This window comes from Anomaloglossus baeobatrachus, chromosome 2 (assembly GCF_048569485.1).
Source record: "Anomaloglossus baeobatrachus isolate aAnoBae1 chromosome 2, aAnoBae1.hap1, whole genome shotgun sequence".
Taxonomy (NCBI): Eukaryota; Metazoa; Chordata; class Amphibia; order Anura; family Aromobatidae; genus Anomaloglossus; species Anomaloglossus baeobatrachus.
The window spans coordinates 396,197,379-396,269,467 of NC_134354.1; the positions used below are offsets into that span (position 1 = coordinate 396,197,379).

At 45.9% G+C, this 72,089-nt stretch overlaps 1 protein-coding gene across 1 annotated transcript; it reads right to left on the reverse strand.

Annotated features, from left to right (window-relative positions):
- Positions 1–23,820: 23,820 nt before the first annotated feature.
- On the reverse strand, positions 23,821–59,786 carry RRAGC (Ras related GTP binding C). Its single transcript, XM_075336068.1, has 7 exons — positions 59,356–59,786; positions 45,470–45,673; positions 39,042–39,241; positions 33,536–33,650; positions 31,627–31,769; positions 30,829–30,977; positions 23,821–26,664 (listed from the first exon to the last, which is right to left on the reverse strand). Exons 1-7 carry the CDS (start codon positions 59,539–59,541, stop codon positions 26,513–26,515), a joined length of 1,149 nt encoding a protein of 382 aa, XP_075192183.1. The 5' UTR covers positions 59,542–59,786; the 3' UTR covers positions 23,821–26,512.
- Between the last annotated feature and the right edge of the window lie 12,303 nt (positions 59,787–72,089).

The window sequence follows — 72,089 nt, forward strand, 5'->3', positions numbered from 1 at the left end:
CCTTTTTCCCTTCCCTTACTGAGTTGGAGACGCAGATGTCTTGATGCCTCCATAGGATTCAGAGGTGCTATGGTTGGCTCCAGTACCTTGTCTTCAATCGTTCCTCCTGACTAATGGATCCCGGTAGGAATCATTGTACTAGACTACATATTTGTGTTGGAATATGTGTACAGTTGTTATGTAGGCACTGTGAAGTGGCAGTGGATCTACTCAGATTGCATAGGCTGTGATACATGCAGAGCAGGTGTAGGGCAGCTTCAGCAGTGTAAATGTTGTGTTCAGTCATATGCATTGCTCTCTATGTTATGCAGATTCTGTAAATACCAGTACTACTATGTATGTCATTCTGTTATTTGTGATATGCCTGTACTGATATGGATTTGTATCTTTTGTTATAGTTTTTACCAATCAATCATCCATTTCTTATGATCATCCACCTATCCATCATCATTTAATAAATAAAGACTTAAAGGCAACACAGTCTGTTTATGGAAACAGTGGATGAAGGTTAGCTGTATGCCGGAGTCCACACAGCTCACACGTGGACGAAGGCAGCAACAGTAAAAACGGGCTGCTGGTCGCAGGCAGCGATTGTATGAACTGTACGGGACAGCTAACACCCACGCTACACAGCACACGGGTATTACAGCAGCCACCATACAGCTACATAGAACAAGAGCGCAGTCCAGCTCAGTAAAAACGGGCTGCTGGTCGCAGGCAGCGATTGTACGAACTGTACGGGACAGCTAACACCCACGCTACACGGCACACGGGTATTACAGCAGCCGCCATACAGCTACATAGAACAAGAGCGCAGTCCAGCTCCAGTAAAGATAGCCGGTCGCAGGCTGTAGTACGGGACCGCTAACATCCACGCTGTACCGCATATGGATGTCGCAGCAGCCACCATACAGCCGCAGTGACTAGACCGCAGTACGCCAGAAACCACCATTCCCCTCTCCACCACGCGGAAGGCCGTCCGCAAATAGACTCTGTTTCCCGCTAAAATAGTCTGCAGCCAAGTGCACAATGTCTGTCAGCCGAGCGTCTTCCCTGAAGACAAGGTCACGGGCAAGCTCTACTAAATCCTCAATTAGGGAGCTTGCTGCCGTCGCCCGCGCTGAGGCCGAAGCAGCTAAAGTGAGGTCCTCCTTCGCTGAACAGGAAATGCAACTCAAACTAAAACACACAGAGAGTGCACGTCTGCAATCAGAACAAGAAGCAGAGAGTGTACGTCTGCAACTGACTTTAGAAAGACTTGCCGTAGAAAAGGAGACAGCGGCCGCAATAGCCAAGGCAGAGTTCCTGGAAGCGGCAGAGCAACCCGAAGGAAGACGCAGCGATGTTCTTGGGCCGGACCTAAACCAGCAGGATCCAGCACAGCGCGTCGCAGAATACATCTACCAATACTCCAGGATAGATGACAGCTCAGATGTGCTTCACCAAGCAGACTACGCAGACGGCCAGCCATCCAACCTTGAATTACACCGCTTCAAGCAAGAGAGTGTACAGCACGAGGAGGTTCACCAAAACTACTATTCCACAGGGCGGAAGGTACAACCACCATTTTACCACAAAGAGACACCTTTCTCTCCGGGGAGGTACTATGCTGACTTTCCGAAGGCAGAAACACCCTACAGGTATGGTGATACACCACACAATAGACATGACCATACACCGGCTCGCACCAGCACTGACCAAGCCACCATGGACTTTGCAAAGTTCTTTGCTCGTCGAGATCTGGTCACAAAAGGACTTGTAAAGTTCAATGATCGTGCCGAGAATTATAGGTCGTGGCGAGCCTCGTTCCAGAACACCATAAGAGGTTTGGACCTTTCTTGTAGTGAGGAGTTAGACCTCCTGGTAAAATGGCTTGGTAGTGAATCGGTAGAACACGCCAAAAGACTAAGAGACATTAACATTAAAAACCCACCCAAAGGTCTACACTTGGTGTGGAAGAGACTTGATGAATGCTATGGGTCCATAGAAGTTATTGAAAATGCTTTGTTTAAAAGAATTGATGACTTCTCTAAGATAGGACCCAAAGGCTTTCAAAGGCTAAGAGAGCTAAGTGATCTGTTAGTGGAGTTACAGGTTGCCCAAGAGGAAGGAGATTTGCCCGGATTGGCATTCTTGGATACCGCTAGGGGTGTCAATCCGATAGTGCAAAAACTTCCTTACAATCTACAAGAAAAGTGGGTCTCACACGGTTCACGGTATAAGCAAACACATAACGTGCCATTCCCTCCTTTTGTTGTATTTGTAGATTTTGTAGCTCAGCAAGCTAAAATCAGAAATGACCCTAGTTTTGATTTTACTCTGTCATGTACCACCGCCCCCGATGTCAAACCCAGTAGGACACCCGTGGCGGTCCACAAAACTAACATTGTCTCCTCAGGTCCTGCTCACAAAGAAAGTAAGCATCCTCCAGAAGAGAACAAACCCCAGGATATCAGTAAACAGTGTCCTCTACACCGGAAACCACATCCTCTACTAAAATGCAGAGCCTTCAGGGAGAAGTCTCTAGAGGATCGCAAAGGCTTCCTCAAGGAACACAACATCTGCTTCAAATGCTGTGCTGCAACATCGCACATGGCCAGGAACTGCGAAGCTAGCGTGAAATGTGCAGAATGTGACAGCACGGATCACAATACAGCCTTACACCCTGGACCACCTACACGAGCGTTGCCGCAAGCAGAAGAACACGATGGAAAACAGAAGAACACTGATGAAGACACCACGGTGGTTACCTCTCAATGTACGGAGATCTGTAAAGGACTCACAGGAGGAAGGTCCTGTTCAAAAATCTGCCTTGTCAGAGTCTACCCAGCAGGCCGCAGGGACAAAGCAATTAAGATCTATGCGATCTTGGACGATCAGAGCAACAGGTCTCTTGCCAAGTCCATCTTCTTCAGCAGTTTCAACATTGCAGGCCCCGGTTCTCCCTACTCCTTGAAGACATGTTCAGGTACCGTTGAGACGGCGGGGAGGAAGGCAAGCGGGTACAAGGTGGAATCCATAGATGGCCAGACCTGCCTATCATTACCTACCATACTGGAGTGCAACCAGATTCCTGACAACAGGTCCGAGATACCTTCACCAGAGGTAGCAGCTCATCACCCCCATCTGAAGCGTATAGCTCACCTGATTCCAGAACTGGACTCAGAAGCTCCAATAGCCTTACTCCTTGGAAGAGACATGCTACGTGTGCATAAGGCTAGAGAGTCCATTAACGGCTCCCAGAACGCTCCATATGCGCAGAGACTTGACCTAGGATGGGTCGTAATAGGAGATGTCTGTCTAGGAGGAGCACACAAGCCAGCCTCAGTCAACAGTATGCTCACCAACACACTAGAAAATGGACGTCCGTCTTTCTTCCGACCATGTCACAACAGTCTGTTGGTAAAGGAATTACCAAGCAGTACTCCTCTGCCATGTCCTTTCGCAGTTCCTTCCAACGAAGACCACGCTTGTGAGGGCGAACAAGACCACATAGGCTGTACCATCTTCCACAGGACCAAAGAGGACAACAAAACAGCAATGTCCATAGAAGACAGGATGTTCTTGGACATCATGGACCAAGAAATAACCAAAGACAAGTCGAACAGCTGGGTGGCACCCTTACCATTCCGACCATGGAGACAACGCCTACCCAACAACAGGGAACAGGTCTACAGTCGATTTGTCTCCCTCAGACACAAGCTCAAGAAGTCTCTCGAGGCCTTGACCGATCTTCATGTGAACCGACCATACGCTCCTGTGCCATCCACAGAAGTCAAATCTCAAAGACTTTGTATCTTCTGCGATGCATCAGTCAAAGCAATCGCAGCAGTAGTATACCTTAAAACCACCGATGTGAATGAACAGATCCATACTGGGTTCGTCATGAGTCGGACAAAACTGGCGCCACTCCGTGAACACACGATACCTAGACTGGAACTCTGTGCTGCCGTCCTTGCAGTAGAGCTGGCTGAACTTATCTCAGATGGAATGAATCAGGAGATCAAAGATGCAGAGTTCTACACTGACAGCAAGGTGGTACTAGGATACATCTGCAACGAAACACGACGCTTCTATGTCTACGTCAGCAACCGGGTATTGAGAATAAGAAGATCAACTCGCCCTGATCAGTGGCATTACGTCTCTACTCATCACAATCCCGCCGACCATGCGACTAGATCCGTTGCACCAAGTCACCTTAAGGACACTACATGGTTCACAGGCCCTGCCTTCCTGTACCGAACAACATCCTACATCAGCAGGCCCGATACATTCGAACTGGTGGATCCAGATGTCGATGAAGACCTTCGTCCTCAAGTGTCAGCTCTTCATACAGTGGTTTCAGGACGTCACCTCGGATCTCATCGGTTCAGTAGATTCTCAACCTGGAACTCACTTGTTAGAGCCATCGCTTTTTTACTACACGTGACTCAGTTTTACAAGTCCGAACTACCAACAAATCAGAGATGCAGTAAAGGTTGGCATCACTGCAAGCATGCATTTACTGCTCCCAACCTAGAGAAAGCCAAGATTACAATACTCCATGTTGTACAAAATGAAGCCTACAACAAGGAGATAGACAATCTCGACAAAGGACTACCCATTCCTAGAGACAGTGCGTTGAGGAAACTCGACCCGTTCATTGACAAAGATGGGCTGCTGAGAATAGGTGGCCGCATTCAAGAAGCTAAGGTAGAAGTCTCAGAGAAACACCCGGTAATAATTCCCGGATGTCATCACGTCACAACCTTGCTCATTCAACATCATCACATCTTGGTGAGACATCAAGGTCGTTTGTTTACCGAAGAGAAGCGTGAGCAAACTCATCTTCAACTGCGTTACGTGTCGCAAACTTCGTGGCATGTTTCAAAACCAGAAGATGGCCAATCTTCCACCTGACAGGCTCAGTACTGAACCCCCTTTCACCAACGTTGGACTGGATGTGTTCGGCCCCTGGTCCGTAGCTACAAGACGCACTAGGAAGGTCCATGCCGAAGCAAAGTGTTGGGCAGTTCTATTCACCTGTTTGTCTGTCAGAGCTGTTCATATCGAAGTAATAGAATCTATGGACACTTCAAGTTTCATAAATGCACTTCGACGCTTCATCGCTATCAGAGGCCCTGTGAAGCACATTCGTTCTGATAGAGGCACGAACTTTATTGGAGCAGCAAGAGAACTCCAAATCCCTTCCAATCTAGACATTACAAATGTAGAGAGGTACCTAGGTGAGCAAGGATGCACCTGGACCTTCAACCCGCCACACTCTTCGCACATGGGAGGCACCTGGGAAAGAATGATAGGAATTGCACGCAAGATTCTAGATTCTATCCTCTTGCAAGCAAACACCAGACTTACCCACGAAAGCTTGACTACGTTCTTGGCCGAAGTTACAGCTATCATGAATGCTAGGCCATTGACAGCTCTTTCTGGAGATTCTGGAGACTCAACAGTTCTTACTCCTGCCATGTTACTTACACAGAAAACCTGTGTCCCAGGAGCTCCACCTGGAGAATTCACCGAGAAAGACCTCTACAGAAGACAATGGAGGCAAGTACAAAACGTGTCCAATGCCTTTTGGGACAGATGGAGGAAACAATATCTCTCCACTCTGCAAACCAGAACAAAATGGCAGAAAGACCATCCAAACATCAGACTTGGCGATGTGGTACTTGTAAAGGACAGTCAATCACACCGAAATGAGTGGCCACTCGGCCTAGTCACCAAACCCTTTCCCAGCAAGGATGGGAGAGTACGCAAGGTAGAGGTCAGAGTGAGCAAGCTCGGAGAGAACAAACTGTTCACCAGACCAGTCACTGAACTTGTGTTGTTGTTATCCCCTCAGGAGTCCAATAGTGGCATTGGTTAACGCCAAGCGGGGAGTGTTCTGTCTCCTATTCATTAAATAGGATAAGGGTAATATCGTTTGTTGCCCACAAGAGGTCACTGTTGGCTTTCTTATGTTTTCCTCATACATCCCTACAGTATTTCTGTGGTTGGAGCCTGTTGCTTTAAGGAAAAGATACTTCCTTGGACTGCCCCTTTTTCCCTTCCCTTACTGAGTTGGAGACGCAGATGTCTTGATGCCTCCATAGGATTCAGAGGTGCTATGGTTGGCTCCAGTACCTTGTCTTCAATCGTTCCTCCTGACTAATGGATCCCGGTAGGAATCATTGTACTAGACTACATATTTGTGTTGGAATATGTGTACAGTTGTTATGTAGGCACTGTGAAGTGGCAGTGGATCTACTCAGATTGCATAGGCTGTGATACATGCAGAGCAGGTGTAGGGCAGCTTCAGCAGTGTAAATGTTGTGTTCAGTCATATGCATTGCTCTCTATGTTATGCAGATTCTGTAAATACCAGTACTACTATGTATGTCATTCTGTTATTTGTGATATGCCTGTACTGATATGGATTTGTATCTTTTGTTATAGTTTTTACCAATCAATCATCCATTTCTTATGATCATCCACCTATCCATCATCATTTAATAAATAAAGACTTAAAGGCAACACAGTCTGTTTATTGAAACAGTGGATGAAGGTTAGCTGTATGCCGGAGTCCACACAGCTCACACGTGGACGAAGGCAGAACACTGCGGGTAGAGAGGCTGATGCTGGCGCAGCATGGCGGATGGAGCACGTTTGGGAGTGCGCAGCATGGGAGATGGAGCACGATGGGGGGTGCGCAGCATAGGGGATGGAGCACGATGGGGAGTGCGCTGCATGGCGGATGGAGCACGTTTCGGAGTGCGCAGGATGGGAGATGGAGCACGATGGGGGGTGCGCAGCATAGGGGATGGAGCACGATGGGGAGTGCGCTGCATGGGGGATGGAGCACGATGGGAAGTGCACACCTCCCCCCAACACACACACACGCGCGCGCACTGCACAACACACCACACACACACACTGGGAACCACAAACAACTGCCCTACACAGACACCCACACACAGACAACGCTGCACACACAAATATACGCACATACCGCATAACACACAGATTGCACAAAACATACCTCCCCCCAAAACACACCACACACACACAAACCGTGCAACACACACACAACGCTACAGACACACAGCGCTCCACAAACAACGCAACACACAAACAACACCGCTCTCACCCCCCATCACACCCAGACAACACCCAGAACATGTACAGCGCCCTACACAAACACTTGGTAACTACACACAACAACATCTATCTATATATATATATATATATATATATATATATATATATATATATATATATATATATATATAACAAAAATCATACATGAACTACACAATACGTAAATTCTAGAATACCCGATGCGTAGAATCGGGCCACCTTCTAGTCCTTAATGATTGCTCCCAAGATGTTATCTTGATAAGTTACAGGTAGCTAAAATTATATATTTGAAATTATTAAGTTGCAGGCTAAATGTCTCCTCCACAATTAGCGTTTCACTTATGTGGTGAGCTTACTCTTTACATTTTGTCTGGACTAGTATTTGTATAAGCTCTGTAAGCTTTTGTGACTTTATTCACTCTCGAAAATTTATATTTATATTTGCGGATGGAAACACCATATTATTAGAGACTGTCTATATTTGTACACTATTGATTTAGCTTTTTTGTCAGACATACAGAGACTGATAAGTTAATAGATATTCCATGCACAAATATGCAATGTGAACAGATGCCTAAAATTCACCAACACCTGCATTGGTCTTTAATGACCTGGATTATCCAACATCTGATTCCTTGGATATAAGGGGATTAATGAGCCAACTCGAGAAATTGTCTAATCAAGAACTCAAAACATGGTGAGACCATAATACACTAAAGAGTTTTGTGGATAGACAGATGATCCCAAGGGGACTCCACATAAAAAAGATCCCTACTTTCATTTTTTCTGAAGATTTTTTGAAAGACTGTAATGATATTCTAACATGCTGTTCACTTGAATTAATGAACCTCTTCATCACCAATGAGGAAACAAAACTACAGAAACTTCAACAGGACATCGATCAAACTAACGCTGCTTTAGCACCATACAAGGACACAGCAGAATTTAAAGATCTAGACAGGAAAATGCTGGATAATTTGGAAGATTTGGGAAAGTTCATCATCAAAACTAAAAAAAAAATCCAAATTTCAGAGTGATCTGAGAGGCTATAAAAATGAAGAAGTATATACTTGAAAGAAAACAAATTATGGTTTCTCTAAAATGAAATCTATCCTAAGAACCATGGTTGCTCCAGTCCACGAACTGTGGAGGCAGCCAAAACAGTATCTTTTACATCTTCTGAATCTAATCGATTCAGTTTGGATATGTTTAATTCTAGTCATTGTGATAATAGTTCCCGGCTTCTCATTCCCCTTATTCACCCCAGAAATAAAAATAAGCCTATACTCATCTCCCATGCGGCTTCGGTTCCAGTAATGACTGAAGTCTCCTTTTCGGGGCCCATGTGACATTGTTATGACACACGAGGCTCATGATCAATCAGTACCCGATGTCTGTTTTCCCATCTCTGGACATTTGAGGAGGAAGTCAGTGCAGTCCTCACATCTTGCTCAAATGTCATTATGTGGGGAGACAGACTCTGGGTGCTGATTGGTCGCTGGAATTACGTGTCATAACAATGTCATGTGAACACGGCTTCAGACATTGCTGTAACAGCAGCTGCACCGGTGGTGAGTATGGCCTAATTTAATTTAACGAGGGTAAACGCTGAAAATGAGTAAGGGTTGTCCAAGTAGTGGACATCTCCTTTAAGGTAAAAAAAATTACAGAAGAGAATGAAGAGGGGTGGGAAAAGATAGAGGTACAACAATTAAAAATAAATATCTTGTGAGGGGGATAAAATGATTAACCAATCATTAGAGTCACATTTTGAAAGTAGTTATTTTGATATATTATGTACACAAATTTGCCCGTTTATTAATTGTAAAAAGGCATTTTTATTCTGCATTAAATTCTGACATTCCTGCATCACCTACTGACATGTATTCTGGCAATGAATTTGTTTGAATTTCAGTGAACAATGTGCACTCTTATCTCCTCAACATTTACAAAGTGAAAGTCACAGTACTTTTCACTTGTCTGTTAATGATATTGCATTTAAATCCAAATAATCCTTCTTACTATCCTCTCAAGAGTCAAGAGTTCCTGCTCTTCATTTAGGCCATGTGCCCAAGGGAGATCGTACCTGCGGACTTTTCTGGAAGTATTTCCGCAGGTTTACGCAGCAACTATCCATTGCTGCGGTATTTCTGCTGAATTGTTGCGATAAACCTGCGGAAACAATGCAGATTTCGTGCGGAATACCTGCGGAATACCCGCCCTGTATCTCCATAGTAGAAAGGCAGGAATTCGGCAGATAATTCCGCATGGATAATTGACATGCAGTTACGTGCAGCTGCATTTTCCGCATCCGCAAATACCGCAAGATTGATACAGCACTCCCCAAATCCCATAGGATAACATGGGCAGTGTCTGTACTTGCGTAAACCCATGGATTTATCTGGAATATCTAGAAACTCTGAGGGCTTTCCGCAGCAAAATCCACAGTTACTTTCTCCCATGGGCACATGGCCTTATTCCAGAGCCTGGTGGAGCGTGGTTTGAAAGAATTACAAGGAGATCTGGGTGCATATTTCTAATCCCTGCCTAACCGTCCCTGTATCTAGTAGCATACATAAAGAGATCTTTAGAAAAAGTATTTCTAAAGATCCCATATGATATGCTAATGAGGCCATACTAGTCGCAAGGGCATTAGTTTCCTTGGCTAGTCGGCCCCCTTACTGTAGTATGTTAGTACGCCCATGTGATCGTGCTAACATGCAATTGAATGCCCAGCATCAGAGGATGGTCGCACTCACCTCTATGCTGCCATTGCGTTTGATGCTGGACTTTGGCTCAGTGGGCATGGTCCAGCACTTCCGGTCATGCGCTCTACATGAGTTTGAAGCCAGGAGGTGTGCACCTGGCTTCATAGTGCACATGGTTGAAAGTCTGGGATCATGCACACTGAGCTGATATCCAGAAGTCAGACATGATGGCAGCAGAGAGGTGACCGTGACCATGTCTCTGACGCTGTGCATTCATTAGCATGTCGGCACGCCCACAGGGGCGTACTAACATGCTAAGGGGCTGATTAGCCAAGGGAACTAACGTCCTTGCGACTAGTCGCTGGCCTCATTAGCATATCATATGGGATCTTTAGAAATACTTGTCCTAAAGATCTCTTTATCTATGCTACTAGATGCTGGGACAGTTAGGCAGGAATTAGTAACATGCACCCAAAACTGCTCCCCCGGCTGAGGTTTCGGCTCCTGATTTGGTGGCGGCTTTTGAGTGTTGGAGTGGGGGGCCCTAGACGTGGGGGTACTGTTATGATTCGGGGTTCTCCCGACCCTCAAACCGCTCCTGCTCCGTCTTCATCCCCTGCTTTGGTGCCTGCTGGCTCTCCTGCGCCACCTGTCTGCCATTTCAGGCGCCTGGCTGCTAATTGTCAGGTGTCCAGGATCTTTGAACCTTCTGAGGCTAAGTCCCTGTTTTGCCCTACCGTGCATCCGCGGGTTCCCGCTGCCTCTCCTGGCTCTATGTACGGGATTCACGCTACTGTGCATGCGCATGACGTCACCGGTGACGCGGCGGCCTCTAATTGGCCGTCGAGAACGTCATCGGTGATGCGGCGTCCCGCATTGGCCGCTGATGATGTCACTGGTGATGTTGCTGTCTCTGACTGGCCGCTGCCAGCGCCATTGCCATCTGGTGCTGGGCTTGGGGCTGGGCTTAGTCTTTAAAAGGTCCTGTATGACGCACATGGCTGCGCGTGCGTTATTCTGGCTCTGTGTATGCATCAGAGCAGTGTGGCTTCTTTGCGGCCACAGGGCCATTACAGTCTGGAAGCAGTAGGCAGGGTCAGGCAGCGGTACCCGTCACGCCACGATTATGTGGTGAAGTACTATTAGGGCTTGTCACTCCGGTTCTTCTCCACCGATCCAGCCCTTCAGTGGCAGCTCCGTGAAGTCAACTGAGCTGCACCTTCTGTCCTGGTGTGCTCCATTTGTGCACGGACAGTCACCTTCGGGTCTCTTTGTGAGTTAACAAGAGAGGTCCTGTTTTTGGGCAAGTGTTTAGTTAACACCACCTAGTGAGTTTTGTTTCTCCGAAGCTGTGTCTTCCGTACGCTCGTCCTTCTGTAGCTCTACCACCTGCTCATGGGACCTTGGGAGACGTTAGAGCTTATATTATTTTTGACTCTAACCATCCTCCCGCGTAACAGTACACACGCGCAAAAGGTCCTGCGGACATGGCGGACATACAACAGCTTCAAAGGTACATCCAGCAATTGGAGGCTCGGCTTACAGCAGTCAAGAAGTCCTCTCCAATTGTGGATGTTGCCTCCCTGGTTAAGCAGTCTGCTACTCAGGCATTCGGTCACACAGTTGCACTGGTGTCTCCTGCGGCGCAGCCCAATCCACACCTTTATCTCCCCAACATGTTTTCCGGGGACAGTAAGGCGTGTCGAGGCTTTATAATCAGTGCTCGATTCACTTGGAGCTCTTGGCCTCTCAGAACCCCACTGAGAGAGCCAGGGTCGGTTTTATCATCTTGCTCGGAGTGGGCTACGACACTCTGGGAACGTGGAGAGCCAGTGACAAACCGGGCTTCGGAATTTCTGATGGCTCTGAGGGGTTCTTGGGCCCTCAGGTGGTTCATGACATCGCCTTACATCTGTTGGATCATCAGTCAACGCCTACGCCATAGAGTTCCGTACAGTCGCTTGCGAACTCGAGTGGTCGAACAAGATCTTATTGCTGGTGTTCTGTGGAGAGGTCTTGTGGAGCACATCAATAAAGACTTGGCCACCAAGGGAGATACCACCTACCCTGGAGGCCTTGATTTCCATAGCCACAAGGATTGATCTACACCACTAAGAGCATAAGTTGGAGCGTGCATAGAGTCAACCTCATGTGCGCCTGGCTCCCACTTTCTCCAACCTCCCGGTTTCGACCTCGAACCCTGAACCCCGTCCTGTACCCATGGAGATTGGGCAGACAGGAGGTAGGCCACATTCATCTTCAGCTAGCCCGGTATGTTTCTTTTGTAAACAGGGAGGTCACTTTGCCAATCGGTGCCCTAATAGGTCGGGAAACAGTCACGTCTAGTTTCTGTAAGAGGGTGGACTCTAGACACGACCGCATCTCCCTCTAAACTGACCTATCCCGGCACCTTGGCCTATGGTGATGTCTCCATTCCTGTGAAGGCATGTGTTGACTCAGGTGCAGATGGCAGTTATATCTCCTACAATTTCGCTCATCTGCACGCGGTTTGTTTCCCCTGGTAATGCTGTCAAAGCCGATTCCCATCTGCGTGGTAAACGGTTCCATTCTACCTGAGGTGATCTCTTATCGAACCATCCCGGTGACCTTTACTATGCCAACTGGTCATCAGGAGACCATCTCCTTCTTCGTCATGACGGATGGGTTAGACGAGGTCCTTTTGGGACTCCCTTGGCTAAGGCAGCATTCGCTTCATATTGATTGGGGTACTGGGAGAATCCTCAGCTGGGGTGGCACCTGCCTGGGAGCCTGTTTACCTAAGACTGTATGAGGGGTCTCTTCTGCTGAACCCTTGGATTTGACAAATTTCCGCCACATTACCATCAGTTTGCGAACGTTTTCTCCAAGAGGTCAGCAAAGACTTTACCCCCACATCGCCCCTATGACTGCCCGATAGACCTTATACCTGGGTCCAAACCTCCCCGGCGTAGGGTCTATCCTCTGTAACCGAGACAGGCCATGTCGGAGTACATCAGGGGTAATTTGCAGCGGGGGTTCATTTGGAAGTCCACATCTCCGGCCGGAGCGGGTTTCTTCTTTGTGCAGAAGAAGGAGGGCAACCTCTGGCCGTGTATAGATTACAGGGGATTGAATGTGATTACCGTCAAAAATAAATATCCTCTCCCCTTAATCTCTGAGCTGTTCCATCGATTGCGGGGGGCTAAAATCTTCACGAAGTTGGATTTACGAGGGGCTTACAATCTCATCCGTATCCGAAAGGGTGACGAGTGGAAGACCACCTTTAACACCAGGGATGGTCACATCGAGTACCTCGTCATGCCTTTCGGACAGTGTAATGCCACTGTGGTTTTCCAAGACTTTGTGAATGTCTTTCGTGATCTGCTCCAGTCCTCGGTAGTCGTTTATCTTTTCTCTGGATAAAGCGACCCACTGAGAGAATGTGGCACGGGTAATAGGGCAGCTGCGTGATAATGCACTATACGCTAAGATAGAGAAGTGCATCTTTGAACAGGAGTCCATACCTTTCCTGGGGTATGTGATCTCCAGCTCGGGACTGGCAATGCATCCTGTAAAGGTGGTCTCGGTCATGAACTGTCTCGAACCTCGATCGCTGAAGGTGGTATAGTGTTTCCTGATGTTTGTGAACTACTATCGCCAGTTCATACCACACTTCTCCACCTTAGTCGGGCCCCTAGTAGCCCTGACCAAAAAGGGTGCGAACTCCAAGGCCTAGACGAAGGAGACATCTAACTCCTTCTCCTCCCTGAAAGCCCACTTCTCTGTTGCCCCTATCCTCCACCATCCGGATGTGGATAAGCCCTTCATCTTAGAGGTGAATGCTTCAAAAGTAGGGGCAGGGGCGGTCCTTTACCAAAAGGATCCTCAGGGGTGAAAACATTCTTGTTTCTTCTTTTCAAAGACATTTTCCCTCACGGAGAAAAACTACTCCATCGGGGATAGGGAGCTGCTGGCTATGAAGCTGGCATTCTCCAAGTGAAGGCACCTTCTTGATGTAGCTAAGCACCATTTCTTGGTATACACGGACCACAAGAACCTGTTATATCTGCAGTCCACCCAACGTCTGAACCCCAGACAAACCAGGTGGTCCCTCTTCTCCCGATTCGATTTTGTCTTACATTTCCTATCAGGAGAAAAGAACGCTAGGGCGGATGAGCTTTCTAGATCCGTGTACACAGAGAACGATTGCCTCATTGTTCCCCCTGACAGCCTAAGGATGGTCTCTCCTTTGTCTCTTGACCAGATATCCCCCGGGAAGACCTACGTGTCTCCCGAGAGTCAAGTGGAGGTGTTAGCTTAGGCCCATACTTCCAAGCTGGGAGGTCACTTTGGGGTCAAAAGGACACAAGAGCTGTTAGAGAGATCCTTTTGGTGGCCATCTGTCGCACAAGATGTGCGAGATTATGTCCAGGCATGCGTGTCCTGTGCCACCAACCGTTCTTCCAGGCAGAGGCCAACGGGGTTGTTGCATCCTCACCCGATGCCTGACCGGCCTTGGGAGATGGTGGGGATGGATTTTGTTGGGGACCTACCCAAGTCCAAGGGCAACAAAATCATTTGGGTGGTGACTGACCATTTCTCCAAGATGTTGCATTTTATCCCTCTGCTACGCATACCATCCTCCAGGGCACTGGCATCCCTGTACATTAAGCACATCTTCCATCTGCATGGGATGCCAGACAAGATCGTTAGTGACCGGCGGTACCAGTTTGCCTCTCGCTTTTGGAGAGATCTGTTTCCCACTGGAGATACAGCTGAATCTCTCCACCTCATACCATCCTGAAACTAACGGTCTTGACGAATGAATGAACGAATCATTGCTGATGTATCTATGTCATTTTGTCTCTGGACATCACGACAATTGGTCTTCCTTATTGCCTTGGGTGGAATTTGCCATCAACAACTCGGTGGCAGAGGCTACAGAACAAACATCTTTTGTCCTGAATAATGGTTAGCACCCCCGTGTCCCTGTCCCCATACCGGTCTCCTCTGCCTCTCCTCTTGTCAAGGATTGGGCAGTTCAGGCCCGGGAGCTGTGGGACCATACGTATACGCAATACAGGCTTACAAAGAGCGGATAAGGGCGACTGCTGACATGTCTCGCTGCTCGGCTCCTTCCCTTGCTCCAATGGATTGGGTCTGGTTGTCGGCGCGACACATCAAGCTCTGGGTTGAGTCGGCCAAGTTTGCACCTTGTTATCTAGGCCCCTACAAGATCCTGGCGCAGCTGAACCCGGTAGTGTACCGTCTTGCCATTCCCGCTCACCTCCACACATCCGACACGTTACATATGTCCCTTCTCAATCCAGTTCAGCTCACCAGCTTCTTTGGGGACTTTCAGTCCAGTCCTGACTCCCCTGTTGGAGATCGGTCCGTACGTGCAGTTGTTGGATCCAAAAAGTCCAGGGGAGGACGTTTTACCTGGTGGACTGGGCTGGCTTGGGTCCGGAGTACCGGACCTGGGTGCCGGCTAAAGCTTTAATTCCTGATTTGGTAGCGGCTTTTGAGCGTTGGAGTGGGGGGGCCCTAGACGGGGGGTACTGTTACAGTTTGGGGTTCTCCCGGCCCTCAAACCGTGCCTGCTCCATCTTCATCCCCTGCTGTGGTGCCTGCTGGCTCTCCTGCACCACCTGTCCGCTATTCCATGCGACTGGCTAAGCATCAGGTGCCCAGCATCTTTGTACGTTCTGAGGATAAATCCCTGTTTTGCCTTACCACATATGCGTGGGTTCAAGATGCCTCTCCTGGCTCTATGTGCGGGATTCGCACTACTGCGCATGCGCATGACGTCACCAGTGACGCGGCGGCCTATGATTGGCCATCGCTGACATGATCGGTGACGTGGTGGTACCGCATTGAGAAGCTAAAAGGAAGAGCTTGAGACTGAAAATGAGATAACTTCCACTGGTAAATCATGGCTGCCCTTAGAAACCTTCTGGTGATCTTGATAGATCAGTACATACGTAGGTATCCTGGGTATCTAGTATCGTCATGAAACAGTCTCCATTCTGAAATTTCTGCATTTTAGAAACCTGTTTGGGCCTACTAAGTTTGTAATGGTTTTTATCTTCCCATTGTTTTTTTTTGTTTTGTTTTTTTTTACCAGAAATAGATGGAAACAAAACTCTACACCCTCTTTTTGAGTGGGGCAAGGTACTAGAATGCTTTTTTTTTTACCAAACAGAAAATTTCTAATTTCAAGGTAATTTTGCTTCTACCTCGCACTATAGTCTGCAGGAATTTGTCATGGGGGAAGGAGAGAAACTCTAGTTTTAGACCATTCATGTCCAAGACCCAGTGATTTGATGTAATGAAACTGTTCTAAACTTGCCCCCTACACCCAACCTGACATCATCATCGTGCCTTAGTTGATTCTGGGGGCATGTTTCCAAACAGGAATGCCCTTTTTTTGACCCTGGAAAGTCTCCACTTTGGTTTGGCTCTTTTCCCCTGAGGCTTCTATCTTTGTCAAATCTTCTCCCTCTACCAAAGAACATTCTGAGTCTTCTAGAAAGGAAGCGGAAAAACGTTTTTAACATAAGTGGTCTGTGCCAAAATGTCGTCCAGAAATGAGCCAAAACACAAAGCTAACCTAACTGCGTTTTCCAAGGCATCGGCCAGAAAATCTGATGGCTTTTGAATAAGGGGTAGAAAGGCTAAGATCTGTTCTCTAAGGGTTTTATCCCTGAGCTGGGCACCCAGCAGTTGCAACCATAAGATCTAGCTGGGCAGGTACCAACTAAGCTAGGTTTGAAGGATGAAGTACCTAACTCCAAAGCTCTCTTAAAAAACTCTCAGCTTTCTTATCGTTGGTGATCTAGTGTTACTTGAGGACCCCGAGTGGAAGTCATGTCTTCCTCAAAATCTTAGAGATGATAGTGTTGATTATTGGGGCCTTCTCCCAGATAGTCGAGACTTTTTCCTCAAACTGATATTTGTGCTAGACACTCTCGAATAAAGCCTTTTTTATCTGGCCTTTGTCATTCTTTCCTACTCATGGCAGAGACATTTTTATAGATAAATAGATCCTAGTTTCTAGCTACCTGTACATAATGTCCCTGTATGGATCTTGACTCTTTGGCCTTGTCAATACCCATAGTGGTTCTGCTAGCTTTTAATAATAATTAGTCCATATCCTCAGCTCGAAAAAATGGATTTGCTGACTCCTAGCTTTTGGAAGAGTAAGATGGGGAGGATGAGACTTCAGTGTCTCTCTCTAATACCGAAGTCTTCACGATCTTTCCTAGAATCTGAATCTTTCAAATCTAGATCCCTAGCATGGGTTGTACTAATTGCGCCCGACGTCTTGGCGTGTTTCATTCTCTCACTCTTAAGGGCTGTTCAAATTTCCCTTTTAATCATCCGTCTCAGAGACTCAAACACAGGCAGCGTCTCAGCAGCTACTGTCTCCTCTCTACACTGTTGATAGAAGCTTAGTGTAGGAGGCACCTAGTTAAGATTTACAAATAGCGCATTCCTTAAACTTTGTTTTAGCTGAGGCTTTCCTAGGCCTTTCCTCCTGTAGCCTTAATATAAACACATTAGCGAGGGGAAAAAATATTTTTTTTGCCCCATCACCCAAAACACACAGTCACACCATACACCATAGTAGATACGGTAGTTATATGACAATTCATTTCACCTAGATTATCCATCTTGTTAGCCGAAGTGTCTGTGAGAAGCATTCCTTCTGCCTCTGAATCTGTCCTTAAGAGTATCGGTAATCACCCAGAGGAGCTCCTGTAATCCGTCGATTCACTTGATGTCAATGGAGCCTTCCGGAATCTGGCAACTTTGCAACAAGATTGTGTTTAGTTGCTCAGGACCTAAATACTGTTTATTTTCATTTCCTGAAGTGCACGCGGCAGTGAGGTCAATCGATTGTGACTTCCTTCCTGTACTCATATAGGCAGCCGAGCCAAAGCTGAATCAAAGCCCTCACCGAATGTTCTCTGCCTCGGCAAGGTTCTGGATACCACCAGATCCTAACTATAGTGCGGGAACTCTGGAGTACAGCACGTACATTTATTCCAGAACTGAGACTGCAAATGGCAGGCCACGGACCTGTACAACTGAACCAGAGGCAAGTAAAATTCAGGGATACAGATCTTAACCTTGCTAGGTCTCGGATCATGAGTTGGCCTCTTCTGGGATTGGGATGCAGATCTCATGGGGAAACTACCCCTTCTGCCCTGTGCAAACGCAGCCTCCTGCTGGGCAAGGAAAATTATCCTCACCTAAGACCAGGCAGTCCAAGGGGGCAGAGATGAGTGATCCCGCAGATGTTTGGGTTCAACAGGTCCGATGTTTTATATATATATATTAAAATTAAAAAAAGAAGGTCCAGCTTGGGACTGGGCCCAGAGGCTGATCCCCATAAAAGTCTAAGAGACCCAAATTTAAGTGTTATAAATATAAATGGTGTTCGTAAGGTTTAGGGGGCTGTAAAAGAAATCAAAATGGGGATTAAAGAAGCAGGACAATTACCATACTTAACAAGTTTCCATGCAACTGTCATACTGTTTCCAAGTCCGCTCAGTAAATGTCATGAATATTCACTGCTTCCCATGCCCACCCTCTGCGACAGCGTCTGTGATTGGTTGCAGACACAATGCCAGCATCTGTGATTGGTACTACAGTGCCTTGCGAAAGTATTCGGCCCCTTGAATTTTTCTACCTTTTCCCACATTTCAGGCTTCAGACATAAAAATAAAAAAATTAAAATGTTATGGTGACGAATCAACAAGTGGGACACAATTGTAAAGTTGAACAAAATGCATTGCTTATTTTAAACTTTTATAAAAAATAATAAACTGAAAATTGGGGCGTGCAATATTATTCGGTCCCTTGTAGTTAATACTTTGTAGCGCCACCTTTTTCTGCGATTACAGCTGCAAGTCGCTTAGGGTATGTCTCTATCAGTTTTGCACATCGAGAGACTAAAATTCTTGCCCATTGTTCCTTTGCAAACAGCTCGAGCTGAGTGAGGTTTGATGGAGAGCGTTTGTGAACAGCAGTTTTCAGCTCTTCCCACAGAATCTCGATTGGATTCAGGTCTGGACTTTGACTTGGCCATTCTAACACCTGGATACGTTCATTTGTGAACCATTCCATTGTAGATTTTGCTTAATGTTTTGGATCATTGTCTTGTTGAAAGACAAATCTCCGTCCCAGTCGCAGGTCTTTTGCAGACTCCAACAGGTTTTCTTCAAGAATGGTCCTGTATTTGGCTCCATCCATCTCCCCATCAATTTTAACAATCTTCCCTGTCCCTGCTGAAGAAAAGCAGGCCCAAAACATGATGCTGCCACTACCATGTTTGATAGTGGGAATGGTGTGTTCAGGGTGATGAGCTGTGTTGCTTTTACGCCAAACATATCATTTGGCATTGTGCCCAAAAAGTTCAATTTTGGTTTCATTTGGTTTTCATCCAGAGCACCTTCTTCCACACGTTTGGTGTGTCTCCCAGGTAGCTTGTGGCAAACTTTAAACGACACTTTAACCAGGACTTGGTAGATTTGCAGTGGTATGACACTTCTTCCATTTCAATATGATCGCTTGCACAGTGCTCCTTGGGATGTTTAAAGTTGTGGAGATTTTTTTGCAACCAAATCCAGCTTTAAAGTTCTCCACAACAGTATCACGGACCTGCCTGTTGTGTTCCTTAAGGCCACATCTAACTAAGCGACATCGGTGCTGAGTCACGATTTTTGTGACGCAACAGCGATCTTGCTAGCGATGTCACGGTGTGTGACATCCAGCAACGACCTGGCCCCTGCTCGGAGGTTGCCAGTCGTTGCTGAATGTCCTGGACCAATTTTTGGTCATTACTCTTCCGCTGTGAAGCACACATCGCTGTGTTTGACAGCGAGAGAGCAACGATCTGAATGTGCAGGGAGCCGGCTTCTGCGGACGCTGGTAACCAAGGTACACATCGGGTAACCAAGTAAAGCGCTTTGCTTAGTTACCCGATATTTACCTTGGTTACCAGCGTCCACAGTCTCCCTGCTCCCATTGCTTATAGTTACCCGATGTGTACCTTGGCTAAGTGCTTTGCTTAGTAACCCAATGTGTAGTATGGTTACCAAGCACAGCGTCGTTACACGAGTCGCTGGTGGCTGATCTCTGATTGCTGTGGAGAACTGCCTGATTGACAGCTCACCAGCGACGCTCCAGCGATCCCTGCCAGGTCAGATCGCTGGTGGGATCGCTGGAGCGTCGCTAAGTGTGACGGTACCTTTAGTCTTCATGATGTAATCTGCGCTTTAAACAGAACAGAGACTATCACAGAGCAGGTGCATTTATACAGAGACTTGATTACACACAGGTGGCTTATATTTATCATCATCAGTCATTTAGGAGAACATTGAGATCTTCAATGAACTTCTGGAGTGAGTTTGCTGCACTGAAAGTAAAGGGGCCAAATAATATTGCACGCCCCAATTTTAAGTTTATTCTTTTTTTACAAAAGTTTAAAACAAGCAATTTATTTCGTTCAACTTCACAATTGTGTCCCACAAAGGAAGAATGGGCAAGAATTTCAGTCTCTCGATGTGCAAAACTGATAGAGACATACCCCAAGCGACTTGCAGCTGTAATCACAGCAAAAGGTGGCGCTACAAAGTATTAACATAAAGGAGATGAATAATATTGCACGCCCCAATTTTCAGTTATTTATTTTTTTATAAAAGTATAAAATAAGCAATAAATTTCGTTCAACTTCACAATTGTGTCCCACTTGTTGTTGATTCTTCACCATAACATTAACATTTTTATTTTTATGTTTAAAGCCTGAAATGTGGGGAAAAGGTTGAAAAATTCAAAGGGGGCCGAATACTTTCGCAAGGCACTGTAGCACTCTGGGTCCCTGAAGTAAGGGTGTAAAAATAAATTGGAAAAAGTTGCATAGGGGCCCACATATTTTGATATCCATCGCAAATAAATCAGACAGATGGAGTCTGCAGCCCCCAGCTGTGTGGATTCTCTTGGCTGTGTATCAAAATGCAAGGAACCCCATGTGGCTTTTTATAATTTAAACAAAAAAAAAATTGCATGCAGTCAACCCGAATTTTGATACGTAGCCAAGATAAAGCAAACAGCTGGGGGCTGGAATTCTCAGGTGGTGTGGGCCTGCAGTTGCCCCATAATTAAATGCACCAATCCTGGCCCATCCCCATTGCCCTGGAGAAGTGGCAAGCGTGGTGATATATGGGGTTAATGACAGCTTTGATTTGTCAAAAAAAAATAAAAATATTGAGATGACTATCTATCATCAAGCCTGAGGTTAGTAATGGGTAGGGGTTTATTAATCATGCAAGCAAAAAGAAATAAGCGCAAAATACAGACAAAAATCCTTTAAAAACAAACACCCTCTTTCTTCGATTTAATAACCCCAAAAACACCACTGCAGGACTGATGCAATCCACACGATGATCCTGACTCCGCTACATCTTGAGGTCGCAGTGCAAGGTCACATTAAAAAAGTGAACAATCACTGCAGCCTGTGGGACACACTAAAGGAGCCATAGCTGCTAGCGGTGCCGTAGTGAGTTCACCTGAAGTCACACCTGGCCGTTCCCACGGTACCCCAGCTGTGACCTCAGGTGAACTCAATGCCAGATTACCGGATTAGGCCATGTGTGCACAGAGTGCATTTGTTTACAGACATTTCTGCACCAAATCTGCATCTCCTGGCAGAAAAATGCTCCAAAACCACATTCCATTTTTATGCCAAGAGATGCAGATCTGCTACAGAAATGTCTGCAACCACTCAACATACATAGTCAAATCCGGTAATCTGGCATGGAGTTCAATCAGTTCACCTGAAGTCACAGCTAGGGTTCCCATGGTACCCCAGCTGTGTCCTGAGATGAACGCAATCCAAAATTACCGAAATGCGTGCGCATGCTTGTAATCCAGCATTAGGTTCAATGCTGCCAGATAATCAAATTTGAGTTCAATGAATTCACCTCAGGTCACAGCTGGGGTACCATGTGAACTGACAGCTGTGAACTCAATCCCAGATCACCGGAATGCGTATGCCTTCCGTCAAGGAGGTCAAGGCAGCCGATTATTGACTTCAATGGTGCCTGGAAATCAGGGAACCATTTGACGTCAATAATCCAGTAATCTAGGACCATTTAAATCAATCCCGGATTTCCAGATTTAGGTTCAATGGGTTTACCTCAGGTGAGTTCAGTACAGTTGAAGTACCATGGGAACAGCCAGCTGTGATCTCAGGTGAACTCAGTGAGGTCAATGCTCTCACGGCTCAGTGTGTCCTTGACGCAGCAGTGATCGGGCACATTTTCAAATGTGACTACATACTGCAACTTCATGATGTAGCAGAGTCGGGATCGCCATGGGACGTCGTGGTGTGGATTATGTCAGACCAGGGGGAGTTTTGAGGCGTTATATTAGAAAAAGAGGGTGTTTTTTTTTTCTTCTTCTGCATTTTGCTTTTATTTCTTTCTACTTCTGGGGGGGGGAATGTCTCAGATCCATCCCATTAATAATCTCTGGCTTGAGAACAGCTGTGATTTTTTTGACAAATCACAGTTGTCATTAATCCCTTATATCACCCAGATTGCCACTGCTCCAGGGCAATCAGGATGTGCCAGGTAAGCGTCAGGATTGGCGCACCTAATAAATACTCCAATTCTGGGGCGGCTGCTATTTTTAGGCTGCTGAGGGGCTAATAACCATAAGCCTCCCCAGTCTGAGAATACCAGCCCCCAGCTGTCAGCTTTATCTTGTCTTGGGTATCAAAAAATTGGGGGATCGATCAAAATTATCTATTTAAACATGTTGCTGCCTGTTTTGATACACAGCCAATTTGAAGCACAAAGCTGGGGGCAGAAGCCTCCAGCTGTCTGCTTTATCTGAGCTAGGTAAAATACGGGAGACTCCATTTTTTTTTCCCAATGATTTTTTCATTTATACACTTCACTTCTGAGACACAGACAGCTAGAGTGAGGGCAACCAATTACAAATGCCGGCAGTCGGACTGCAACCAGAGGGTGGGCGAAGGAAGCCATGCATACTCATGAGATTTAAGGAGTGGACCTGGAAGAAGTGCAACAGATGCACGGAAACTCGGTAGCTATGATTGTTCTGCTTTAATCCCAATTTTGCTTCCTTTTTTTATCCGTGTGGCCAAACACAAAAACTGTAACAAGGACTTCCCTGAGAAGTCTGTGTTCTGTATCCATGCATCGACACTAGGTGTCCAGTACGGACCTAGATTATAGTTAGAGTCCACCAATCACAATCTGGGAGTCCACAGGATACTGCCTATAGGACAGGAAACCACTGAGGAATGGTGTGAGATTTTGCCTTTACGTGTAAACAGGTTTTCAATCCGTGGAGGTGGAACCTCTCTTACGTTGCCGTCATGGGTGAATGGAAAACTCACCAAAAACTCATCATGGTAACAACCTGAATAGGCTTGATATATCCACAGCACCTGCAGGCCCAGCAACGAACATAGCAAAAGTTATCACTTTAGCCCAGAGTGGCAGCCATAAGCGTGTTAAAGGGACACCATCATAACAAGGCACATGCTTAGAAGTAGTAGCTGCTTAAACCGTTTATATCATACTGGATGAGGCAAGCAGTGTTTGGGGGTTTTTTTTAACAGTTTATGATGGTTGAAGTCTAGAAGTCTCGAAAACATGGCCAAAAGGTGAACTGAAGGCATCACTTTGAAGATTAATAAAGCAGAGACTGGCAAATTTAAAAATTTATTATTTTTGTTTTACCATTTTTACATCAATTAAAGATCAAAATTTGAAGAAAAAAAAAAAAAATAATATATAATGATAGTGTCCCTTTAAGTGAGTCACTTAACCACCAGAGGGTGGCAAATATACATAACTAGTAGAAAAACAAGGCAATGTGAATACCGGACTTCTTCCAAGGATACGTAAATGCGCTCTGTAACGGATCTGGTTACACTAAAAGGGGTGAAGGCTGGATGAGGTCTGGGAATAGTAAGTTCTGCCATGAGTAAATAGGTTTATTGATAACCCTTGTTATACATTATTCAATGAAACAAAGTATAAATATATAAGCTTTCCCCCCCCCCCACAACATTTTCTGTTGACTTTCATTCTGGTCCATATTCACCAAAAATCACTGATAATTTGTAGAATGCACGCTTGTCAACCACACAGAGTAAAAGAAATCCATATACAGACGAAGAAGTTACAGTGGCACTTTGTTACATAATGATCCAGCAAGAAAGGGCCTTTGGTACAGCAAGAGGTGCAACGTTATGGAATAACCACCATACTAGAATACACCAGAGGATTGAAGAAAGCAGAAAAGAAGAGTAAATCCGAGTTATAAATGACAAAGAAAAACATATAGAATGATGTGTGGATTATTGGATTTGTGATTAATGAAAAGTAGTGTTACTGAATAAAGGGTTAACGGTTACCAATAAGATAATCAGTGTGCTTAACAACATTTACAGCATGAGTCCCATATACCAAACAGAATTCATCAGTGCATATGACAGAATCATCAACCTCATTAGCTTAGCAGGAAAGGGCATAGCCACCTATAAAAGGGTCCCACAAGAGCAGTTTTTCATACTGGTTTATTTCTTTAAAAGATTTTTTAAGAAAACATGTTAATATTGCAATTTGTATAATAAGTAATGGCTTGACTACTGCCAAGAGGCTTTCCACTTCCTGAGCAGTCACAGTGCCACCTGCTGACAAGCCAAGACTAGAGTAGAGCGAGTACTTAACTATTTATACTCACTATACTCATAACGAGTACTGTAATACTCGTGTATTCATTCCGAATAGCATGTGCAATGCAAGTCAATGGGAAAAACTCGCAAAGTAACGAGTAACCCGAATTCCGCACCATTTGCCTCTCGCACAAATAGTACGGCATTCGGATTTTTCGTTACATTGCGAGTTTATCTTCATTTACTTGCATTGCACATGCTATTCGGAACGAATACGTGAGTATTAGATAGGTACTGGCTCAACTCTAGCCAAGACCAACAAACATCGCATTCGTCGGCTCATACACAAAAGCACTGGCATGAAACAAAAAAAGAAGGTGCCAAAGATTCCTGTCAGTACTCAAGCCACACTTCTCTCTTAGGGTACTTTCACACTTGCGTTTATTTCCTTCCGTTACAATCCGCCCTTTTGGGAAACAGCGGAATCCGTTAACGGATTCCGCTGTTTCCCATAGACTTGTATGGGTGACGGATTGTACCAAAAGGACCTGCGTTGCTTTCGCTGGGCGACGCTCCGTTGCTTCCGCCCAGCGGGAGGAAGGCAGCATGTAACGTTATTTTGAGCAGCGGAATCCTCTGGATTCCACTGCACATGCTCTTTTTTTTTTTTTTAAATCAAACTTTATTTTGGCTCGCGGTGGCCGAACGTTCAGCTGAGCGCCCGCCCGCCGGCATGCCCGGGCGCCGGCAAGTGACAGCGCTCAGCTGATCACCCGGCGGCCGGCTGCAGGGAGCGATCAGCTGATCACCCGGCGGCAGGGAGCGATCAGCTGATCACCCGGCGGCCGGCTACTGGGAGCGATCAGCTGACCGTTTACAATAGTCTGCCGCTGGTAAAACTGTAAAAAAAAAAAAAATCAAAACGAATTGCGTTGTTTTGCAGCATCCGTTGTATCCGTTGTGCCACTATATGCAACACATCCGTTGCATCCGTTACACAGCGCAATGCAACGGATACCGTTCAACGCAAGTGTGAAAGTACCCTTAGGTGAAGAAACTCTTAAAACATCTCCATGTAGTTGAAGAATCAGTGCGGTTATTAGCAGCTCAATATAATCCGCCTACAACTAAATCACAGAAAGCAATATTTCATATAGTAAATAACAAACCTGTCAAATTCATGACCAATATGGCACCCTATGCTTACTGTGCGCTTTATTACACAACAAACCATGTAAATCATAAGAAATTTTTTATATAGGCACCTGCCCAAAAAAAGGCATTTGGAATTAAGCTGAAGAACTGCAGATTTAAAGATTATCTGACGTTGCGTATAGAGGTGTGCTCCTGACTAAGCACAATACAGTGAAACACTACTGAAATAGATTCCCAGCTATTATTTCCAATTGTCTCTAAGAAGCAAAGTGTGCTCCTCCCATGTTTATGAGCATTTCTTCAGAAGATCCTCCTCGCATGAGGTTACAGGATGACGCATGTCTCTGCAATACGAGGAATCACATGATGCAGACGGAGCAGGAGGGCACCTCCTTCTGGAATGTTTTGAGGTCCTGAGGCTGTTGTGTTCTGTGAACCAGACGACCCCGGGTGAGTATTTTGTGATTCCCATGTTTGATAATAATGGCAATAGAACAGCAATGGAGTCAGCATTACAAAAAAATATTAATTAACTGGGTGAGATGACATGCGGCTTCTCACATGCACACACTGTTTTTGATATTTACCAGAAGAAAACAAATCCAAACCAAAAAAAAAATGATCCTATTCAAATGGAAAAAAGGGTTGAATCGTGGCGGCAACGCAAATATGTCACTATGATCAGACGCTTAAAGGATGGTGCACAGCAGACCATGGAAATCCACAAGGTTTCTTCTGGCTGTAGGATCCTGTATTTCTTGCACTGGCCTTGCACTCCATGTGGTGGGCAGAGCACTTGGGCTATTGGTTGCCAAGTTCACTAGCTTTTAGTTTAGACGGCGTTTGCAGGTGTGCCGTTGTGAGTCACTGCATTGAGATTTGGACTGCTGGCTTGCTGGCTGAAGGTCCGATGGGTGGAAGCCCCCACTTCAAAAACTTCATGGATGGCTTTTCGAAAGCAGTGAAAATTGTAGTCTATTAATCCTGCAAAAGAAATCAAAATATGTATCACTAACGTCTGAAAGGAGACTATTTTATAAACTCTCCTTATTAAAAAATGTTCTCAGGCCAAATGATTTTCAACTGCAGTTTCTGCCTAAAATTAGATTAAAAGAAGTGATCGCCATCTAGATTCCAGTGCTGAGCAGATTCTATACGATTAAAGGGGTTGTCCGGGCATAGATATTTGATGACCCATCTACAGGTTAGCTATCAATAACAGATCGGTGTGGTTCCCCCACTGATCAGTTTGATTATTTTTTTTGCTCTTGATGGCTATCAGCTCCATTCAAAGTGTATCTGTCATGGCTGGAGGTAGAAGCTATACCAGTCATAAAGGACAACACACAGGAAGAGGGAAGGCATGCCTTCCCTAGGTAGGGAATGGGAAAGTGGTGACCCCTGATAACCTGCAGCTCACCCTTACTGGCCTCGCAGACTCTATACAGGTTCTGCACCTGTCACTGAGCTGGAATACCTGGGGCCCCATTTCACCCTAGCAAATGAGCCCTAAGTAGGGATGAGTATGAGCTCTTCGTCAACACCACTATCACTAATGGAGGACACAAGGGAACAACCATACAGGGGGGAAACACAACCGCTATCACCAGATAGCAATGACAACACTTATCTGAGCTGTACCAACCACAGCAGTCTGGAGCATCAGAACAACATGACTTCTCCACAGCTCAGTCAGGAACAAACTATAAACCGCACCCACATATCCCCAGAGTGAGGTTTATAAAGGAAGTCTAAGGCTGGTAACAGAGGAAAAAACTGACAAATTCCCAGGGTCTTCGAGTTCGCTGCTGTAGAAACAGGGAACCGTCACGATAACACGTGCTGCTAATCTCTGGGATTTTCTAACACTCGCTGCCACAGGATTGTCAACCAGCCTTGACACATCTGTGACCGTAGCGCCTGCTTCCAGCAACTGGAATACAGCTTTTAGGCAAAATATAAGCTATGCTGCAGTATCAAGGAACTGGTGCTACGCCTCTGAACAAAGCTGCTGAGTGCAGCTCCATTCACAGTAATTACATCTGTTTGCCGCCATAAAAAAAAAAAAATAAATAAATAAAATAAAATAAAATAAAACAGCAGACTGGTGAAGCCATCAAGTGTCAGACCCCTACCGATCTCCTACTGATGACCAATTCAGCTATTAAATAACAGATCTTGGACAACCCCTTAAGGAGTGTAACCTCATAATATGTTATCACACAATGATGTCTAATCTAAGGCCAGCATAGTATAGGGATGGGTCTGCTTACTAAGCCAAAAATAAATGGCACACAAATATTATAACAATAATACACACAGTGTATACTCCGCAGTATTCATCTAATGATCTCTCCCCCATATTGTCTGCCATATTGCCATGTATGCAGATACACAATCGTCAGCACCAATCTCCGCTCAGAAGATGTCCTCATTAGTGTTGAGTGGACCCAGACTGTAAACGTCCGGATCCACGCGGTTTCAGCGCTATCTCCGGGCTGGACCTGGACGCGGGATTCCGGGTGAACGATCCGGAATCGTCAATTAATAAAAATGAAAGCAAATAAATGAGCATTTCATACTTACCGAGACTCGGTGTCATGGCGGCATACTGCTTCCAGGTCGCGCATTCACTTCCTGTGCGGTGCACGCAATCACACAGCTTTCCATGTTTTCCCCGCCAACCGTCTGTCCTCCCAGCTGTGATTGGTTGCAGGCTGACGCACCCCCCTGCCTGTGACAGCTCTGCCGCGGTCATCGCTTATCGCGGCTCAGTAATAGGCTGCACTCAGAGCGGGCAGTCTTCTCTATAGCTGCTCGCTCTGAGATGTAGCAGTGCTGGATGTGTCAGCGTGGGACCTCATTTGGATTACGTCGGAGCTGCAGGGTGTTTGGGCTTAATAAAGAGGTGAAGCAGGGTGTGTTTTGTACTTTATTTCAAATAAAGGATTGTTCTATGTGTCTATGTTTATTTACTGTCACTTACAGGTTTGTGTGATGCAGGTATCTGATAGACGTCTGTGCCATCACAAACCTAGGGTTTAGTAGCAGCTGTGTGCCGCTATTAACGCCTGCTATTACCCTGACTGGCACCGCATCACGCCTCCGGGAAGAGCCGGTATCGCGCACCGGTATTGTCACATCTAATAAATGAGGCAATACTGGGCGGCTGCGGGCTGAGGATATACCAGCACCCAGGCGGCGTTATCATGGCTGGGGATGAAAACTGGTGGGACAGCACGTCGGTTTTTTTTTATTTATTAAAAAAAAAAAAAAAGCAAGCGTTTTTTTTCTACACCGCAGTCACACTTGTGAGGAACTCCCGCGAGTCTGACATCACAGGACAGATGCAAACTTCTGTAAGGTGCGTGCATGCATTTCTAGGTACATGCACGCTCATGTTCAGACAGCAGCAGGCTGTGGCGGGTGATGTCAGACCCGCACGAGTCTGACAGCGCATCACCGGCACTGCTGCACGCTTCTCACAGGAGTGTGCATGTGTTTCTAGGTACATGCACGCTCTTGGTCAGACAGCAGCAGGCTGAGATTATGCCAGCCCCCCAGCCGGCGTGATCATGGCTGGGGATGAAAATTGGGGGGGGGGGGGGGGGGGGGGGACTGCACGTCGGGTTTGTGCGCCTCCTGACAAAAAAAAACGCGTCAAAAATTGTGGAAAAATAACCGCGGCAAAAAAATTGCACCAAAACACCGCGTTTTTTTGCCAGGAGGTGTAGATTGGATGCAGGAATATGGTATAAAAATTTCAGCACAAAATCTGCATCTCTTGGCCAAAAAAACAGATTTTTCTGCTAGGAGATGCAGGTCTGTGAACTCAGTGACCTCCACCTGAGGTCAGGTTACCTGCGATCACAGATGAAGGACCGTGGGAATCTCCAGCTGTGACCGCAAATTACCCGAGTTACATCACCGCTCAATGCGCAGCTCATTCATTCTCTGGAGCTCACAGAGAGCGGTCAGTCATGCCGCTCTCTGTGATATTCAGATGAAGCAGAGCTGAAGCGGCGTGGGACCTCATGTGGATTACGTCGGAGCTGCAGGGTGTTTGGGCTTAATAAAGTGGTGAAGGCGGGATGTTTGTATTTTATTCCAAATAAAGGTTTGTTCTCTGTGTCAGAGGTTTGTGTGATGCAGGTATCTGATAGATGCCTGTGCCATCACAAACCTAGGGTTTAGTAGCAGCCGTGTGCCGCTATTAATCCCTGCTATTACCCTGATTGGCACCGCATCACGCCTCCGGGAAGAGCCGGTATCGCACACCAGTATTGTCACATCTAATAGATGCGGCAATACTGGGCGGCTGCGGGCTGAGGATATACCAGCCCCCGGCTGGCGTTATCTTGGCTGGGGATGAAAATTAGGGGGAACCGCACGTTTTGTTTTTTTTTTTACTTTCACCAGAATCACACATGCGAAGGACTCACGTGAGTCTGCCATGGCAGCACCAGGCAAAGCCTCGCACGTGTGACTCTGGGCACTGGATACACAGCACAGATACAGCGCGACAGAACTGTGCTGCCAAGTGCCGAGTGTTGGTCAGTTTACGGTGGTAAAAATAAACAGACTGTACTGCTCTCCCGGCCCACCGGCTGTCCTGGCGCCTGTGATTGGTTGCAGTTAGCTGACACGCTGCCACTCAGGGTGGGGTCGCATCTAGCTGCAACCAACACGCGCCGGTGGGCAAGGAAAACAATGAATATTGAATTGTCGGCTCCGGAAGGTAACAGCGTGACCCGGAAGGAGTGTGCCGCCATGACAGCGCCTCGGTGAGTATGCCGCGCTCGCTCCTAGCCCCGTAGCCCCTCCGCAAACGTTTATAACATCCGGATTCCGGTCCCCATTGACTTATATGGGCACCGGATTCCGGAGCAGATCGGACTCTTTTTTTTTTTCTTTTTAATCTGAAAGTGATCCGCCGGTACCGGATTATTGGCCGTCCGATCAACTCTAGTCCTCATGAATACACCAGACTAAAACTATGTATCTACTGTATTATTGGATCAGTCCTAATAAAAAGGTCTCCATATAGGTCTGTCTTCTTGAGAAAATATTCATTATATTTAAAAGACAAGAGCTTAACTTTAGCTTTCAGGTCGGGTTAGTTGGAGGTCTCCTCTACAAGAAGCTTACCTTTCCTCTCAAAGCTTTCTTCCCTAAGAATACAGACAAGAGACAGAAATTTTGTAACTTCTTTTAAATAGAGGACAGTTGTGTTGTTGAGCTTGATAATGGCCATGGACTCTTTGTCATATGCAGTTCCGTTACATTCGGCATGCAGGCTGTGCAGATAAAAAGAAAACGTTTTACGTGAATGCAAGAATATGAGCGCGACTGTACATGGAGATAGGTCCCACTGACAACAGGCCTACCTTTCCTCCAAAATCCTAGTGTAACCAACACCATCCTCTGTCCTGTATGTATGCCATATACAATGCCTCCATAAATATGGTCCGCCTAATGCGGCGCTGTACAAAACCCAACAAATGGGTGTGTGGCCAAGGGGGGCAACTTTTACCACTGGTGGATGTCAGGACATTGCAGTAACTACCAACCTTGCTCTATTCTGACTAAGGGTAGTACAACCTTGGAGCCAGACACATACACAGCATGTGACATTGTTTGTTTTGTCGCCTGTTCCTATGTGGTCTTAGTGGCCTAACTGACTTATTAAAGCGTCCTGATCTGCTGCTGTACTTTATGAGAGATATATATAAATAACTTCTGACATTTCTACTGGGTTTTTCCCACTGACCTTAATGTACCTGACCTCATGTACTTGAAAAAGGGTCATGTTGTCCAATTCAACAACAGTGCTCATTTTAGATTTCCAATACAGATCTGATAAAAACTAAAATGGAGCTTTTTCCCCAAAGAGTTTTTATACCTGAAGGTTCAAATGGGGCATTAAGGCACTGCATATATATTTACCTGTATATACACGATACATCTATTACAACATCTATCATGTCACAGCACAGCTCATAGGACTGCATATCTACAGGAGAACTGTCTGTTGCAATATAGATCTTGCTGACCACATCAAATAAGAACGCCTTCTCAATGCCAGAATTCTGCAAGACAAAAAGGAGAGAGGTAAGCTTTGTATACATACTTGGTGGGCTCAACTTGAGTGCCAAGCATAAAAGGGAAGTCAATGGGAAGCTCAAGCATTTTTAAACTTGGATGCGCAATCGAGTAACGAGCACGTTTACTCATCACTATTAAAATACCCATAATATACTGGAAAGATGTTAATGAACATATGCCCCCTAAAAAGGTTTTCCATCAGTGTCCACATACTTCTGCTAGAATATACAGAAATATATGCCGCACTTCTGTGACTTTAGAAATCGGCTTTTGCCAATACTTTTTTGGTTCAAATTTCAAAAGAATCTATATTTTGATGCACACCAGCAATCACTATGGGAATCAATGGAGAAGGACAAATCAGCAATGGCTTGCGGTGTCGCAGGAGCAGGCTACAGTGGCAGGTGAGGTTAACATGTGTGCTGCTGTTAAAGACAATGAATATTCACTGCTTACCGTGCCCATCATCCCATCCACCTATTGACACTGAGGCCGGCGCAGAGAGGTGGGCGAGATTATGGGCATGGGGAACAGTGAATATTCATTTTATTTTATAGCGGGCACGTGTTCGCCCCAATTACTGGCGTCCTGCAGTGGCTGGGGTGATGGTGTGCTCACTAATAAAGAAATTAATATTCACTGCCCCCCCATAACAGTGCATCATGACCATATTTTTTGCTTGACATTTTTTCCCCTATTGTTCTCCTCTAAAACTTAAGTGCGACTTATGATTTGGTTTGTCCTAGTCTGAAAATATGGTAAACAGAAAAAACAAAGAACTAGGTAGACTTGCTTAGGACTAATATTTCAGTTCATATTTCGGGGTTGTCGGACTTCAGATTTATTGCAAACGCCCTGCGCTCGGACTCACAGACAAGTCGAGTATCTTATATGGAAGTCCCAGCAAAGGATCACAATAGGGCCAGCCCTTTTCCACAATTCTAAGAATATGATAGTAGTTTTATATGCATCTTTTAGTAGGACAGCTCTGCATGCCTGAGAAGGGTCATTTAGGGTCACTTACAAAGCAGCCAGAAATCACATGTCATAAGTAAACCAGCAATGCATGACCTGGCAGAACATTCAGAAACGGCACTTTAACCAATTGTCTCGTGTTCAGGAGACGATTTATGGCATCCGAAATTTGCCATACTTTAAATACTGGTATCACCGTTACAACAGAAGGAGTAAAAAAAAAAATAAAATACATAATAAATAATAATAATAAAAAATAGAAATATAAAATTCTAAAATAGCCACAGTGGCCATTGGGAAAATGGCAAGATTTTTAATTTTGCTGTTTAATACAGGGGGGGGGGGGGGGGGGGAGAGTGAACGTTGGCCGCTCACTGCTGCTGGCACCGCCCTAGTGACTGGAACAGACGCTGCAGAGAAAATATAACAATTAGAATATTAAGATATATAAAGCCAAAAGTAATAGAAACTAGTGATGCGATATGCCATCACTTGGGGGAGTATGAAGTTTTTATTACATGGGTTTTAATAGCGGTTTATAAAAGTTATGTGCACACACACGAGTGTATACAAATATGATAGTGTAGCAATGTGGATGTAACTTTGCATTACAAGCAAGAGGAGTTACAAATCAGAAAATCTACTGTGAGAGCCAAGTTCGCCAAGTCTGGCTTTGCTTAAATGTTGCTGAGTGCACCTCCGTAATGATTTCTTTTAGATACCCAGAGATACGCATGTGCAGAAGGCCAAAACCAGAATAAAAAAATATACTCACAGATATAAAAATGTTTAGCAGGTTTTCTAGTGTTGGCAATTGTGGAATAAGTTTCTGCACAACTTTGCTGAAAGCTTCAAATATTGAGTGGTCATAAATACTTGTCAGATAGAAGCTGGAGGAAAAGGAAAAAAAAAACCCATTAGATCATGGTTCATTATCTCAGCGAGACCACCAAAAGGAGTATCCAAGACAAAACAGGAGCTGCAAGTAAACAGTAAGGTCATACAAAACAGTCACAATAGCTGAGGAATGTGTTATTAGCATGTCCACATTCTGAACGCACCTATTAAAAAGAAAAAAAAAATATATAAATATATATCCCTATCTTGGCGTCACATGCTAAGGCAGACATAGGTCAGTCTCTATCCGCTCTTTTTTTACACTCTTGCCCTCCAGCCCTTGGAAGCAAGGCCCAAGTCAGTTTTTCAACTCCAATCCTCAAGACCCACCAACAGATCATGATTTCAGGTTTTCCTCAATCAGGTTTTTAGGATTTCCTTAAATGTTGCACAGGTTGTGGAATTATTCCCTGTCTAATATTGAGGGGAAACCTGAAAACATGATCTGTTGGTGAGTCCTGAGGACTGGGGTTGAGAATCCCTGCCCTAGGTCTTCTGGGATATTGAACCATGTCCCTTGCTCCTCGCCAAATCTTTCTCACTGGCCCTGTGCGGCTCCAGTCCAATTCCAAGCACTCTTCTACTCCTGTAGAGCTCAATCCTTGGTGCTCGCGGCAGCCACTTGCTCTCTATTTTTTCCGACAATCTTTTATCAACCGACTAGCATTTCCCATGGACCCCACTGACTTATGCGGCCGCACCGCTTCCTTCCAGTCTCCCTGGTACAGCATTCCCAGTATTTCTACAGGGCTTGGACTCCAATTTAGACCCCAGCTTCTGTGGTGGCCTAACCAGTTCCATGCCCATTCAATATCTGATCTGCAGAAAGTCTTCTCTTTGGCAGGTGACGAATTCAGGGCGATTATCAAAACCCTTGCACTGTAAGGCCCTGTGCGCACTTGCCGGGTTTTGCCGCGGATTTGCTGCATGTTTCGCTGCAGGAAATGTTCATAACATCTCTACAGTGATTCACCAGCAAATCCTATGGGAAAAAAAAAAAGAAATCCTGTGCGCACTAAGCGGAATTTGACAGCTGCATGTTTTGCTGCAGGATTCCCGCAGCAAAAACAATTGCATGTCACTTTTCCGCATGTCGCTGCGGGATTTCACTCCATTGACTGCAATGTAATCGTGAAATCCCGCAGGGAATAACGCAGGAAGCAAATTCTGTGCGGTTCATTGCGTTTTCCTGCGTTATTCCACGGTTTACCTGCGGTAATGTACATCGCTGCCTGCGGTTTGCAGGGAAATAATGTCATTATGCCAGGAAGAGGAAGTGGAGCAGAGGAAACACGCACATATCACACACACACAGACACAGACATAGACCACACACACACACAGACACAGACATATAGAATACACATAAAAAGGAAACGGAAATATAGAAGAAGAAAAAAAAAAAAGAAAAAAAAAAAAAACACAAAACACGTGGGCTCCGCTGTATTTTTTACCTCCCAGCCAAGGTAAGCACACAGCGGCGGCCCGGTATTCTCAGGCTGGGGAGGGCGAGGGGCAGGGTTAATGTCCCCTGCCTCCCTCCCCCCTCCCGCGGCCGAGAATATCAGCCGCAGCTGCCCCGGGACTGTCGCATGCATTATGCGACAGTACCGGAGTGTCCCCGGCTCTTCTTGTTGCCGTGATGCAGTGGGAATCAAGGTAATGTAAGGAGTTAATGGCGGCAGATCGCCGCCACTAAGTCAAGGCTTGATCATGGCAGCGTCTATGTGACAGCTGACATGATCAACCCATAAGTAAAGTGAAAAAAAAAACACACACACACACACCGAAAAATCCTTTAATTTTAAATAAAACACAAAAAAGCTCCTGGTTCACCCCTTTATTAACCCCCCCACCCCCGAAACACATCGCTCCGGCGTAATCCACATCCTCCGATGCTTGCATCCAGCCGCGACTGACACACAGTGCTGAATGCAGCCTCGCAACGAGACAGCAGAGGTAACCACAGGGCATTTCCCACAGCCGGTAATGTGAACTCACATTACCGCTCGGGAGAAATGCAGCATGTGCTCACAGGCACTCTCTATCTATCTATTCTTCTGTCTATTTCTCTATCTATCTCAGAATGAAATGACTTTTTTTTTTTTTCAATGTGCTTTATTGCATTGAATGCAATAAAAGCGCTGCAAAACCGCGACAATACTGCGAACAATACCGCGGTAAAACCGCAGCAAACGCATGTGGTTTTCGGGTGCGGTTTGCCGCTTTTTTTACCGCGGGTGCGGTAATTTTTCAATGCCTGCGGAATTTTCTTGAGAAAATTCCATTTTCCAGTGCGCACAAAGCCTAAAGGGAAACTTTCCTACCAAGGCATAGCTGTTCATTGTCCCAATGTGTTTATAAATATACCAAAATCCATTAAGAGATTGTGGAAAATAATGAATAAAATATTTTTTTTTTTCCTCATCCCCAGCACCCGTTCATACAGTTGGCCACTGCAGAGTAATGTAGTATTGTCATTAAAATGAAGGCCATCCAGGTAATACAGAAAAAAAAATAAAAATACTTTGACCACTAGAAAGCTTTGTTTTCATAGAGGGGGTCCCAAATGGGAACCCCCTCCCCTGTTTGAAATCTACAAACGATAAGAGTGTATATACAACAAGGATTGTCTTGATACGAAAAATCTTTTAAATACAACCACATTTTTAATGTTCACTTATAGAGAATAGTGAATGTAGTAAAGGAGTGGGCCCCAGATAAAATTATTTCATCTTGCAAGCTAGAATTGGCTGCAGAAATTGCTACCATGTATATTCATTAGATCTGAAGAAGTAGTACTTTCTTTGAAAATTATGTCAATGAATTTATTGATTGAACTGCTCCCTTTCTCAAGACCATTTCTTGCAAGATGTGAATCAGTCTCGAGGAAACAATCGGTTCAATCCGAAAAACGCACTGACTAGCCTTTTATGAAATAAAGTAATACTTATTCGGAAAGTGTTTACACGTGGGAGCAGCACGATATGCCGAATCCTACAAATGTACAGCATTTAATTCCTATGGATCGACAGATGACTCTGGATCCGGCAGCACGCCGGATCATACTTTTACTAGGTGTTGTGTCCCTGAGTGCAGAGTATTCTCACTATACAATGTGTCCACCCATATCCTGTCCACCGCCATTAACTTGAGAACGGCGGCAGCTATAGGCATAGAAGTGGTGTCTAGGTATAGTAAAGTAGCCATGCGTACGCAATGAAGCCACCTATAGCGCCACCTGGTGGAAAACAACGGAGTTAGCATTTTTTATTTTGAAAACGCAACGAGATAAAAGAAAAATAAGTGAATTAAAAAAAATTGTAGGGCATCATCAATTCAATACAAATCGACACCTTGCATACAGAAATGCTATATGAAACCCATGACCCCCCAAAACACTCAATGCTGGTCACGCATATGGCGCTCATTGAACTTTGATGCTCAAAGTGGCCCCCGTCAGCTGCAATGCACATCTGGACTCTGGACAGCATACTGTATCTTGCTGCACGTTGTGCAATATGGAGGGTGACACGTTTGCACGAGCATCTGTGATATGTCATCGTAGCTCCTGCAATGTTGGTGGAGGGGTCGCATACACCTGCTGTTTGATGTGACCTCACAGAAAGAAGTCCAATGGGGTCAGGTCAGGTGAGCGTGGAAGCCACTCCACACAGCCACCATACCCAATGACTTGTAGGAAGGTCTCCATGAGGTATCGCTTCATGTCAACAGCCTTGTGAGTTTTACACGTTGTAATCACAGCATTTCTGTATGCAAGGTGTCGATTCGTATTGAATTGATTATGCCCTACAACTTTGTCATTCACTTTTTTTCCTCTCTCGTTCAGTTTGAGATATAAATGCTAACTCCGTTGTTTTCCACCAGGTGGCGCTATAGGTGGCTTTATTGTGTAGCGCATAGCTACTTTACAATACCTAGACACCACTTCTATGGCTATAGCTGCCGCCGTTCTCAAGTTAACAAGTTAATGGTGGTGGACAGGATATGGGTGGACACACCGTATACAGACGGCCATCATTTAAAAGGGAACCCGTCAGGTGCAATATGAATTTAGAACCACGAGCAGTTCTGGGTGCATATTGCTAATCCCTGCCTAACCATCCCTGTATAGACTAGCATAGATAAAGAGATATATAGAAAAAGTATTTCTAAAGAGCTTTTATCGTATGCTAATGAGCCAAAGGGCACTAGTCCCAAGGGCATGTTATCATGCTAATGAATACACAGCGTCACAGGATGATCTCACTCATCTCTCCGCTATGGCTGCCCGACACTGGATTTCGGCTCAGTGTGCATGACCCCGGAGGTTCGGTCACGCGCACTACTTCAGTTTGAAGCCAGGACGCATACACCGGGCTTCATTGTGCGCATGACCGAAACTCCGGGGTCATGCGCACTGAGCTGAAATCCAGTGATGGCGGCGGAGGTGAGTGAGATCATCCTGTGACGCCATGTATTGATTAGCATGTTAGTACGTCCCTGTGGGTGTGCTAACATAACATGTTAATGAGGGTCAACTGGCCGGCGAACTAACGCCCAGAGGGCTCGCTCATTAGCATACAAGATCTTTAGAAATACTTTTTCTAAAGATCTCTATCTATGCTAGTGTATACAGGGACAGTTAGGCAGGGATAGCAATATGCACCCAGAACTGATCGTGGTCGTGGGTGCATATTGGACATGACAGGTTCCCTTTAATGGAAACAAATGCTTGCTCTATTAGTTTCAATTATATCTGGTTAGATGGCAACCTCACACAGTTCCCTGCTGTCCGAGAACAGGGATAGGTCATGTTGGATTTAACATATCAAACCTTGTGCCCGAGGAGATCAGTATGGGGTGTCAGAGAGCAGAACTAAGTGTGGTGGTCAGAGAAACTTTGGTCGTCTGAGAATTATGGTAACAGCTTTACAGTGCATAAAGTCATCAAAACCTTCTCCGAATAAAAAAAAAAAAAACAAAAAAAAAACAAATAAAAACCATGCAAAAGTGAGTTCCGCACTCTAGGAGATGACCGTATACATTAGGTTGGGCTAGTAGGAAGGTTCTGCTTAGCATGGGGTTCTTGGGGGTCTCGGTGAGGGAAGTTCCTTTTCAGAATGATCTGGTAGCTGCTTCACCCTCCTCCAAACAAAAGAATCAGGGGATGGAATCCCAACTGCCGATTCTCATGTGCTCCAACATGATCTGGAAGATATCATTGAGTCCTACATACTCATGAGATGGTCAGCCAATCCCACAAAAAGTAGGGGGCTCCGCAGACTTATCAAAAGTGTATAGGGGCTTTAGAGGGACCATCACATCTCGGTACATTGCGGAGTTTAGAGGACATAAGCAGAGGACAATCAGTACTATCTCACCTTAAGTGAAGCTTTTCCAGTCCAACATCAGCCAAATCATCATTAGCTCTCTGGTGAATATCCCTCTGAGTTTCTATTTTATGGTCATCGGACAAACCATCTACTTTGTGAATGAAAACTTCAAAATTCATGTCAGGGTTTGCTTTATATGCTTTAGAGACAGTGACGTGAAGTCTTGAGAGGGCTTCCATGTAATCATCCTGAAAGGACATAGTAATGAGAAGACAAGTTAGACATGGAAATGGACAACTGCTCTAAACACTGCACGCGAAGAACATTACACTTGTGTACCACAGCGGTCCTGAGGAGGTTACCCTCAACAATTCACTTGCCTTTCCAAGTTGTGTAAGCTCTGATCTGACATATGCGACATTCCCATTGTATCATGGCCACTATGGAAGCACATTTGTGCAAAGTGATCGCCATGGGGGAACATGTACGACACTGTTCGGTAATCACTTTCCGCTGGTGACGCATTTGTCTATAATTGTGCAGTAAAAGTGCAAAGAAGCAGCATAATTATAGGGAAGCCAAACCCTTCACCATTTACAATAAACAATTATGGTGTCTAATGCCCCAAATGAACTCAGGAGAAGAAAAAACCCTACAACATGACTAATCTGCACCTATCTGGGATTACTGTATGGCCTAACCGCAACATGGTTTTGTTACACTCCATGAAATTATAGTCGCTAAAACCACAGTGGGTGAAATAACTATTGAACACATCGCCAATTTTCTAAGTAAATATATTTCTATTTAAGGTGCTAATGACATGAATTTATCACCAAATGTCAGTAACAACCCATCCAATTCACACAGGAAAAGAAATCAATGCATAGATGTCCATAAATTAAATGATGTTTCACATCATTACTACACAAGGGGGGGTTATGAACACAAAAAAAAGTGCAAAAGATATGGAAAGTCATGACACCAGCTGAAATCCATCAGTAAATAGAAAGTAATCCTGACTCTTTTTAAAAATAGCTGATGCAACTGATGGCCTATAAAAAAAAAAAGTGTCTCATTACCAATGTGCCGCACAAGAAACATCTTGTGATGAGTAAAACCAGTGAGCTGTCTCTCAAGACCTTAGCAATCTTAATGTTGCAACTCAAACTGGTGGTATTTATTGCAGAAATTCTGAACTGCTAAAAAGGTTCTAGAGAGCACGGAAGTGAAAAGAAAATAATTTCACGATAAATCGGTCACGACCAAGTGCTCCCCGCAAGATTTCAGACAGAGGAGTGAAAAGAATTATCAGAAGAGTTGTCCAAGAGCCAAGAACCACCTGTGAAAAGCTACAGAAAGAAAGACCTGGAATCAGCAGGTACAAATGTTTGGAAGAAACAAAGTAATACACGCAACCTCCATGGCCTGTATGCACGCTCAACAAGCATGTTCAAGCGCGTTTACGGGGTTTTTTTTTTATCAACATTTAGCCAAGCCAGTGTGATACTGGGAGAATATAGTCTGGTTAGAGGAGACCAAAATTTAACTCTTTGGATGCCATAATACACACCATATTTGGAGGCTAAAAGGCACTGCAGTTTGGAAGTGAGAACATATTGCTGTGTGGCCGTTTTTCAGCAAACAGCACTGGTAAACTTCATATAATTGAAGAAAAGATGCATGAATTTACAAATGGGAGACATTCTCGATAAAAAAAATCTGCCATCTACCACTATGATGATGAAACGAGGGATATTTCAGCAAGACAATGTTCCGAAACAGATGTCCAAGAACACTCAATTGTTTTCAGATATAGAAAATAAAGCTGCTAGAACGGCCCAGCCAATCACCTGTCCTGAATCCAATGGAAAATTTATGGAAGGAACTAAAGCTCAGAGTTGAGAGGGCTTCACGCTCACGAAACCTTCAGAATTTGAAGAGTTTGTGTGGAAGAATAGGACAAAAATCACACCTAAGCAATGCATGCCACTAGTTTCTCCATACAGTCGGCAACTTGCAGCTTCATCACTAACAGACTTTTGCATGAAGTATTACTGGAACTAAATCTCAGTAAGCGTGTTCAAAACTTTTCCCTAGTCAGTTCTCATTATTACAGGTCACTTAATTTATGGACATCTATGGTCCGATTTTTTTTTTTTTGCCTGTGTGGATTGGATGGGTTGTTACCGACATCTGGTGAGAAATTCATGTCAATATCACCTTTAGAAACATATTTGCTTAGAAAATTGGTGGTGTGTTCATTATCTATTTCACCCGCTGTAACATTTGTACAGAAAGATTTTAAAAAAGGACAAAAAACATACTGTTAAAAAAAAAAAAAAAGTTAAAATCAGTGGAGTCATTATTTATGAAACATTTTGCTGGGAAATGCAGTTCGACAAGTGACCTGTACAAATGTGATACAGCCACAATTAGCGCTGTGCAGGAGCAGGGCTTACAGAACTAGTGCGATGAAGGCAGACCGTCAGTGCATGGTCCTGGTGACGCACAACGGGAGTGTGTTCTCTCCTATGTCATAGTGTGTGTGGAATAACACACAGCAGTCACAGTGAGCGCTGCGCAGACCTGGCCCTTGCCCTCCACTCATTGTAGCTGCTGTATACAGAATTATGGAGACCCCCCCGCACTCAATTGGGTGATTGGTTCTAAAGATATGTGGGCCGATTCACTAAGCCAGGCTTTCTACGTGTCAGCCTTAATGAAGGGGCGTAGTGGAGTAATTAAAAGGCGCATTCCACTTTAATAAATTGGGCACATATTACAGTATATCACAAACGTGAGTACACCCCCCACATTTTGTAAATATTTTATTATAAATTTTCCTGGGACAACACTGAATATATGACACTGTGATACACTGCAAAGTAGTCAGTGTTGATTTTGTATAAGTGTAAATTGGGTGTACCACCTAAATAACTCCACACAGCCATTAATGTCTAAACCGCTCTCAATATAAATGAGTACACCCCCAAGTGAAAATGGCCAAATTCGGCTCAAAGTCTCAATATTTTGTGTGGCTACTATTATTTTGTCCTTACTCTATTGGCCATGGAGTTCCTTAGAGCTTCACAGGAGCCACTAAAATCCTCTTCCATTCCTCCATGATGACATCACGGAGTTGGTGGATGTTAGAGACCTTGTCCTCCTTCACCTCCCATTTGAGGATGCCCCATAGATGCTCAATATGGTTTAGGTCTGGAGACAGCGTTGGCCAGTCCAACAAGTTTACTCTCAGTTTCTTTAACAAAGCAGCGGTCGTCCTGTATGTGTGCTAGTGATCATGCCCTGCTTCGGTATGTCACAGTACATGTTAGCATTCATGGTTCCATCAATAAACTGTAGCTCCCCACAGGCAGCAGCCCTCATGCAGCCCTAAACCATGACACTCCCACCACCATGCTTTACTGTATGTAAGACACACTTTTCTTTGTACTTCTTATCTGGTAGTCATCACAAATGCTTGACACATCTAAACCAAGTAAGTTTATCTTGGTCTCATCAGTAATCCATGTCTGAAGTCTGCTTGTCTTCAGCAAGCTGTTTGCGGGCTTTCTTGTGCATCATCTTTAGAAGAGGCTTCCTTCTGGGATGACAGCCATGCAGAATAATTTGATGCAGTGTACGGCGTGTGGCCTGAACACTGACAGGCTGACCCACACCCCTTTATATTCTGCAGCAATGCTGGCAGCACTCATATGTCTATTTTTAAAAGATAACCCCTAGATATGATGCTGAGCACCTGCACTCAGCTTCTTTGGATGACGCTGGTGAGTCCTGTTTTGAATGGAACCTGTCTTGTTAAACCGCTGTATGGTCTTGGCCTTCATGCTACAGCTCAGTTTCAGGGTGTTGGCAATCTTCTTATAGCCTAGGCCATCTTTATGTAGAGCAACAATTCTTTTTTTTCAGATCCTCAGAGAATTCTTGGACATGAGGTGCCATGCTGAACCTCCAGTGACCAGTATAAGAAAGTGTGAGAGCGATAACACTAAATTTACCACATCTGCTCCCCATTCACACCTGAGACCTTGTAACACCAGTCACATGACACCAGGGAGGAAAAATGGCTAATTGGGCACAATTTGAACATTTTCACTTATGGATGTACTCAATTTTGTTGCCAGTGGTTTAGATTAATGGCTGACTTATTTAGAGAGCACACCAAATTTACACTGTTATACAGGCTTTACACTGACTACTTTACATTGTATCAAAGTGTCATATCTTCAGTGTTGAAAAGATATAAAATAATTACAAAAATGTGAGGGGTGTACTCTATTTTGTCATATAAAGTAATACCTGGACTTATGAGTTTAATCCATTCCGTGACTGAGCGCTTAACTCAATTTGCTTTTATGAAAAATTACATTTCCCCATTAAAATTAAATTGAAATGCTACTAATCTGTTCTAGCCCCTGCTTATGGCCCCCCATCCTGGCACTATACATGATCCCCCAATCTAGTACATGGTCCTCATCCTGGTATATATGCCCCCAACCCCATCACGACACACACTTTATAAAGGCCATTATACTTACCCTGCCTGCAATCGCACGCAGTGTCCTCCTTATGCGGTCAGCGTGTGAGAATACACTGATCAGCTGACTGCATGAGAGGATGACGCTGGGGAAATCGCAGGGAGAGCGAGTATACATAGTTATAGTTACTTAGGTTGAAAAAAGACCTAGGTCCATCTAGTTCACCCTTCCTCCACCATTTCTACATTTGGTCACTAAGTCATTTATAACCAACAATGTTGTGTGTACTGAGGAAATCATCCAGCCCTTTTTTAAAAGCTGTTATAGTGTCTGCCATTACTACCTCTTGTGGTAGGGCATTCCACAGTCTGACCGCTCTAACTGTAAAGAACCCTTTCCTATTTAGGTTTCGGAATCGCTTTTCTTCCACTCGCAGTGAGTGCCCCCTGGTCCTTAGTACTGTCTTTGGAAGAAATAAGTCATGTGCCAGTCCTTTATATTGACCACACATGTATTTATACATATAAATGAGATCTCCTCTGAGACGTCTTTTTTCTAAGCTAAACAGATCTAACTTTTTCAACTTGTCATCATATGGGAGGCCTCCATTCCTTGTAGTAGTCTAGTTGCCTGCCTTTGAACTGACCTTTTTAAAATGTGGAGCCCAAAACTGGACCCCATATTCCAGATGTGGCCTTACAAGTGATTTATAGAGGGGTAACAATACGTTGGGATCACGGGATCTAATCTCTCTTTTTATACACCCTAAAATCTTGTTTGCTTTAGCAGCTGCTGCTTGACATTGAGTGCTGCTGCTCAGCTTATTTGTAATGAGAATACCCAAGTCCTTCTCCTGTTCTCTAGTCCCGAGTTTACTTCCATTTAATGTATACGCAGCTATAGGATTACTCCGTCCTAGGTGCATTACTTTACATTTATCAACATTAAATCTCATTTGCCAAGTATCTGCCCATTCTGACATCTTATCCAGATCGCTTTGTAATATTGTACTATCAAGGTCAGTTTTTAATATTCTACATAGTTTGGTGTCATCAGCAAAGACTGACACTTTACTATCAATCCCATCCACAAGGTCATTAAAAAAGAGATAAGCTGCTCATATCTCACATTTCGGCTTGCATCAAGTAGCAAAAAAGATACAGGAGCTACAGCTCATATCTTGAAAAAGTTGTTAGATGGGGCACTCAGCTCAAAGGATTACTATTTAGGTGCCGTGAACCTCCACCAGAGATGTGCTCATCAGGGACTGAAATAAAATTTCCGACATAAGTTACGCCACTTTTTTTTTTTTTTTAAAGTTTATGAATTAAATGGCTGAGCATATCCACTTCACAACCGACTCATTTCGACAAAAGTGGCTGCAACCCTACCAGTTGTGCAAAAATTTTGTGACTTTATGAAGGGTATTATGCCGAATTCATTCTAAACAATGAATCTTGGTCCACTTTAACTTATATATTCAGTATGAAGGCAGACAATAAGGTATTTTAATCAGATAACAAAATATATCAAACGTATATCGCCAGCAAAAAAAAAAAAAAAAAAAAAGTTCAGTTACTCCACTATAAACTTTCTATGCAATTTTATAATATTTGCCCATTTGACAGTCTACGTAGATTAATGCATGAAATCAGTGTTTTGGATGTAGCGTGTTTTCACTGCGTCCAAAACACTGCGTTGTACAGTACAAGCACAGAGGATGGGATTTTTAGATATGTCAATTGTTTCCTGCGGATTCACATGCATCCTCCATAGGGAGAACACAAGCGAGAGACAGCAGCACACCTAATCCTGATTGTGGGTATGAGCAGCTGCGGTCTCCTGCGGAGGAGACTCATGGCTCCGCAGGTCAGGACCCGCTGCGTCCAGGACCATGGGCACATACCCTAACAAGAGCATGTTTAGTGCATTCATTCAATGTTGTATAGTATATAAATATGGATTTGTTATTACCTGGGCATCTATCACATAGATTAATGCTCCGGTCCCTCGGAAAATCATTTCATAGTCAAATGTTGGGTCGAAAAAATCCACTTGACCTGGAAAGTCCCAGATTTGAAAATTGACAAATGAACTATTGGAAATGTCATCCTTGTAGATCTTGTTCGTGCTTTCCAAAAACAACGTTTCATTAGGAGACATCTTGTGGAACACCACCTGAAGGACAAAAACAGGGAGTCACATGGCTGATAAGAACAATTTTAGGATAAGTACATAGACAGAGGATAAAGTAACAGCGGATTGTTCTACAACATTAAGCAATAGATCAATGCCATGTTAAATACTTCACACTACAGTGTTCATAGACTTGGGATTAACCTGATGCCCTATGTGACCACTAAGAGCACCCTTCTGTTCAATTCCTTGTGGATCTGGCCATCTAAACCCATGGATGGTATTCGTTTGGTAAAATCTTTTGGATGTAGGCGATATACGGTAAGTCATTGAATATCTTTAAAGGGAATCAAGTATTTGAGAGCAGCATAATGTAGAGACAAAGACCCCGATTCCAGCGATGGGTCACTTACTGGGCTGTTTGCTGTCATTTTGATCAAATCACTGTTTTCTCTTCTTCAGTCTAACAGGTTTTTGAATGTGGATCTCTATAACTCCACCCACACCACTGATTGGCAGCTTTCTGTCCATATACAGTGTACAAAGAAAGCTGCCAATCAGTGGTGGGGTTAATCAGAGCTCATAAATATGCTGGAATACCTGGTAGTAGGCCAAGGAGTACTCTAATGATAATCTACTGCTGATTAAACAGTGATTTTATCAAAACTACAGGAAGCAGCCCAGTAAGTGACATCGCTGGAATCAGGGTCTCTGTCTCTACATTATGCTGCTCTCAGATTAGGTGGCAAAACATGGTGACAGATTCCCTTTAAAGCTGTTCCATCTAAAGATAAGGAGTGAAGTCTGTAGATTTATATGGTATGGGTTTATTATACCGTATTTTTCGCATTATAAGACGCACCTTTGGTCCACCAAATTTTGGGGGAAAGTAGGGGGTGCGTCTTATAATCCGAATATACGGATTATATAATGCAGGGTCCAGGGGAGGTGGGGCTGGTGGAGGCTGCAGAGGGAGATCTCCTACTCCGGCTCATATAATATGCACTGCCCCTGTCCATCACCGTGGTGCTGAAACCGCACCGCGGTAACGGGCTGGGGCAGCGGCGCATATTATATGTGCCTACGCCCCCCTTTGATGGCACATGCCCCCCCCCCCGTGTTCGATATAGCCCCATGCTGCTGCCCATGCCAAAATAACAAAAATAAAATAAGAACTTTACTTAACTCTTCCAGCACTGATCTCTTGGTGTCTCACCAATCTCCCTGCTGCCGCTGTGATCAGGGACGCAGAGATGATGTCACTCTGCTGTGCCGATCACATGACCGGCACCGAGAAGAAGGAAGTGGAGGAGCTCAGCAGCACGGAGGGAGACACAGGGAGGACAGCGCTGGAGAAGGTAAGTAAAGAGTTTTTTATTTTACTATGGGCAGCAGCATGGGGGCCATGTGCAATCTAGAGGAGACGGACGTGTGCCAGCACAGGGGGACGTGTGCCAGCACAGGGGGACGTGTGCCAGCACAGGGGGACGTGTGCCAGCACAGGGGGACGTGTGCCAGCACAGGGGGACGTGTGCCAGCACAGGGGGACGTGTGCCAGCACAGGGGGGCTATATTCAATATAGGTGGGCCATATCCACATTAAGGGGGCTAATTTTAGGATCGGGGGGGCTATAAGGGACATATACCCTATATGATTTGTTAGACTGACACTGGGCAAGGACCCCATTTAACATTAAAAAAATAATAATTCTCTTTTCCTTCACTAAAGTTGGGGGTGCGTCTTATAATCAGGTGCGTCTTATAAAGCGGAAAAATATGGTAAATTTTAGTATCCAGGAACCTACGTTTTCCCAAAAATAAGCCCAAGCGCATTTTTTGGGAGCAAAAAAAATAAAATAAATAAATAAAATAAATAAAAGATATAAATTGTTTTATAATAATATAATTTATTAGGAAATCATGGTATATATGTCTAAGAAATGTTGCTAGTTCCCTTTGACGCCATCACTGTCCATATCCACGGCTATTCCATTTTATTTTTACGCAGATCTATGCAGCAGTTTTTACAATATAAAGCTTGTTGTATCCGTTTCTCTTGTTAGGACTTGCATTGGTAAATTTGACTCGCAGCATGGATCAAAGTAGGACATGATTTTTTCCTTTTTAAACAATCCACAAAAAAATAAAAAAGGAACATTAAAAGTCACATTTTAAACGTAGTGGGTCCACGATTTTTCCACAAAAGTGATAGATAGCATATGTATCAAAAGCAGAATAGATAAAAAAAAAAAAGTGTGAAAGAACACGGGTATGTACACAGTGTTTAAAGCAGACAAAATAAATAAATAAATTTAAAAAAAAATGCTTGTTAGACTGTTCCCAGTCCTGTCTATTGTAAAGCCACTTTCCTGTTTACACAGCCTGTGAAAATGCTGCAGGAGATAAAGCTCTCCAAGATGCTTCAAAAAAACTAATTGCATCAGAAAAAAAAAAAAAAAACAAACAAAGAAGGAGCATTTCCTGGAGGGGTTTCCATCACAGTGTTATTTTTGACCACCTCGTTAAAAACTGTGTGCAGATATCCTCATCCTGCTGTTATTACTACTGTTCTAATTCTATTTAAAAAAAAGAACCTACAGTGATCATCTACACATGGAATCAGACAACTGCTGCCATCCATAGGAGTGAGCATCCATACATATGGTGGAACATTGCCTGAGCAGAAGGAAGCAACTGTTTTTCCAGGATAACCTTGTATGTGGCATGATTCATATGTCCTTCACAAAGCTTAATCTGCCCAATTCCAGCCTTGCTGAACCATCCTCAGATCATAACCGATCTGCCACCAAATTTCACAGTGGGTGCAAGACCCTATGGCTTGTACGCCTCTCCAGGTCTCAGTCTAACCATTAGACGACAAGGTGTTGGGCAAAGCTGAAAATTAGACTCAGAGAAAGATTACCTGGGCAGATTAAACTTTGCAATAGGACGTATTAATCAAACCGCATACAAGGTTATCTTGGAAAAACAGTTGCTTCCTTCTGCTCAGGCAATGTTCCCTAACTCTGAGGACTTGTTTTTCCAGTAGGACAGTGCACCATGCTACACAGCTAGGTCAATCAATGTGTGACTGAAGGACCACCACATCAAATCCCTGTCATGGCCAGCCCAATCTCCAGACCTGAACACCATTGAAAACCTCTGGAATGTAATCAAGACGAAGATGGATAGTCACAAGCCATCAAAGAACTGATTATTTTTGCGCCAGGAGTGGCATAAGGTCACCCAAAAGCAGTGTGAAAGACTGGTGGAAAGCATGCCAAGAGGCATGAAAGCTGGGATTAAAAATCATGGTTATTACACAAAATATTGATTTCTGAACTCTTCCTGAGATAAAACATTAGTATTATTCAGGGCTGTGGAGTCGGAGTCGGAGTCGTGGAGTCGGAGTCGGAGTCGGAGCTCATTTTGGTGGAGTCGGAGTCGGAGTTGGAGTCGGTATAAAATGCACCGACTCCGACTCCTAAAATATATAATAAATTGGGGACAGGAGTGCAATGCAGAATGTGCTGAATATTTTACTAAATAATAACATTTAGTATAATGCTTATATTTAAGTGAAAAATTTATTGTAGTATAATGTGAACATCAGACATTTAATTGTTTTTATGATACAATAATCAAGATATTTGGATAGAACATAAAATATTTATTGGATACAACTTTAGAACACAAAAAACTAATAAATTGTAAATATGTAATATTATATATATATACACAGTGTATATACACACACAAGATATATATGTAATCTACTGTATATTACATAGTGTATTACATATTTACAATTTATTACAGTTTTTTGTGTTCTAAAGTTGTATTCCAATAAATATATTTTATGTTCTATCCAAATATCTTGATTATTGTATCATAAAAATTATTAAATGTCTAATGTTCACATACACATATTCATGTACTACAATAAATTTTTCACCTAACTATAAGCAATATATGTAGGAGTCGGAGTCGGAGTCGGAGTCGGAGCCGGAGTCGGAGTCGGTGCAAGAGAATTTGAGGAGTCGGAGTCGGAGTCGAAGGTTTGGCTTACCGACTCCACAGCCCTGGTATTATTGTTTCTAAATGATTATGAACTTAATTTCCTTTGCATTATTTGAGATTTGAAAGCAATGCATTGTTTGTTATGACCATTTCTCATTTTCAGAAAATAAATACAAAATTTATTGCTTGGAAATTCAGAGAATTGTCAGTAGTTTATAAAATAAAAAACATTTTACATTTCACTCAAATACCGTATTTTTTGCTTTATAAGACGCACTTTTGTTCCCCCAAATATTGGGGGAAGTAGGGGGGTGCGTCTTATAAATAGAATATACAGATTATATACTGCAGGGTCCAGGAGAGGTGGGGGCAACTCTGGACCGGTGCTGGGGGCTGCTGGAGGCTTGTGAAGCTGCGGGAGGGAGCCTTTGATCTCCTGCTCACCGCGGCGATGGGCTGGGGGAGCAGCGCATATTATATGTGCCTGTGCTCCCCTTTGATCGCACATGCCCCCCTGTGTTAGATAAGGCCCTCATGCTGCTGCCCATAGTAAAATAAAAAAAACTCTTTACTTACCCCCTCCAGCGTGTCTCCCTGGTCTCCCTCCTGGTGCTGTGATCATGCACGCAGAGATTTCACTCTGCTGTGCTGATCACATGACCGGGACCGTGAACCAGGAAATGCAGGCAGGAGGCCGGAGCTCAACCCCGAGGGGGACATGAGGGAGCACAGTGCTGGAGAAGGTAAGGAAAGAGTTTATTTTACTAAAAGCAGCAGCAAGGGGCGATATCTAACACCGGGTGATGTGTGCCAGCCACGGGGGGGGGGGCACGTGTGCCAGCCACAGGGGGGGTGGGGGGCCCGCGTGCGCCAGCCACAGGGGGGGGATGGGGGGCCCGCGTGTGCCAGCCACAGGGGGGGGTGGGGGGCCCGCGTGTGCCAGCCACAGGGGGGGGTGGGGGGCCCGCGTGTGCCAGCCACAGGGGGTGTGTGTCAGCAATAGGGGACATATTGCATCACGGGGGGGGGGGGGGGATGTGTGCCAGCACAAGTGGGCTATATTCAATATAAGGTGGCCATATCCAGATTAAGGGGCTAATTTTAGGATGGGGGGGGCTATGAGGGACATATACTCTATATGATTTGTTAGATGGACACTGGCATTATAAGACGGACCCCATTTATTAAATAAAAATTCTCTATTCCTTCTCCAAATTTGGGAGTGCGTCTTATTCGGTGTGTCTTATAAAGCGAAAAATACGGTATATACCTACAGTGCCTTGCAAAAGTATTCGGCAGCTTTGAATTTTTAAACCTTTTCCCACATTTCAGGCTTCAAACATAAAAACAAACATTTTAATGTTATGGGGAAGAATCAACAAGTGGGACACAATTGTGAAGATGAACAATATTTATTGCTTATTTTAAACTTTTATAAAAAATAAATAACTGAAAATTGGGGTGTGCAATATTATTCATCCCCTTTACTTTCAGTGCAGAAAACTTACTCCAGAAGTTCATTGAGGATCTCTGATTGATCCAATGTTGTCCTAAATGACTGATGATGATAAATATAAGCCACCTGTGTGTAATCTTGTCTCCATATAAATGCACCTGCTCTGTGATAGTCTCAGTGTTCTGTTGAAGCACAGAGAGCATCATGAAGACCAAGGAACACAACAGGCAGGTCCGTGATACTGTTGTGGAGTCGTTTAAAGCCGGATTTGGTTACAAAAAGATTTCCACAACTTTAAACATTCCAAGAAGCACTGTGCAAGCGATCATATCAAAATGGAAGGAGTATCATACCACTACAAATCTACCAAGACCCGGCCGTCCCATCAAAAATGTCATCTCAAACAAGAAGACTGATCAGAGATGCAGCCAAGAGGCCCATGATCAATCTGGATGAACTGCAGAGATCTACAGCTGAGGTGGGAGAGTCTGTCCATAGGACAACAAACCGTCGTATACTGCTCAAATCTGACCTTTATGGAAGAGTGGCAAGAAGAAAGCCATTTCTCAAAGATATCCATAAAAAGTGTTGTTTAAAGTTTGCCACAAGCCACCTGAGAGACACACCAAACATGTGGAAGAAGGTGCTCTGGTCAGATGAAACCAAAATCGAAATTTTTGGGCACAATGCCAAATGATATGTTTGGCGTAAAAGCAACACAGCTCATCACCCTGAACAAACCATCCCCACTGTCAAACATGGTGGTGGCAGCATCATGGTTTGGGCCTGCTTTTCTTCAGCAGGGACAGGGAAGATGGTTAAAATTGATGGGGAGATGGATGGAGCCAAATACAGGACCATTCTTCAAGAAAACCTGTTGGAGTCTGCAAAAGACCTGAGACTGGGACGGAGATTTGTCTTTCAACAAGACAATGATCCAAAACATTAAGCAAAATCTACAATGGAATGGTTCACAAATAAACATATCCAGGTGTTAGAATGGCCAAGTCAAAGTACAGACCTGAATCCAATCGAGAATGTGTGGAAAGAGCTGAAAACTGCTGTTCACAAACGCTCTCCATCCAACCTCACTCAGCTCGAGCTGTTTGCAAAGGAAGAATGGGCAAGAATTTCAGTCTCTCGATGTGCAAAACTGATAGAGACATACCCCAAGTGACTTGCAGCTGTAATCACAGGAAAAGGCAGCGCTACAAAGTATTAACATAAAGGAGATGAATAATATTGCACGCCCCAATTTTCAGTTATTTATTTTTTTATAAAAGTATACAATAAGCAATACATTTCATTCAACTTCACAATTGTGTCCCACTTGTTGTTGATTCTTCACCAGAACATTAACATTTTTATCTTTATGTTTGAAGCCTGAAATGTGGGAAAAGGTAGAAAAATTCAAGGGGGCCGAATACTTTCGCAAGGCACTGTATAAAGAGAAGTCAGAAAAACTGACAATTTTGCAGTGGTCTCTTAATTTTTCCCAGAGCTGTATATTATCATCTGCACATCTCACAAAGTAAAAGAAAAAAAAAAAAAAAAAGAAAACACACACACACACACACACACACACACACACACACACACACACACACTCCCCTCCTGTTACCCCAGTGCTGTGCTCCGGTCTCCGGTGCAGTGACACAGCAGACGCCATGACATGTAGTCACTGTGTCTACTGTATTGGATGCGCACTGTGATTGGTGGAGGACTGAGTGGACAGCTTCGTCCTCCAGCAATGTATTTGTTGCTATCTGTATCCTCAGCATGTAAATAGCAGCGATATCAAGACGTGTGGCGGACAGCACAATACAGCCCATGGGCCACTAGTTTCAGCCCTCCAGATGGGACTGAAACAGCCAAAGGGCCACACTTTGCCCACCCCTGCCATAAAACTAAAATGGGGATGTGTTCTGTGAACATACTATTTGGCTGTTCCCATCTCTTCGATTGTTTACCCGCGGACAGTGTGGCTGTGCGAAAATCATGGAGAGACGCTCACACTGACAGCAGGGATAGAAAGTACCAATACAAGTCTATGGGACGGTGGAAGCCACGCACAGCACATGGGTGGCATCAGTGTGTAATCCATGTACTGTCCCTGATTAACATTAGGATAGATAGGAGAAGCTTTGTCATTTATCCATACGTCAAAATCATTGATCAAAAACACTACGAAAAGCTGACCCATAATGCTGATGACATACGCAAAAAAAAAAGTATGTGGGAAAAAAAAAAAAAAAAACAAAAAAAAAAAACAACACACTGCTGTCTGAATACTTAATCTGCAAAAAATAAACAAAAAAAAAAAAAAAAACGAACACTTTGGCAAAACTGGACAAACTCTGTTGTAAATCAACACAGTCACCATAGTGTCACGGTTTATGTCATACAGAAACACTACAGAAGTTCTTCTGGCTAGGTTCACATTAATACAGTGCTCGCCACCGAGCTCTACGTCGGGGTTTCTGTCGGAATCCTTGTGGACGCCCTCTGGTGACCGGCCAGGCGGTACTAGTCATAGTAAGTACACCAAACCTGACTGACAATGAAAAGGCTGATCTGAATGACTATATAAAAGCCTTTGCTATTCTGCTAGGTGGCATCTGCTGAACACATACACTTACTGATATATCTGGCACGGCCAGAGACACTGCCAGCTCTAAATCATTCATCTTCTAGGCTGAATCAATGAAGGATTCTGCTGAATCTACTGATAAAGCCTCTCCTCAGCACAGAGTGCTTTCTATTCCACATTTCACAACCTCTGTATAGACAGAAATGATTGCATTAAACCCATTTAGATTACAGAACATATCGAAACCTAAAGAGGAAACGTCGCACGATTAACTATTCAGGGTAACAGTTTTGGAAAAACCCCGACAGTATTTCCATCCCAGTGACTAACGTTCAAAGCCATATTCAAATAACGAGCTTCCCTGAAAGTGGCCCGTCCCCTGCCGGCAGAGCGGCACTACCGCGGCTTCCTTTTCTGCCTGCTATATAGTAAGGCCACCCTACTGAAGCCTTCCCAACACTATCCAGGCAGGCACCAAACAAACACCTGAACACTGACATGTGCGCCAAAACACAAGGTGAAAAGGAAAGCTCCGCTCCAGAGTGGTCCCTGCCCCTACTTTTATTCTCAACCTCCAGCATCTTCACTTTTTTCAGCATCAAGTTATGTCCCACAGTTGATGAGCAAGTAATACCATGCTCGGTACTCGTAACAAGCAGTCGGATGCTTGGATGGACTCGATTAGGCTGCTTTCACACATCCGGTTTTTGCACTGCGGCTCAATCTGGCTCAAAAACCTATGCAACGGATGCGGCGAAAGAAAACTGATCCGTTGCATAAGTTTTCCCATGCGGCCCGTCCGTTTTTTGATGGATGCTGCTTGAAACTGAGCATGCGCAGTGCAAAAAAAAAACAAAAAAAAAAACTGTTGCGTTTTTTCTGCAAAGCGCCGTTCAGCAAAAACCGGATGTATGAAAGCAGCCTTAGTGTATTGGGTATAATGGAAGTCAAGGGGGAACATGAGCATTTTTCCAGAAGAATTAATGGCTCTATATAAGTATATAAATGACCAGAAGGAGAGCGTTGCTGCTAATTACATGATTGAGTTTTGGTCTCTGAAAGAAATCAATAACTCCATTCACTAACAGCAAGCAGGGATGAAACCTGCAGGGAATAGACACACAAAGGATAGTAGGAGGTCACTATTCAGTAAGCACGTTTCATAGGGGCTGTCCAGCACCGCACTGACCAGCTGTGATCAGGGCAGAACAGCAGAGTGACGTACACTGCGTAGTGGCCATCCCGAGGACTCGCTCAGCTTCAGCACCTGGGAATGGCCACTACTCTGAACAGACCCATGCTATGTTTGGCCGGCATCAGAGCTTACCAGTGGGCGGGGTGTGAGATCATGGAGCCCTACTAACCTAACCTTGATGACCTTTCCTAAGAAACCTAAACAAAGCAGGAGCGCTCCAACTCAAGAGTAGAGTACCCCTATGAAATCAGAGCAACGTGTCGGCTCCAGACCATGGACATAGCCCAGGGGTCCGCACCACTCTTTCCATGGCGCTGCTATTTTGCTATACTAAGGATAGGTCACTAGTTTATATCATAATGTTTAACCCCTTTGAGTACATAAACTGTATACCACTAAAGCGCAGATGGATTTTATAGTAAACTGAGAACAGCATTTGCCAAAAGCATACGTATTAATCCAGCCATGTAATGGAGGGAAGCTCTGCCCTCTACCCGGATCAATACAGGACAGATAGAGGGGTATACTCAAGTTTGGCCGTTACCCAAAATCTGTGGGACAGGGGAAAATTCCAGAAAGCAGGGGGCTCAATCAATTCTGAGATGGGGGGCTCTCAGAGCCCCACGTAAATGGAGCAAAAGCTAATTCATTGATAGTGATAACTTCCCAATCGCTGGGGGTCTGAGAACAGTCTGAGGAACCCCATATAAACAGAGCGGAAGGCAAGCATGGGCATGTCCACGCCATTCATTTTTATGGGTATGCCAAAACCAGCCAGGTGCAGCGCTCAGCTATCTCTGGTGGTCCCAATAAGAATGAACAGAGCAGCAGAGGGCATGACCGACCACTAGTGATGGGCGAGGACTAAAATGCTCGGTCCTTTGAGTCGAGCAGGTCAGACGCTGACAGGGCTCAACTCGAATAACCAGTATAATGGAAGTCAGTGATTGGGCAGTGTCTTCGCCAACATACAGCCAGCCATAAACAAAGCATGTCCAGGGCAGGGCGGGAGATTTTTCTGTTGACACACTACATCTGAAAAGGTTGCTTTAATCCCAGTGAGAGCCATTTAGAGACCGCGACAGGCTCCCTCTGAGGTGCCTGCACCCATCATGCAGTGACGCAAACCTGTGCGTCGTTGCCGTTGTGTTACAAACGACACATCCGAGCACCCGCAATACTCGGCTAAGCTGCGCAAGTACCCCAATGCTCAAGAGAGTGATGACCACACTCACCACTACTGACCAGCACTCCATTCACACAAGGTTCTTCACAGCCCTGCTCTTAGAATGAGTGGGGGCCCCAGTGGTCTGGACGTTATTCCCCATCCATGGACTGACCACCTCTCCATTCATACAGGGTTCTTCAGAGCACCTGCTCTTTGGATCTGTGGGGGTGCCAGTGTTCGGGACACTATTTCCTATGGACCAGCCACCACTTTAGTCACATGGGGTTCTTGTGAGTCCCTGCTCTGGGGATCAGTGGTGGGGACGATATCCCCTATTTACGGACAAACCACCGCTCCATTCACACAGGTATCTTCAGAGACCCTGCTCTCGGGATAAGTGCTGGTCCCGGTGGTCGGGACGCTCTCCACTCACCCACCAACAGAGGGGAAAGCATCCAAGAGCTGAGATCGTTGGTAACTTTTGGAATAAAGCCTGCTTTACATGTATCAATTTATCGTGCGATCGCACCCACCCCCATCGTTTGTACGATACGGACAATTCGTTGCCCGTGTCGCACAAACTGGGTAACCCGCGTCACACGTACTTACCTTCCAAACGACCTCGCTGTGGGCGGCAAACAACCACTTCCTGAAGGCGGAGGGACGTTCGGCGTCACAGCGATGTCACACAGCGGCCGGCCAATAGAAGCGGAGGGGCGGAGATGAGCGGGACGTAAACATCCCTCCCACCTCCTTCCTTCCGCATTGCTGGCGGGACGCAGGTAAGCCGTGTTCATCGTTCTCAGGGTGTCACATGGAGCGACGTGTGCTGCCTCAGGAACGATGAACAACCAGAGCACAGAAGGACGTTCGATTTTTTGAAAATGAGCGACGTGTCAGCGAGCAACGATAAGGTGAGTATTTTTGCTCGTTCACAGTCGCTCATTTGTGTTACACGCTACGATATATCAAACGAGGCCGGATGTGCGTCACTAATGATGTGACCCCCGACGACATATCGTTAGATATATCGTAGCGTGTAAAGCGGCCTTAAGGTGTTCTCATCAGGATGTGGCCACGACCACGTGACCTCTTGGTGCTTCCAAGGTGGCTGGTGTGAAGTGACCAATTTTCTCCCACAGGCCATTAGTACCGGTTATTAAGAGGGGGGGGGGGGAATCTATAGGGACATGAAGTGGAAGGTAATGAGCCCTGGTAGGGGGGGGTGGGGGCGCAGGTGATGAGCCCTGGTAGGGGGGGGTGGGGGCGCAGGTGATGAGCCCTGGTAAGGGGGGGTGGGGGCGCAGGTGATGAGCCCTGGTAAGGGGGGGTGGGGGCGCAGGTGATGAGCCCTGGTAAGGGGGGGTGGGGGCGCAGGTGATGAGCCCTGGTAAGGGGGGGTGGGGGCGCAGGTGATGAGCCCTGGTAAGGGGGGGTGGGGGCGCAGGTGATGAGCCCTGGTAAGGGGGGGTGGGGGCGCAGGTGATGAGCCCTGGTAAGGGGCGGTGGGGGCGCAGGTGATGAGCCCTGGTAAGGGGGGGTGGGGGCGCAGGTGATGAGCCCTGGTAAGGGGGGGTGGGGGCGCAGGTGATGAGCCCTGGTAAGGGGGGGTGGGGGCGCAGGTGATGAGCCCTGGTAAGGGGGGGTGGGGGCGCAGGTGATGAGCCCTGGTAAGGGGGGGTGGGGGCGCAGGTGATGAGCCCTGGTAAGGGGGGGTGGGGGCGCAGGTGATGAGCCCTGGTAAGGGGGGGTGGGGGCGCAGGTGATGAGCCCTGGTAAGGGGGGGTGGGGGCGCAGGTGATGAGCCCTGGTAAGGGGGGGTGGGGGCGCAGGTGATGAGCCCTGGTAAGGGGGGGTGGGGGCGCAGGTGATGAGCCCTGGTAAGGGGGGGTGGGGGCGCAGGTGATGAGCCCTGGTAAGGGGGGGTGGGGGCGCAGGTGATGAGCCCTGGTAAGGGGGGGTGGGGGCGCAGGTGATGAGCCCTGGTAGGGGGGGTGGGGGCGCAGGTGATGAGCCCTGGTAGGGGGGGTAGGGGCGCAGGTGATGAGCCCTGGTAGGGGGGGTAGGGGCGCAGGTGATGAGCCCTGGTAGGGGGGGTAGGGGCGCAGGTGATGAGCCCTGGTAGGGGGGGTAGGGGCGCAGGTGATGAGCCCTGGTAGGGGGGGTAGGGGCGCAGGTGATGAGCCCTGGTAGGGGGGGTAGGGGCGCAGGTGATGAGCCCTGGTAGGGGGGGTAGGGGCGCAGGTGATGAGCCCTGGTAGGGGGGGTAGGGGCGCAGGTGATGAGCCCTGGTAGGGGGGGTAGGGGCGCAGGTGATGAGCCCTGGTAGGGGGGGTAGGGGCGCAGGTGATGAGCCCTGGTAGGGGGGGTAGGGGCGCAGGTGATGAGCCCTGGTAGGGGGGTAGGGGCGCAGGTGATGAGCCCTGGTAGGGGGGGTAGGGGCGCAGGTGATGAGCCCTGGTAGGGGGGTGGGGGCGCAGGTGATGAGCCCTGGTAGGGGGGTAGGGGCGCAGGTGATGAGCCCTGGTAGGGGGGGTAGGGGCGCAGGTGATGAGCCCTGGTAGGGGGGGTAGGGGCGCAGGTGATGAGCCCTGGTAGGGGGGGTAGGGGCGCAGGTGATGAGCCCTGGTAGGGGGGTGGGGGCGCAGGTGATGAGCCCTGGTAGGGGGGTGGGGGCGCAGGTGATGAGCCCTGGTAGGGGGGGTAGGGGCGCAGGTGATGAGCCCTGGTAGGGGGGTGGGGGCGCAGGTGATGAGCCCTGGTAGGGGGGTAGGGGCGCAGGTGATGAGCCCTGGTAGGGGGGGTAGGGGCGCAGGTGATGAGCCCTGGTAGGGGGGGTAGGGGCGCAGGTGATGAGCCCTGGTAGGGGGGTAGGGGCGCAGGTGATGAGCCCTGGTAGGGGGGTAGGGGCGCAGGTGATGAGCCCTGGTAGGGGGGTAGGGGCGCAGGTGATGAGCCCTGGTAGGGGGGGTGGGGGCGCAGGTGATGAGCCCTGGTAGGGGGGTGGGGGCGCAGGTGATGAGCCCTGGTGGGGGCGCAGGTGATGAGCCCTGGTGGGGGCGCAGGTGATGAGCCCTGGTGGGGGCGCAGGTGATGAGCCCTGGTGGGGGCGCAGGTGATGAGCCCTGGTAGGGGGGTGGGGGCGCAGGTGATGAGCCCTGGTGGGGGCGCAGGTGATGAGCCCTGGTAGGGGGGTGGGGGCGCAGGTTCTGGCATCACACATCTCCCGGGGTAATACAGTCCCAGGGGGCCCGTACCCCGCGGGGCATGCTGGGAGCTGTAGTCCACCCCTCACCTTCTGGATGGAGGACTTGCCGCTGCGCCTCATGCCCATGAGCAGGATCCGGGGCTTGCTGTCTGACGCTGTGGAACTCTCGTCCATTTCTGACTCATCAGCACCATAACCAAAGTCCTTGGGGAAAGAGTCGGTAACCCCGTAGCTGCCGGACATCGGCTCCTCCACGGAGTACTGAATAGACATTGTGTGCTGCTGTTATAGACGCAGGCGCCGTGTTCCGGTCACCATAATCCGGCCAGCACAGTCACGTGACGCACGGCTCCCGGTAGTCCGGTCTCCGCAGCCTGCTCCACCTGGCGGCGAGTGATCGTACAGCTAATCCCGGTCCTCTCGGTTTGTTATTATCCTACCGGGAGATATAACTCCGCTCTTTTTCCTTTTCCTAGCGCTTCCTAACCCTCCGAGCAGCGCACACCCAGTTTCTGCGTAGCGCCTCCTCATTGGTCAGTGGCTCATGGTCCGCGGCCGTCTGATTGGTTGACATCTCTAGTCATTCAGCAAAGTCTCTCAGCATGTTAGGTTGTGTGAGGATCATGTGGCTGGCAATCACCTGACTGGGTGCACAGCGGAGGGGGTGAGGGGTCACACGTGACCTTTAACCTAGCTGCGCCGCGGCTCTAAGTGCAGGCTAAGCATTCTCCATTGTGTAGTGGGGGTGGGAAGCTTGGGATGTGCGGAGAACACCGGATACAAAGTACTGGTCAGTCATGTGTCACACAGCTCATTCACATCACCGTGCACTGTCCACAGACACCGTGCTTACAGTCCAGCCCTGATCATAGACAGGGCTTAAAGGGGCTCTCCAGCTTCAAAAAGTCATTCTCTGAAACCCTGAGAAACTGCCTCTTCAGTGCTGCCCTCGGGACTTGATGACATGACAGAGTGACCGCTGCAGCCGATCACCGGGCTCAGGAGAGTTGTACCATCTACTTTCTCATGGCCGCTAAGCCCAGTGATTGGCTGCAGCAGTCATGTGCTTTACCACTGACATCACCATCGTTGCCATGTCAGCAAAAAATGGTACACACATCTACATATTACTCCTCAACAATGAAATTCCCATGCCAAGAAGGAAAAGTCATGGAGTTATGGAAATCACAGGATGGATAGACATGGGACTGATATGCAAATGATGAGGACACGGGAACATGTTCATGAATTTATTCATCATCAAGAATACAATCCCCGCACTTACAGGTCTTCACTGCTATCAATGAGATTATCTGCCATGCTAAATGCACTTGGGCAAATCATCAAGATCCACTGCTGGCAGCTCCCTTTGTAATTGCCAAGCAATGAGAGAGAGTCCGGGTACGGTGCAGGCCATGGTAGCAGGATTATTTAATCACTGTTAAATTGTGTAATGACAAAGGGATTTAAAGTGTTGTCTTGAGAGATTGAACAGGCCTTGAGAAAGCATCATGTGAGCATGAAGCAGCTTAAGAACACTATATTCCTACCTGCTTTTATGTATTCCAGATTTATTAGTCGATTTCAGTCTATAAAGGCAGGATTCCGATTAAATATAAGCACTCTGGACAAAGCTGACGGCACAGGCAATATCACAGCTGACCCTGCTCCTTGCACTGTAAAGGGGGCTTTACACGCTACGATATCGTTAATGTTTTATCGTCGGGGTCTCGTCGTTAGTGACGCACATCCTGCGTCATTAACGATATCGTAGCGTGTGACACGTATGTGCGACCTAAAACGATCGCAAAAGCAGCAAAAATTGCCGCAGAGAGGTGGTCCTAAAAAAATTGTTTACCTCTCATTAGCGATGTTGTTCGTCGTTCCTGCGGCAGCGCATCGCTATGTGTGACACTGCAGGAGCGGGGAACATCACCTTACCTGCCTCCACCGCCAATGCGGAAGGAAGGAGGTGAGCGGGATGTTACGTCCCGCTCATCTCCACACCTCTGCTTCTATTGGACGCCTGCCGTGTGACGTCGGTGTGACGCCGTATGACCTGCCCCCTTAGAATGGAGGCGGATCGCCGGCCAGAGCGACGTCACAGAGCAGGTAAGCTGTGTGACGGGGGAGCGTGATTTTGTGCGCGACGGGCAGCGATATGTCCATGTCGCACAAACGATGGGGGCGGGTACGCACGCTAGCGATATCGTTACCGATATCGCTACTGTGTAAAGCCCTCTTTAGGCTGCGTGCTCACAATCAGTGTTTGCAGCGTTATGGATGCAGAGTGTTTTTGCTGCATCCAAAACGCTGCATTGTACAGTACAAGCATAGGGGATGGGATTTCTAGAAATCCTGTTCCCAGCCCGCAGTAAAAACTGACCTGCGGTACTGTTTTCCGAGCCACAGCATGTCAATTATTTGCTGCGGAGTCGCAATTATCCTTCGTAGGGAGAACACAAGCGAGAGACCGCAGCACACCTAATCCTGATTGTGGGCATGAGCAGCTGCGGTCTCCTGCGGAGGAGACTCACGGCCCCGCAGGTCAGGACCCACTGCGTCTAGGACACAGTGAGTCCTGATCATGTGCATGTGTCGCGGGCGGGGAGGAGGCCGCCGCCGCTGCGCTCCCGCTAATGCTCGGGTCCGGCGCTGCTGCTGCTCGGTGGCTCGAGCGGTGGGCCGGATCCGGGACTCGAGCGGCGCTCCTCGCCCGTGAGTGAAAGGGGAATAGTTTTTGGGGTTTGGGAAGTTGGTCCGTGACGCCACCCACGGTTTGTGGTGAGGACGGGGATCCCGGGAGCGATGACAGGGAGCAGCCGAGATGTTTCTCTCCCCTCCGTGGGTAGGGGATTTTGGTGGTCCCGGGGCCCGGTGATGGTGACTGAAAGGTGGATGGCGGAGTTTGGTGAGGTGCAGGGTCGCGGGGGCAGCGCGGTGCCAGACGGCACGGTGGTACTCACTCAGCCAATAACGTAGACGGAGTCTCTGGTAAAACAAACGGCTGGATGGACGGGTCCCGCAGCAGACTGCGGTGGTCACTCCCGGTAGGTTGGCGGTGACTGCCTCTCCCTGCACCTGTGATGTGTTTTCGGCTCCGATGGCTTCCCACCGGTAGCCCGCTCCCCAGCGGTGTGTTTGCCAGAGGAGCCCCTTTTGCCCGCAGGCTCTGGCCCTGGGAACTCTAGCTATGGCGGTAGCTGTATTTCACTTCACGGTTGAGCGGTTGCCTTCAGTCAGGTCATTGCTGCTGGGAAGACCCGAAGGTTCCTGTCGCTGACGGATTTGACCGGTTTAACGGCGACTCCAAGCCTGGTCGGGGTCCGTAGGCCCTGACGAATGGTGCTGGCTTCTCTTCGCTCCCCGGTTCGGTACCGGCGGGCCACCGCCCGTCCCCGGTCCTTACGGTTCTGCGTCAATCGGCCTCTCCTGCAGATGGTCACCACCGTCTGCCAACCTTGCTGTAGGTGTCCGGGCCATATACCCGGACACGGTCAGTCTGCTCCACTACCACTTCACTCCTCTCTCCACTCCAAAACTACTCTCCTTCCTTTTCTCACCTCCAGGACTGTGAACTCCTCAGTGGGTGGGGCCAACCGCCTGGCTCCACCCCACCTGGTGTGAACATCAGCCCCTGGAGGGAGGCAACAAGGATTTGTGTGTGTTGTTACCTGTGACGACCTGGCTAGTCCAGGGCGCCACACATGTACCCTTACAATTAGCTCTGTACGCGCTCAATGCTTCACTATAAGATAGGCTCTGGAGCTGGATTTGAAATGAAACCTCTACAACAGAATTCAAGTGCAGATTGTAACGTTTAATTTGAAGGTTTGAACAAAAATATCTGATAGAAATTGTAGGAATTGTACACATTTCTTTACAAAAACTCCACATTTTAGGAGGTCAAAAGTAATTGGACAAATAAACCAAACCCAAACAAAATATTTTTATTTTCAATATTTTGTTGCGAATCCTTTGGAGGCAATCACTGCCTTAAGTCTGGAACCCATGGACATCACCAAACGCTGGGTTTCCTCCTTCTTAATGCTTTGCCAGGCCTTTACAGCCGCAGCCTTCAGGTCTTGCTTGTTTGTGGGTCTTTCCGTCTTAAGTCTGGATTTGAGCAAGTGAAATGCATGCTCAATTGGGTTAAGATCTGGTGATTGACTTCGCCATTGCAGAATGTTCCACTTTTTTGCACTCATGAACTCCTGGGTAGCTTTGGCTGTATGCTTGGGGTCATTGTCCATCTGTACTATGAAGCGCCGTCTGATCAACTTTGCTGCATTTGGCTGAATCTGGGCTGAAAGTATATCCCGGTACACTTCAGAATTCATCCGGATACTCTTGTCTGCTGTTATGTCATCAATAAACACAAGTGACCCAGTGCCATTGAAAGCCATGCATGCCCATGCCATCTATCTCTCTGATCTGATAAGTCTGATGGACTTTTTCTTTTTTTTCAGCCTCAGGATGTTCTGCTTCACCTCAATTGAGAGTTCCTTAGACCGCATGTTGTCTGGTCACAGCAACAGCTTCCAAATGCAAAACCACACACCTGTAATCAACCCCAGACCTTTTAACTACTTCATTAATTACAGGTTAACGAGGGAGACGCCTTCAGAGTTAATTGCAGCCCTTAGAGTCCCTTGTCCAATTACTTTTGGTCCCTTGAAAAAGAGGAGGCTATGCATTACAGAGCTATGATTCCTAAACCCTTTCTTCGATTTGGATGTGAAAACTCTCATATTGCAGCTGGGAGTGTGCACTTTCAGCCCATATTATCTATATAATTGTATTTCTGAACATGTTTTTGTAAACAGCTAAAATAACAAAACTTGTGTCACTGTCCAAATGTTTCTGGACCTAACTGTATATATATATATATATAATTAGTTAGTAGGTGTATCGGATCGCTTCTGTGCTATAAAACTGCTGATGCAGCACCTACAAGATTAAGACATTACACAGGGCTCTGGAATGAGAAGCACGAGGATCGCTTTAGTCAACAGACATTTTTTTCCACTGCTTCCTCATTTTGTCTTCTCAGGTCACACGGATGTTGTATATCGTCCAGACATTCATAAGTAACAGAAATGCAATGAACAGACTATAATTCTTTCATTTTTACCATTCTCAAAACCTGTGTCTGCTGCTCATGAAGCTTTCTTGCTTACATTTATCGTGTTTTCCCAAAAATAACACAGTGTCATATTTTTTCTGCCCCCAAAAATGCGTTGCAGCTTATTTTCAGGATATGTCTTATTTTGGGGGAAAGACGGCTAAGGCTGCTTTCACACATCCATTTTTTCGCCACGTGGCACAATCCAGTAAAAAAATGAAAGAACGGTTCCGGCGTTTATGTGACGCCCTGGCAAAACCAGGTAGTCACACACTAGGCCCCTGCATAACACCATCCCCCACAGGGTGACATACAGTTCACTTGAAACCCTAGTCACCCCCTTCAGGGCAAGACAGGCACACCAGTGGGCGGGACCAGGCGGTTAGGAAATGCACACTTAGGGGTCCAGACAGCCTGGGGCGGGAAAACAAGGAGTTCAGCTTCAGATTAAGTTGGAGTTCAAGTTGAGAGGAGTGGAGGCTGGAGCTAGGCGTAGCTCCAGCAGAGGAGAAGTTCAAGTTGAACGGTACCAGGGTCGGAGCCCTGGTGCCTTGACTAGGTGGCAGACGGTGGTCTCCATCAGCAGGAGACAGGAAGATGGCTCGGCAGATCCGAGGTGCATCAGGACAGGGTTGGAGCCCGCCGGTACCGACACCGGAGACCCGACCGGAAACCGTGCACTGAGGGGGTACTCGGACTCTGAAGCCAGGACCCGAACCAACGGCCTAGCTAATTAATTGATTGAGGGCATGATTATAGGTCCTGTCCCAACCAAAGTACCAAAAGCAGACAACCACCCACAGAGAGGGATAGGGCAACTGCTAGGGCCCATAGATCCCACGGGTCAGCGGGCATGGCTCCTCAGGTACACAACAAGCCGGGAGCGGACTCCCGAGTTCCATACCAGGAAGTCCAACACAAGCAAACACTGGCCCTTGCCATCTCCATACCCTGCACAGAGACACTGAGCCCCGGGGCAACCATCACTACCCACGAAGGGGTTAACATCCGGCTGCCACTACATCTCCCCCGGGTATCTCACAACAGCAGTGGTCGTGTCCCACTTCACCACACACCGTGGGTGGCGTCACGAACTAAATATGGCCAAGGCCATACAACTACGTCCCCCTTTTTATTCGGGGTGTCCGTGTGACCCCCGGGTCCGGAGGATCCCTCGAGCCACACAGCGGGTCCGGATACGAGCAGCCCGGCTGCTGCGGGCGTGGGACCGGAGCCATTCTTTCCCCCATAGACTTGTATTAGCGCCGGATTGTACCGCATGGCCTTACGTTGCATCTGGCTTTTGCCAGATCCGGCGTAAATAGCTGATCCGGCGGTCGGATGGAACGCTGCTTGCAGCGTTTTTTGTCTCCGGCAAAAAAACGTATGGCACCGGATCTGGCGCCATGCGGCATGAGTTACAATGAAAGCCTATGGGCGCTGGATCCATCATCATCCGGCATATGACTGAATCCAAAGACGGATATGGGTTTTTAGACTGCGCATGCTCAGTAGCACAACGGATCCATCCAAAAACGGAAGGAACGCATGGAAAAAACTGATGCAATGGATCTGTTTTTTCGCCGTATCCATTGCATCAGTTTTTTTGCCGGATTGTGCCAGGCATCAAAAACTGGATATGTGAAAGCAGCCTAAGTTTACCCCCAAAAGAAGGCAGACACTTTCCAAGTGAGTCGCATTTACAAGCTTGCTGTCAGGTCCCCCTGCTGTCTGGAGTCTCTCTTGTAGTTTCTTCTGACTGAGAACCCAGAACCCCGCCCTATTACCAGACTCTATTCATGATCCTATATAGCCAGAAGCCTGTCTGCCCATACCTGCAGATTTTTAATAGCACATGGAGGCACTAAGGTTAGGTTCCCGAAAAGTTAGAGATTACCTTGTCGTTGGTTTTCGGGCTTATTTGCATTGATCAATACATTTGCTAAACATTTCTACTACTTTCAAATATTCATAGCAGTTTTGCAATACCATTTTCATATATTCATTTTTTCCAGATAGCTAAATGCATTTTTCATTGTTCATAGTATCCCTATAGCAGTAATGCTTTGCCATTTTTCATGTTTATATTTTTATAGTGATTAGTGTGCAGCTTATTATCTGTATTATAGTCTTGTATTTTTAGCCTGGCACCTAATTCACACACATAGGTGTTTTGGTCAGTCTTTTTTCTGAACCCCTGCTTTCTGGAAGCAGTATCACTCGAGCAGAGTGAGTGTGACGACGAGTGACCCCGACAGCAATACAGATCTCTGTGGGAGAGCCCATCCACCGTTGGAATTTGCCAGCTGTAGTTGTACGGGGTCTGGTGAGTTTTTTGTTTTTGTTTGTTTGTTTTTTTAGGGGGGCTGTCTGCTTTCTTTTGGGGCCATCTTCTTTCGTTAATGAAGTGACTGCTGTATCCTTTAACTTTTTAAGCGGGCCAGACACTCCATTATTGAACTGCAACTAGGGCTTATATTTCAAGCATACTCCAAAAAGGCTGACAATTACTGCTAGGGCTTATTTTCAGGGAAACACTATAGATGCTTGTAGTTCTATATTATAGACTAGCTGTACTACCCGGCTTCACCCGGGTTAATAACTGTTGTTGACAAAATAGAATGTATTAATAAAAATGTATTCTGCACACAAAAAACACAAAACAAATAGATAGAAATGTAATTATAAAAAAGCCAAAAACTAAGCTAATAGAAGCATTTCACAACATATATTTCAACACCACAGATATTCCACACAGATTTAACCAAATTGGCCAAGTAATGTGCCCTGTCTGTCTCTTTCCCCATCTGTCTCTTTCCAGGTCTGTCTCTTTCCAGGTCTGTCTCTGTCTCTCTCTTTCCCTGTCTGTCTCTTTCCCTGTCTCTGTCTCCCCACCGACATCTTATTACCTCACATATAAGCTTCTTATACTATGAATGTCTTTTGTTCCTATAGCAACCAATCACAGCTCCTACCAATAACCTGTAGTACCAGGCTCCATTTACTTTAATGGAGGCATGTTTTTTGGAGAGTAACTGTAAAGCGCGGGGTTCAATTTTTCTGTCAAAACATAGTCTATGACGTTCCCTGGATCACATGGGTGTCTGTGCAAAATTTCGTGATTGTAAATGTGACTGTGCGGATACACTTTTCGTTTCACTTTTTCCCCTTTATGTAGATGGGGGCAAACTTGATTGGTAAATTGGAACACGCGGGATTAAAATTTCGCCTCACAACATAGCCTATGACGCTCTCGGGGTCCAGAAGTGTGAGTGTGCAAAATTTTGTGGCTCAGAAAAGACACTTCCAGATTTTCGTTATTTAGAACTTGTGTTGCAGACTCAAACAATAACATTAAACACAAAGAAAAAAGGTGGAGTCTTAAATGCAACCATGTATTTTTGCAAATATCAAAAAGTATGTTTTTATTGAGAATAAAAAGAGCAATTTACAATCATCATAAAAAAGCACACGTAAGGTCTCAAACAATGAGTCATGGTCCAGGAAAAGACAGGTTCACACATTATGCTGCAGAAAAAATTCCCATCGAATCAAACAAATCCCATAATTTTTTATTTAATTCTCAACATGTGTTGTAAATTTCCAGGCTTCCAATTATGTTGATTACAATAGAGGCTATTTAGATCATTAATGTGCAACAAGAATGACTGGTATATTTAATGTTTCAGTATTTCTGCACACAAGGGGTTAATCCACCATTTTGTTTTAGACCCATTCACACTAGTTCGTGGATCAATAAACACCTGTGCTTGCTAACAGCACTTGGCAGTTGAACAGCAATAGTATTCTATATAAATTGGTGATTTTAAATCATGATCGTTACTGGCCCTTCCCTGATGAAGCTGTGAATGCGAAATGCGCATTGGAGGCATATGAGGTCGCACTGAATTGCTGCATATATGACATGGGTAAATAAGAATCAAGTTAGAGAAATTTGCAGGCTATGAGATTTGGCTAGATATGGATCGTTGATCCACAAGTCCTTATGGGAGATGTTAGAATTCCATCCACAGTGTATTTGGATTGTTTCAGTGGAGCACCTGTTTGCTGTCACTTGAGTTTAATGCATGGAGTAACTGTTTGCTTCGCTCAGGTGCCGAACGACAGTAGATAAATAAAATCGCAGTAAGGGGTGCTTCACACACAGCGAGCTCGCTGCCGAGATCGCTGCTGAGTCACGCTTTTTGTGACGCAGCAGTGACCTCATTAGCGATCTCGCTGTGTGTGACAATGAGCAGCGATCTGGCCCCTGCTGCGAGATCGCTGCTCGTTACACACAGCCCTGGTTCGTTTTCTTCAAAGCCGCTCTCCTGCTGTGACACACAGATCGCTGTGTGTGACAGCAAGAGAGCGACAAATGAAGCGAGCAGGGAGCAGGAGCCGGCGTCTGACAGCTGAGGTAAGCTGTATCCAAGATAAACATCGGGTAACCAAGGTGGTTACCCGATATTTACCTTAGTTACCAGCCTCCGCAGCTCTCACGCTGCCAGTGCTGCCGGCTCCGGCTCTCTGCACATGTAGCTGCTGTACACATCGGGTTAATTAACCCGATGTGTACAGCAGCTAGGAGAGCAAGGAGCCAGTGCTAAGCAGTGTGCGTGGCTCCCTGCTCTCTGCACATGTAGCTGCATTACACATCGGGTTAATTAACCCGATGTGTACTGTAGCTAGGAGAGCAAGGAGCCAGCGCTCAGTGTGCGCGGCTCCCTGCTCCCTGCTCACACTGGTAACTAATGTAAACATCGGGTAACCATACCCGATGTTTACCTTAGTTACCAGTCTCCGCAGCTTCCAGACGGCGGCTCCGTGCAAGCGCAGCGTCGCTGCTGGCTGGGGGCTGTTCACTGGTGAGATCTGCCTGTTTGACAGCTCACCAGCGACCATGTAGCGATGCAGCAGCGATCCTGACCAGGTCAGATCGCTGGTCGGATCGCTGCCGCATCGCTAAGTGTGAAGGTACCCTAACTACTAAGATGCAAATTTGCTAGCTGATAATACTCTTACTGTCTAAACTGCTAAGGGTTGTTAGCACATATAGGTGCACATTCACTATGAACTAGTGTTATGGTAATGAAGGAGCAACCCTTTGCTTTGTACTGGTGTCTGAGCGGCAGCAGTTAAATAAAAGCGCAGTAATGATCATGATTTAAAATCACCAATTTATATAGAATACTATTGCTGTTCAACTACCAAGTGCTGTTAGCAAGCACAGGTGTTTATTGATCCACGAACTAGTGTGAATGGGTCTAAAACAAAATGGTGGATTAACCCCTTGTGTGCAAAAATACTGAAACATTAAATATACCAGTCATTCTTGTTGCACATTAATGATCTAAATAGCCTTTATTGTAATCAACATAATTGGAAGCCTGGAAATTTACAACACATGTTGAGAATTAAATAAAAAATTATGGGATTTGTTTGATTCAATGGGAATTTTTTCTGCAGCATAATGTGTGAACCTGTCTTTTCCTGGACCATGACTCATTGTTTGAGACCTTACGTGTGCTTTTTTATGATGGTTGTAAATTGCTCTTTTTATTCTCAATAAAAACATACTTTTTGATATTTGCAAAAATACATGGTTGCATTTAAGACTCCCCCTTTTTTCTTTGTGTTTAAAATTTTGTGGCTGTAGCTGCGACGGTGCAGATGCCAATCCCAGACACGGACACACACACACACACACACACGGACACACACACACACACACGGACACACACACACGCACACACGGACACACACACACACACGGACACACACACACGGACACACACACACACACACACAAACAAACACAGCTTTATATATTAGATTAATCTAATCTCTGGCCCGGATAAAGACAAATTGTAAAATCATCAGGCCAATCACATCCGTGTGTATTTCAATGTGCTTATTTACACCAAGGACACAGAGGAGCTGGCCGTTAATACTGATGGCTCTCATAGCGCATGCTGAATTTTTTTTCCAGATGGACAAAATCAGTCCGTGTACAAGTGAACTGGAGAGGGTACTGACCGTGTGAGGTTTGTTGGACACTTATCAAGCATACTGACCAAAAACCTTACCTGAACCTGGCCTGTTGATGTCAGATTTTTGGGATGGTCACAAGGTCTCTTGCAACTTTTAATAGCATGCCTGGGAAACACCAAAGTTCCCGTAATGTCTCCATTTTTTGCTAAGAAGCATTCCCACTAACATTTTATTATTTCTAGAGGTGTGGATGTTGTGAGCGCATGTTAATATACTCCCCTACCGCCGCTCTCTCTGGAGTCCGGCACTGAGCTTCAGAATAATATCACCGCTTTGCACAGCACAGCGTGACCCAGAAAGGACTGTTACAATGTCCAATTATGGAGCAGCAGGACTGAGCCCCATAGTCTTTTAGGAAAATCAATTTTTATTGAAATCAAGAACAGTCAAGTCACATACAATCGTTGTCATATCATATGCTGGTATTACAAATAACAATTCTAATAAACTGTGCGTTAAGGGAATAATTCAACTGACATTGATTACATTTCAATTCACTTATTGAAGACACAGAAAGAAAGAATATGAATCCAGAAAATATAAACAGAAAGGAGTAAGAAGCAAGATATTACTGAGGCAAGAATAGATTCACAGAAAGAGGAAAGGGATCATGCTCACCTGGTCCGACATCTCATCCCACCCCCACACACACCCAACATACCCCTCTGCTACTGACGCAACCAGAGGCGGCCCACCTCCGAGAAATCTCGAAAGACCATCCACGGCAACAACACCTCATTGATCTTTTCTGTATTTCCCACCACCTGAGCTACCAGGGTCTCCATCCTGCAGATATCATTAAGCTCTGTTACCAGATCCACTTTAGATGGGGCCTCAGCTTGTCTCCAACGTCTAGGAATCAGGTTCCTAGCTGCTGTAAGCAAATGGCTCAAAAGACCTCTCTTGAAGCCTGCCAACGTAATGTCTCCCAGAAAGCAACGCCAACTCCTTAGAGGGTTCAACCTGTCTAATCGACAGCTTGTTATGTAGATAAAACACATCATCCCATAAGCATCGCACTTCTAGACACGACCACCAAATGTGTGTGAACTTACCTCTCTCCAGGCGAACCCCATAGTCTTACGTTGTAAAGGAAACTTCCAGCTTACGTGTAAAGCGTAGAATGAGCCGGCAGGTCTTTCGTGGGAATTAGTCTTTAAAATCTAATTTATGTTTTAGTTTTTAGTGTCAAGAAAATCCCTATTTTATTTTCATATTCACACTTTAATGTACTGAGATCTCACAGTGGCACAGAACTTTATTCACAAACCCTTCATTAAAAAGCGGTCTAGCACCATGATCATAGTTGTATATATTTTTAAAAATAAATTAAAAAAACATTGTAAACAGTACATATATATTAAATATATTTATGCATGTCCTATTTACTTTAATGGGAGCAATATAGATCCTACAGTCCATTGTGGCATCTGTTAGTAGTAATTTCGCTGATTCAAAGCCCATGGTACAGCTCTAACATCGCAATTTTCAATTTAATAAGCAAGGAAAGCGAGTAAATAGAAGGTGAAAGACTGATACATAGGGTGGTCCAGTTTAAAGCAAGATGTCTGCAGATACACTATATGCACACTCCCAGCTAGACTGTTTCCAGTACAATCAATGATTGTATTACGCGAGGCCA

Coding starts and splice junctions, on each gene's coding strand:
- RRAGC (XM_075336068.1), bottom strand. CDS start 59,541: ATGTCTATTCAGTACTCCGTGGAGGAGCCGATGTCCGGCAGCTACGGG. Junction 39,242..45,469: donor TCTATGTGATAGATGCCCAG/GTAATAACAAAT, acceptor ATGTCCTTTCAG/GATGATTACATGGAAGCCCT. Junction 33,651..39,041: donor CTGGAAAAGCTTCACTTAAG/GTGAGATAGTAC, acceptor CTTTTCCTCCAG/CTTCTATCTGACAAGTATTT.